Below are 69,228 nucleotides of genomic sequence, written 5' to 3' on the forward strand. Positions count from 1 at the left end.
CTGGGCTGAAGGTCATATTCTAATTATTCCTCAGAGAAGCTTGAGGGCATTCTTTGATGAACCCAAAGTAATCAAGTTCTGACCTGGCCGTACCTGTCTCCACGGTACAGCGATCATGACCGGGGCTGCCAGTGGGATTTGGAAGGGGTCCCACCTCCACTGGGTCGGGGCTGTCGTGGCAAAGGGCAGTGCCAAGGCCCAGGCGACATACAGGGGACTCAGACTATCTCTGTGGCTCTCCCTCGGTGCCTTTGCTCCCCCCAGCCCGGTTGCCAAAGACTTCCACCAGCATCTGCTTCTTTCCCTTCTAGAAAGGAGGCGTGTTCGAAATGATGTATCTACTCTGCCACCTAGCCCTCAGCCCCATCACTGCACCAGAGCTGCCCTGGGCCCATCCGCACAGACCTCAATCCTGCTGAACTTCCCTCTGTCTGGGGAGGGACCTGAGCTACTGGGTGCTTTATTTCTTAAAGCACCTTAGGTTTAGAGGATGAAGTGGCAACATTAGCATGCCCAATGTGTGCTGGTCTCCGCAAGGGCCCCATGGCAATCCCATGAGATCCTTAAGGCGGTGGGCGTAACTACTCACTGCAGGGAAGGGTTTCCACAAGTCTGTCCAAAGCAGTGAGGAGAGTAGCACACAAAAAGGAAAAGGATAAAGACCCTTAGCTGACAATTTTCCAGCAGAACCCGAGGAACCCATGATACTTCACTGTCCTATCAAAAGTCCAGCTTTCCCAAACCATGCTCTCAGGTGTCACCCTTGCCTTGAAAACCACTTAGAAACTCCACAGAAAATGACCAAGCCCCACAAGATAAAAACGCTAGGCGCCTTTTGAAAAGTGGTCCATACAGAAGCATCTTTCACCAGGTTGCATTTCTTGAAACTTGGTTTTGATATGCAGGTAATTTTTTTTAAAGGAATGGGGAGGAGACATCTCGACGGGATGAGACACAAGTGGCTGATATTTAACTTCTTACTTCTCCAAGAAAAATGCGGTTGAAGGGCATCAAAACTCGGGCATGCCAGGGTGGAAAGCAGAGTCGGGAAGTTCACGGCAGGGAAAGCAAGTCAGCAATAAAGGAGGGGAGGGAACCTGGCCTCCGACGCGGGCATCTGGCAGGAATCAAATGAGCCCCTCTTAACTAAATTCACTGATGCAAACCTTTTTTTTTTTTTCTCCAGAAGCAGTCTTGCAAAGGTGATTGTGAACAGATCTAGGCCTAGGGAGTAGAGGTGGGGAAGGAAGCAGAATCAAGGAAGGCCCATGGGCATGCCCCATAATCCAAGAGCATGTAGCAGGTCTTCACCTCCACTGTCACGTTAGGTAGGGACTCGTGCAAGCAAACCCATCTGGCCTGTCCCAGCTTTGGACCAAACCACTGCAGACAGCCCCAAGCTACTGAGAATTCCCTTACGTTCTCTTCAGAAGCCTACGCCAGGTGCCTGGGAGAGCAGGTCCGTCCCTAGCTCTCAACCCCTCGTGACTGAGCCCACTTCTAAGCAGACACACGGAATGGTCACTTAACATTTACTGAGCTGCAGAGCTGCGCGCCCCGCGCGGCCCCTCTGCACCCTACCCCTGGGACCAGCCCCAGCCACCACCTCCTCCTCCTTCTCTCCGCAGGCTTCTCGTCTTCTCCATGAATCATCCCCCTCTTCCTTCTACCTGTCCTCACACATTTGATTTTCCAGCCACTGGAAGTCGGCTAGACAAAAAAGACGTGTCACTGGAGGCCGTCTCTCTCAGAATAGAGGGTGGCTGGAAGGAGCCACTCATGTTTCTCTGGAAGGAGCACCACAATTTCCCCATTCATCTTAAATGCTACCAGTGTGCCTGGAGTCAGCTTTGCTGGTGAGTTGGTGCAGAAATAGGAGCAGGGGTCAGAACACACACCGCACACTGTTGGGCCGCTCTTCAAGTCTGAACTTGACACAAAAGGGAAAATTATACATGATCTCCCTGGTTCCTCAAATATTTCAACGGAATTTTTGAATATGAATTCTCCCCCTACCTTCCCAGACCCCCAGAGAGAAGGGAGAGGCAATACAAACAGGTCTTGCAGTTTGGGGTTTTTTGTTGTTGTTGAGATGGGGGGGGGTGGTTTGGGGTGGGTTTTTTGTTGTTATTGTTGTTTTGGTTTCTCCATCACTACAGGCAGCTCCTCCTCTCTCTCCCAGCCAACACCTAAAACCCCTCTGGCACTACGAACAAAAGCACAACTTTAAACTCTAGCCTTTTAAAATGTGCCTTTCAGCAAACAGATAAGCAAGCAGAAAGATCAGGATCTGGAACTGTTAACAGCATCCAGTGTGATGCTCCTGAACCAAACCGGCAAGAGAAATATTTTCTTAAAAGCAGTCCTACAGAAAGAATTCTTATCATAGATAAGGGTGCAGTCTAGTGGCAAACTTCATGAAATGCAGCCCCTTTTCCAAAGGAAAGTGAGAGCACTTCCAAAGAGCCGAGGGAAATGTAAAAGGGGTGAATCCCACCCCCACGTCCTCCCAGCTGGGAGGTGACCTATCAGCAGTGACAGGTCATCTCTCTCTGACCCGACTGGGTCAGTTTCACAAACAAAGGAAATCATCACTTTCCTTCCTTTAAGATTTTAGCTTTCTTTCATTTTCCTAAGGAAAGAAGGGATCCAGCAGTGTTCGAAGAGATTGCCTGAGCTTTCCAACAGAATAATAATGTTGCTGGGCAGGATCTCTTCAGAGCGAGTCCTATGGCCCTGTCAGCTCGCCCTCCTGAGATGTAACTGTGTGTGCCAGTTAACCTAACAAGGTGCCTCTCCGGTCTGTCACCCATGCCCTCCAGAGATGTGGCCCTCACCAACAGAGATGCCCCGGGGGGGGGGGGGGGGGTGGCGGGGGGAATGTGGAGGGAAAATACCACTCCCATCTGCCTTCCTTCCATCCCAAAACCCCTCACCAGGACCCATTAGGTCACCAGGCAAGATTTTCAGACTTAGCATCTTCTGGAACATGCCAGTCTCTGTAAGTCACTGCTCCCTTCAATGCTGCTGTATGAATATCCCTTCCTGCAAACATACACAACACAGATACCCACAAGCGTGCGCAAGCATGCAGCATGTGCACACACACACACACACACACACGCACGCACACACGCACATGCACAGCTTCCCTAGGCCAACAAGGAGCCGAAGGAAGGTGGCCACCCCTTGATCCTATGACCAAAGACAGTCACTCCACACTCCACCAGCGAGAAAAATGCTTTTAATCAAATCCCCTATCCCCTTCCCCGGACTTTGGGGGGTGGGGGGAATCTAGTTTTTCTTCTCTTTTCTTTTTTCCTTTCCTTTTAATTCAGCTCACTCCCCTCAGCTGGCCATCCTGCACTAACACTCCCCTTCACACACACACACACACACACACACACACCCCTCACATAGTAACTTAGACACTAGCAGACAGCCATTTCCCAAAGCTTGGGAAGAATTTCTTGGGCACGGTATATATCCACTTGGCTAATAAGAAAATGCTTCTCCCTGCAGCCGGAGCCTTGGCTAGTTAAGGGGTGGGAGGGAGGGAGACCGAGTTCCTCTTCAGTGCGGCCACCAACTCCTGAATATTCGCTTCTTCCACTCGACCCCCCCCACCTATCCACCCCCCCCCCCCCCCCCCCCCCCCCCCCCCGCCTCCCTGCCCCGTAGGCAGCCCAGCCGGTCCCCCGTGCCCCCTACTTGCATTCCGGGGGGAGGAGGGCACTGCTCCGGGAGCGCAGGGGAGCCCCCGTGTGTCTAGAAGGCCTCTCCCCACCCCCACCCCGTGTGAGTTTGTACTGCAAAGCTCCTTGGCATCCTCGCCTGGGTTGGGTGTTGGGGAGCTCAAATAGCAGCTACAAACTGGCTGGCAGCCAGGGGCCGTCTATTTAAAAGCGCCTGCTCCACCGGAGCCCGTAGTCTCTTTGGAAACTTCTGCCGGGGGAAAGAGCTAGGAAAGAGGAGCAAACCGGTGTGGGGTTTTCTCTCTCTCTCTCTCTCTCTCTCTTTTTTTTTTTTTTTTTTTTTTTTTTTTGCTCCTTTTAATTACCCCCTCTTCCGTTTGCACCCTTCTTCGAGCTTCACGCAGAACCTGCGAATTTCCAAGAGGTGGTGGCACAGCGGGAGCAGAGAGGTGTTAGGGGTTTGGATTGGGGGCTTTTTTTTTTTTTTTTTTTTTTAATTTCTTGATTTCAACATCTTCCCCCACCCTCGCGGCCACCGCCGCCGCCTCTTACCTGTTCCGCGGCAGCCGCGCGCTGCAGGCAGCTGAAGGTTAGGAACTAGGGGCAGGGTGCATTTTAGGTCTTAAACCAAATTTTTGAAGACAAACCCATTTTGCTCCCCCCCGCCCCCACCCCCTTCTCCTCCACAGCCTCCGAGCTCATTATTTCGGCGGTTTCTTTGGGGTGAACAATTTTTGGCTTTTTCCTCCCTGTAATTCTGAGCAGATCTGGCCGGGGGGGTTGTTTCTCTGGCCTCCACTCCCTCCGCGTGCACCTGGCGCTGCTCTTTTTCCCCCAACCTGTTGCAAGTCCTTTAATCCTTGCAACTGGGACTCGCTTGCAGGCACCTCAGCCCTCCATCTCTCCCCACATTTTGCAATTGTCTGGGGGAGGGCACCTGCTCTACCTGCCAGAAAAAAAAAACATTTTTTTAATTTCTCCGGGCGCCCTCCTGGCCCCTTTCTCCCCACACTCTCGCTCTCGTGCCCCGCCCCAAGGTAAAGGGGAAGACTCGGAGAAGATGGTGCTCACCGCGGTCCTCCTGCTGCTGGCCTCCTGTGCGGGGCCGGCCCAGGGCCTGGGCTCCTTCGTGCACTGCGAGCCCTGCGACGAGAAAGCCCTCTCCATGTGCCCCCCCAGCCCCCTGGGCTGCGAGCTGGTCAAAGAGCCCGGCTGCGGTTGCTGCATGACTTGCGCCCTGGCCGAGGGGCAGTCGTGCGGCGTCTACACGGAGCGCTGCGCCCAGGGGCTGCGCTGCCTCCCCCGGCAGGACGAGGAGAAGCCGCTGCACGCCCTGCTGCACGGCCGCGGGGTTTGCCTCAACGAGAAGAGCTACCGCGAGCAAGCCAAGATCGGTGAGCGCGCTCGGTGTGCCGGTCGGGTTGCGCGGCGCTCGGCCGGGGACGCGGGACGGCCGGCCCCGCGCGCTCGGCCCCGCAAGCTGCTTGGCGCCGGGGTGGAGCCCGGGAGGAGGGTGGGCACGGTCCTGGCCCCTCGGAATCGGAGCCTGGCGGACCCGGCTACCCCGCGCCGCGCCCCCAGCCGAGCCCCCCGAGCCTTCGCTCCTTCCCCCTCCCCGCCCCCCCCCCGTCTGAATCCTGCCCCCGAGCTGCAGTCGGCGTCCCGGTGCAAACCCCCAGGTGCTCAGCTCCCAGTCTGAGAAGGCGCCTGTTACCCTACAGACTCCCTCCGCCACCCACCCAACACGGGTTCTTTCGAACTTGGAAAAAAAAAAAAAAAAAAAAGAAAGAAACATCTCTTTTGTTAAAATATTGCTTTAACTGGGGACCTGGAGAGAGAGGCGGCACCGGCCCTCCGCGGTAATCCCACCTGCGCCCCCGCCCGCGCCCCCGCCCCCCTGCCGGCCGGTCCCGGGGCTCCCTTCCCTCCCCCCTGCACACCCCCGCGCGCGCGCTCGGGCGCTGGGGAGCTAAGCCGGGGGCGGGGGGGCCGGGGGGGCCGGGGGGGCTCCGAGGCCCCTCCCCGCGCACACCCAGTGCTCTAGACTTGGTGTGATGGTTTGCGGTACGTGGTAAGACATTATTAAAATGCAAAATACCTTTTTTCCTCCCGAGAAGGGAAAAATGACTTTGGCACGCTGGGCTGCAGCGGTGGGGAGGTGGGGGGTCGGCGGGGGGCGGAGGGGGGAGGGGAAAGAAGGGTTTCTGATCCAATAATGCTGAGTATTCGTCCCTGAATCGAATTCCTTGTTTCCCCCCCACCCCCCCGCCCCAGTTCAGATTTTACCTGGGAAGAAAGGTGGATATGGGGGCAAGGAGGGATGTGAGACTCAGGCATCACCACTTCCCCGCCAGGGCTCATCTGTCCCCCACCCCGCGCCCCCCCAGCCCCCCCCACCACCACCACCACCTCAATCCATCAAACCGGATCACAAGTGGGTGTGGTGTAAATGCAAGAGGCCCCTGGAAACGCAGAATGCAAAATCTACTGGGCGGAGACGGGAAAGCCACGCTCCGGGAGCCGCGCCCTCCTCCGAGTAGCCCCGCCCCCTGTGGCCACGCCCCCTCGCGGCCCCGCCCCCCAGTTCTCAGTCTGGAGCCTAAGGTTTAAAACGTTGGCTGAGCTGCCTGTTCAATCAGAACGGTTCTTTTTTTTTTTTTTTTTTTTTTTAAATCAGAAGGGTTCTGCCCCCCTCCTTAGCCTGGGTTTTCTTTGGCGCTTACCTGATCTCCCGTCTTTTTTTTTTTTTTTTTTTTTTTTGATCTAAGGAGCTGTGCACAAAGATCTGGGTTCTTAACCAATGAATAACCAACCTGGTTATTGATCCTCTCCGAAGGGGGTTAAAACTTAGCTAAAAAAATTTTTTCTTTTTTCTGTGTAGCTTCTTACTGGGACAATGTCCCTCTTCCCAGCCCCCATCCCGTCCATTAGGGCGCCCCGACTTGGGTTTTCCTAACTGCCAGCTACAGACACGATCGTGTAGGATAGGAGTGCGGAAGCGCTTGCAAAGCAGCAGGACTTTCCCGGGCTCACCCTGGAACCCCGCAAGCCTCGCAGGGTTTGCCGGCCGCCCCCCGGCCGCCCCCGGCAGCCCCTCCACTTTGCGAGAGGCAGTCCTCCCCCGGATTGCAGCCTGCAAAAAAAAAAAAAAAAAAAAAAAAGGAACAGAGTGCAACGCGCAGGCCCCGGAGGCCCGAGGGGCCGGGTTTGTGGAGTTATTTTTATTAAGAGCCACTTTTCAAAGGCGGTCCTGGCCGCGCTCATCCTGGGGGATGTGGATTTGGAAAAGCTTAGCGCCTGGGGGAGAAAAGGTATGAATTGATTTCCTGGCTTGGAAGCGGGCGCTCTGGGTAATAATCCGGTCACAAAGAAAGTATGCAAGGTATCACTCAGCCGCTCTGGCCTCGCTTGTATTTGCCCAACCGTGTGGTTGGTGTGATGTGGTTGGTGCGGAGGGTGTGCGCGCAGGGCGCTCGCACGCACGCGCGCTACCGCTTGGAAGAGCAAATTGGCTCATCATCCAACTTTCCAGTTGAACGTAATACACACAGAGACACACAAAGACACCGGCTTTTGTCCCAAGCAAGATGCCTTTCAGACTTCTCTGCAGCCTGTTCCTCAACCCCTACCTTCTGGCCGCCTCCTGGGGAACCCGTGGCTGCCTCCCCGCCCCACCCCGACTTTCTTGGCGACTCCACCCGGCCTCTGGCAGGTGCCAACGGAGCACGGTTGCAGGATGGCTTCGGGGACTCCTTCCTCCTGGAAGATAGGGTGGTAGTGGGCGCTCCTGGCTCTAGCTTTTTGCAACCGTTGAGGGGGTCCCCCAAAAAGTTGGAGATGGCGCAGAGAGGTTCCATAAAGAGAGGGAAGTTAACAGAGACAGGGAGGAAGGTGTCAGCTCCCTTGGCCAAAAATCCTGCTCCCCAACACCCCAGCACCGTATCCTCCCTACCAAGGTGGGCAGTGAGAACCTGGATTTGCCTCTCCCTCCTGTGGTTGCCATACAGGTAGAGATACAGGTAGAGATGATGGATGCATACACACACACACACTCACACACACACACACCAAAAGATATGTGCGCACAGAAAGATATAGATACGTATCTTTTTTTAAGCAAAAGAAAAAAAGTGCATTTCTCGAATCCGGAATGGGGAGCTGAGGAGAGCGAGGTGGCAGGCAGCCAAAGCTGCTGGAGGAAGAGCTGAGGGCGGGCAGGCGGAGACTGGTGTTTTGCTGGGCGCGTTGCTGAGCAACCAGAGAGCCAGTCTGCCCGAGAACTGGGTGCTGGGAGCCCGCTGGGCCCTGCATTTTATTTTGGCCAGTTCTGGGGCAAAGATAGATATAGAAACAGAGGGCAGTGTGTGTGAGGCTGGAGGGAGGCGGGAGACAGGAGTTCTTTATTGAGCCAAACTCAATAAATACCGGTGAGCTGGATGGAGGCAAGGACGCACCAGGCTTTGCTTGGGCATTGTTGGGAGAAGGGCCCTGGCCTGGTTCTGGGAGATCTCCCTTGAGCCCGTGAGACATTAAGCTTGGGATACAAGGAGAAATGGGTTCTGCGTTTCCATTCTGTCATTGAGAAATAAGAGAGAGTGGACAGAAAGTATGCTCTGGGAACGAAAAAAAATATTACCTAAATAAAAATGAATTTGGCCTTTGCATCTCTGAGGGGTTTGGCGTCCATCACCCTGGCTTCCACTCCAAGCCTGGTCCAAATGCCATGTTGAAGTCAAGTCCCAGAGTTCGGTTTATTGGCCAAATTTGTGTCTGGGTTGAACAAGATCATGGAAAACCAAAGGAGCCAGATTCCTTTCCCACTCGCACCCCCTCCCTTTGAAATAAGCCTTTGAGAGGCTGGCTGTGCCCTGAGCCAACCAAAATGGGAGCCGGGAAGATGAGAGACGGTGCTTTTAACTTGACTTTTCTTGCCTCCCGCCCCCTCTTTCTGCTGTGTCAGCTCAGACTGGAAGAGCAAAGACAGTTGGCCACAGTGAGAACTCATTTTCTTTCCATATTTCTCTTTTCTTATCCCTCCTTCCGACCCCACCCCCCCACCCCCCCCTTCTCCATCCCCTAGCTTGACGGCATTCCCTGAGGGCTTGAGTTTTAAGTCAGAGCAGCTGCCAGTTAGTGCTTAGGCTTGGGTTGGATTTGAGCAGACAGGTGGACTTGCAGCTGCAGAGAGAGGACTGGGCTGACCTAGGAGGCAGAGGTCACCATGGGGGTTACAGCAAAGGGCATGGGAGTAGGAATCCCACAGAAGCCCCAGTCCCCTTAAAAGGGATGGGAGGTGGGGGGAGGTGGCTAGCAGGAAAGGAGGGTAATTTTTGCCTAAAGCTTTGACTTTGTACCTGAGCAATGCCTTTGAAACTTTGGGTTATTTAATGCGTAGAACATAGAACTTCGAAGAATGGATCCGCACACTCCAAGCCTCCAGCATCCAGAAACTGGAAGGACTCCATGTACAGACCAGGTACCAGTGAGGGATCAACAGGGAGTAGAAGTGAAGAGGATGGGAGAATGGGTGTGGTGAGAGACGAAGAGGCAATTTGGAGGGATTTTGTTTGAGTTTTTGTTTCGCATTTTTACTATAGTTGGTCCCAAAGATACAATCCCCGGAGGCCATCCTTAAATTACAGTCTGGATTTTGTTTTCCAAAACAATAAGATTCATTACCTATTTGCAAAAAGAAAGAAGCCAGTTCTAAGCTTCTATTTCCCACTGCCCTCTATCCAGAGGATCCCCCCACTTTTGTTTCCAGTTCTGTTTCCATGATTTCTATTGTGATGCCTTTTTTTTTTTTTTTTTAATATAAATCCAGAGGAATTATTGCAAACTTCTATGGGAGATAAAGTGACATTTCCTACCTGGCCACTTGGCTTAGCTTGGTCCTAGTGTCTCCCCACGAATGGTCTAGGTACTGGCCAAAGAGTGCTAATGCTGGAAACAACCCATAGATCTTAGTACTCAAAACAGTAATTTCACAGATGAGAACACCAAGGCAGGGAGTGCAGGGTTAGTGACAGAGCCAGGACTAGATGGAACTCAGTCTGACAGTCCTATTGATTCTATACCCATTCCGCTCTTCTGGGCTTTCTAGACTAGTCACTAGGGCTCTCACCAAGGCCTGGCCTAACTTACCATGAGGCCTTCGGCAAATATGGCCCAACATTGTCTTCCCATAGTGGGGCTTGTGAAGATGAACTGGGCGGGGGGACTGCTCTGTTTTAAGGTAAGAAGTGAACTGGCTCTAAAGTGGAGAATGCAGTCCCCCTACCCCCAGCTTTTATTTTCAACCACACTCCGTTGTCTCCCTTTTTCTCCATGGTCTTGGAAACAAGACTGGCCTAGGCCGGGGTGGAAAGGAGCAGTGCTGAGCCCCGGCCTTGGGGCCGTGGACTAAACCTCCTTTCCTGAACTATGGGGTGCTCTCCTGATCTGGGAAGGCAGGCAGGCCCTCGCTTCCCCTTGGCTGTGTGGCAGCCTACAGTATGGAAGGAGAACATGGCCCCTAAGCGGCCAGCTTTCCTTGGCAAGCAGCCTCTACCTGCACAGGCCTTTCATGGAGTCAGGCGAGCCAAGATGAGGAGACCCCAGCTCCTCCAGTGGGGCAGCGTGAGAGCAGGAGAGAAAAACCACACGCCCTAAGGGTTGATAAGGAAGACAGCCAGAGAGTCACCAGGTTTTGGAACATGGGCAGGTCTATCAGCGATCTTTCCAAAGGATGGGAGTGGAGCCTCCTGATTACACCTGGGGGCCTCAGATGAATCTGAGGCATTTCGGAGAGCCAGGCTAACACATCCTGGAGCTGCGGCTGCTCCTCTCTTGGGGGATTCTTAAGAAGGAGGCAGATAAGTTAACGACCTCTTCCCAAGAGGTTAGACCTGTCAAGTGCACCCTGGGGGAAATTTTAATATAAATAGGTTAGTTACCTCATTTTTCATCCCTCAACCTCAACCATCAGACATGGGCTTTCCCTAGCCAAATCCTGAGGCAAGACCCAGACCGAATTTGCACTCAGAACCTGGCTTCCTTTGACCTTTGCTGGTTCGCACAGATGTTTTAGGTGGGCTCTGGTTATCCCGAACCATTTAGGTCCTGCCATCACAGCTGAACTGAGTATGCTCCACTGTCTCTTTGTCACACCACTGAAGATGACTCTCATCCCAGATGCTTTAGAACAGCCCAGGCCAGCTGAAACTGCATACGAGCCACACACGTGATTTCAAATCTTCTCGTAACCATACTTTTTAACAAGGCCAAGAGAAACAGGTGAAATTAATTTTAAGCATATATTTCAATTCAATGTATCCACAATATTATCATTTCTACATATACTCCAGCAGTTATAATGAGATATTTTACGTTCTTTCTTTCATATTAAAGTCTTTGAAATCTGAGGTATGATTTGCATGGACAGCGCATCCCAGTTTGGACACTAAATTTTCATTAAAAATACTCGATTTGTATATTTAAGCTTTGTAAAAAAGTTTACAGTCGAAAAACTGGATTCATATACCTGAGTCATTCCAAACATACTCAAAAAGTTTCTGATCACCACACTGAGTATTAGTTTTAAAATTCAAATCAATTAAAATGAAATAACTTTCTTTAGAGTAGGGGGGGGAGCAGAGAGAAAAGGAGAGAGGGAATCCTAAGCAGGAGCCACACCCAGCGTGAGCCCGACTCGGGGCTCCATCCCAGCACCCTGAGATCATGACCTGAGCCGAAATCGAGAGTCGGATGCTCAACAGACTGAGCCACGCAGGTGGCCCTAAATGAAATAAAATTTTTAATTCGGCCCCTTTAGCCACATTTCAAGCTTTAATAGCTACGTGTGGCTAGTGGCCGCCTAACTGGAAAGTGTGGAAGCCACTAGCAAGCCCCTCCCCGACCTGAGAAGGGAAATAATATCTCTGCATTCTCTCCTTCTGCCCCAAAGAGTCCAACAGGAAGAGTCTGAATTTGGACTCTTCCAGACACCACAGGACTCTTGTTTGACCCCCAGCAGCTCTCTTTGCTTAGGGAACCTAGGGAAAGATCTAGTTGCCTGCTCCCTGCCACCCCCTTCTGGTCACCCAGGACCGTTCTCAGGGAATGTGGCTGCCTAATTGTAATGTTCTGAATGGACTGTGATGAGTCATGAGTGGAAGTGTAGCCAGGTCAGAGAAATGGCCAAGTGCTTCCTCTCCCTCTCCCCCTTCTCCATTCAGAGGCTGCTTCCCACCAAGCCCCCTCCATTCCCTTCTGGTTTAGGGTGTATGTGGGAAACAGACACAGACGTTTCTCCTGAGCACGCTGTACTTTCCCCAGCTCTAGAGAAACCCAGCCAGGGAACCTTATCTGGGGAGCTGGACATAAGTGTGTATTTCTAACGTGCAAATTTATCACCAACTGTCTCCCAGGGATCAAGAAATGTGTACTGAAAGCGCAGCCCTCACCTACTTTGGCCCTAGGGGGAAAAGAATGGGGGGAATTCTGCCTTTACCTCTGTTCCCAGGACAATGGGAGATGCATGAGTGAGAGCCTCGCCTTTCATTCTGGAGGAATGTCACCAACTTGACAGCAGCCAGGTCTACGCCATTAAGGGCAGTGGGTCACCTTTTCTCTCTCCATCTTTTGGAACGAGACCTCATGCCTAACGCAGCATGAAGTAATGCCATTAGACGGGGGATGCTTCTGGAGGGAACCCTCTAGGTGGGGACTGGTTCCTCTCAGCTGGGGCTGGCAATCAGACTTCCTGGTACTCCAACTCTTACTCTGTTCACCCACCATGCGATATGATGTCACCAATTCTCTATTTAGGATAGAGATGTTGTGTGCCCACATTGGCCAACTTTGGTGTTGGTTTAGAGCACCCAACTACATTAGTTTCCTGGTCTGGAATGGGGTGGGGGCTGTAGAGGAGCTCAGCAGGGTAGGTCTCCTGTCCTCACTGTCCAGTCACTGATTCTCTGAACCTGCTCCCCGCCTCCACCACTCACCCCGAGTCACACCTCTTCCTTCTCCAGTGTCTTCTTGCAACTGTTCCTCAGGATGATGGTTATTTGGATTTGTTTTCCTCTTGAAAAGACAGCACTCCTTTGCTTCCCAGCCCATAATTCGTGTTAAAAAGAGCCCAGAACATGCAGGCCTGTTACTGACCACAGAGGAAAAGAAAACAGTGTCTTCCAAGAGAGGCTGGGACAAAGCACACACTGGCCAGGACTGGAATGGCTAAGAGGAGGCAGTTCCCCTGGAAGGCCCGGCAGCCCCTCCCGATCGCCCTGGGCCCGTTCTCTTTATGCAAAGGCATGCACACGCGGTGTCATTGATTCATTTGGCATCCACGGCTGGGAAACGGTCAGACTTCAGGAGATTGAAACGCGTTTCACAGTTTTTTTAAACAGTGAGCCGCCGATCCATCATTGCCCCATAAGCTGCATGTCCTGGCAAAGAGCAGGGGGAGGCAGGTTGGCGGGGAAACAGGGCAAAGTGGGGAGGGGGTGCAGGCATCCGGCCACGGCCAGGGGTGGATCAGTGCCCTCAGGCCCGCTGTCCAGGAGGACTTTCTGCAGTGATGAAAATGCTCTGCATCTGTGTAGTCCACCGCAGCAGCCACTCACTGCTGGGGCTACGGGTCCTTGAAAAGTGGATAGAGCAACCAAGAAGCTCCACTTGTAATTCGATTTAATATTTATTCATTTAAGTGGCCACATGTGACTCTTGAGTGCTATATCGGAGAGCACGACTTTAGATCAAAGAAGCCCAGGAAATCCAGGGGAGCCGTACTTGGTCCTGTTACTCGGCTTCCCGGCTCCCTCTGCAGCAGCTCCAGGGCTTCAAGGCAAGGGGCAGGGTGAGGTGACCTCTCGCGGCATCCGTGGAACCGTAACATGCCCGACTTTATGTTACAGGCCCGCTTCTCGACCCGCTTCTCTTCATCTCTTGAAGAAATCTGTGCATCTCTCCATTTCAGCTTATATACCGAATGCCATCTGATGGAGAGGTGGACATAGATGACCGGGCTCCGCTCTTAAGAAGCTTACTTTTTAAATTCCACAGAAGGAGTTAGAGTGAGAGCCAGAGGAAACCCAGCTCCCCTTTTCATTACTTGTAGAGAGATTCTGGGCAAACCCATCTTGTCTCCTGGCTACAAAAAGAGACTTTCCTCTCCCCAGGTCCAGGTGGCCTGGCCAAGCCCCACAGTCTTCCTGAGCTGTGAAGTCCAAGTTACGCCTCGGTTTCTTCAATTTCCGTAAGCAAAGTGGCAGTATCTGGGCCACTCTGTTTGAAGTCTGATGATGAGATTAAGATAGAGTGGGAAATTACCACCAGCCTGGGCCCAGGGTGCTAGTGGGGCCAGGGCATGACCAGCATGGGGAGATAGATTGCAGGGAGCAGCAGGTCCCTAACATCTCCATCACAGTCCATGGAGCAGGATGGAATCGGAAGGCTTCTTAAGAGCATGGGCCCGCTTCGGGCATTGTCCGCTGTGCTGTGGTAGTGCTGCCCACCCTACGATGGCTCCGGATCCAGAGCCGCTGGGCCTCCAGCCAGACACCCTCTGTGTTTGCTGGGACGTGATAATGGCATAGTCCTCCAGCAGGTGTTCATGTTGCCATGGGAAGGGCCGTGTACCTGAGTGTGCCTCCGTGGGTGCTGGCGCAGCAGCAGGACGCAGAACCCCCTTATGAATGAAGGAGGAACTGCATTGGCCCCCATGACGGGGCAGGGACAGGGGCCATCAGAGAGCCTGTGGGGAGGCAGGCCAGACTCAGAACCCGCCCATCAGGAAAGGCACCCATAAGGACCATGTGACAGCCCCTGCTCCCTTGGCCATTGGATGAGATTGAGGGTTTAACGAGCCCTGCCTCCATTGCCCCTTGGAGGCGGGAATAATACTGAGCATTCCCCATTTTCCAGCTGCTGTAGAATCCTTTCAGAAGGACATGGAGACAAGGGCAAGAGGCCCTCGAAGGGGTCCCCTCGTCCCCAGATCACTTTTCAGCTGCAGACGAGAGAAGCAGTAGGGGGCTATGCACAGATGCACAGGTCGGCCTTGTCCCTCCATGAGCCTCCAGCTCTCACAGCTGCCTTCACCCTCCCCATACATGGGTTTTTTGTTTTTTCTAGTCCTCACCTGTCCATCGCCCTGACTCCTGAAATGCATCTGCAGACACACAGAGGGAAGGAGAGGATTTGGGTAGCTGTCACAGAAGTCGAGGAGGGCAGCACACAAATCTCAGATCTTAAAAGTGCCTTGAGGTCCCTGGAAATAAGCACCGGGGACCTGCTGTGCAGCCATGAGTCTCCTCCGCCACCTACCGGCCATGTGGAGGTACTGGCCTGTTTGTGGAACAGCTTCGAGAACCCCCTGCACTTGGTAGTTCCTTTGCTGTTCCACAGTTCGGGAAGTCCTCCCTTTCATCCCACCTAAATCCCCTCTGCAACCTTGGTTCATTTTCTCTCCATGAATGAGCACAGGAACCGCCAGTGTGCGTGTGCCTGCTTGTCTTAGCTAAAACTGAAGCCCTTCCCAAACTGAAAGCCTATTTATGACTTGGCCAGGAAGCAGCTGAGGAGGGCTAGCGGGCCCTGGCATTCCAACCCCCCGTCTTACTCTCCAGCCTTTTCATCTTTGTAGCTCCGCACTGGCTCTGTGCTGAGTTTCCGTTGTCTCTGGAGCCTGCAAGTGACCACGAGACCCTGACTGGTATCTTTGAGAGTCCAGTGCCCTGGCTGCCCAAGTAATAGGTCCCATGGGGTTAAGTGGCACCAAAAAACCAGGAGACACATCAAGACTTTAAGCCTGCCCTTCAGAAGCAGCCAAAAAAAAGCCTGTGAACCAGGGAGGGTATGGCCGGGGAAGGAGAGAAGGTTTGCAGAAGTGCTTTGCTTTTTAGGGTTTTTCTCTCTTTTAAGATATTATTTATTTATTTGACAGAGCGATAGAGCCAGAGAGCACAAGCTGGGGGAGCGGCAGAGGGAGAGGGAGAAGCAGGCTTGTCACTGAGTAGGGAGCCCGATGTGGAGCTCAGTCCCAGGACCCCGGGATCATGACCTGAGCCAAAGGCAGAGGCGAACCACCCAGGCCTCCCTGCAGAAGTGCTTTGAGCTCCTTAAAGAACATACAGGAATCCACATCGTTTTCCAGTATGAACATGCGCTTAGTCCCAAGGCCATCCTTGAACACTTTCGGGGAAAAGACTAAGGTCCAAGAAAAGTTGCTCCCAAGCTTATTGAACCACTGTTAATAGCCCCATCCCCGTCCCAGGAGGAGTGAGTCAAGGTTAAGGGCAGCCCATAGCATTTCTTAGAAAAGGTCCTAAAAGATGAAGGGTCTTGAGAAGAGCTGTTGGTATGTGGAGTGCCGTGAGCCAGCAGGCCTCCGTGTCCAGCAAGGCCAGAGAGAGAAGCCCCGGGAGAGGGGACACCACATCTGGTGGATGACACTCTCTGACCAGAGGGACGGGGGGGGGGCTCCGGCACAACAGGTGGCCAGAGGAGGAGGGGCAGCACCCCCATCTCTGGTGTTTTTAAGAGCTAGAAAGAGCACCCTGAGATATGTTCATGTACTTGCTTGGACACAGGGGCATGGACCTGACGGTGCATTGGAAGGCTTCCAGGAGCTGGTACAGCTCCAGCCACTGGAGGTCAGCAGCTCCCTGGATCTCCCTCACGGAAGTGGCAACTCCTGGAGCCCAGCCACACACCAATCTGCTGGCCCTCCAGCCCAGGCTGGAGCTGCTCCACCCTCCCACCTGTGCCCTCACCCACCTTTCCTCACTTCACCTGCTTACGATCTTGATTAGGGGAAGGGGGTGGCCATGCCCCCCCCCCAGTGCTCCCAACCTTTCAGTGGCAGCCATCTCTTGCCTCTCTTCTACCCCAGTGGTCAACTGCTTTCTCAGGGTCAGAGCGCTCGGTGATGCCCAGAGAGGTTGCGGGAAGTGCCTCAGATCACTCAGCAAGATGGGCTCAGCAACCTTCCGTCCCACAGCTGGCTTTTCCTCTCCACGCATCTCTCCCCAAGACCTGAGCCTCGGGTTCGGGCTCAGTACTAGATAACAGAGCCCCCCACTGCTCCCCTGCACGTCACCCCATTCTAGCTTGTCCCGCAACCAAGAAAAGTTGGTTTACTCCAAACGTCACTCCTTCAGCTAACCCTAGACGGTATCCTCCCCCTACCAGGTGGATCGCCCACCACGCTGATTAATGATCGCAGCAGGTCTGATAGAGTCAGAGCCCTGAGTCCAGGCAAGGCGGGAAGAAGGAGGGAAAGACCAAAAGTGGGGGATGGGGACCTGGCTCCGAACTTTGCTCCGAGAATGCCTCCCCGTATCTCTGCCATTTGCTCGCTCCGCATCGTGTCCCTCTAGTGACTACCTCCCTTCCTCTCTGTGGATAAATATCCAAGCCAGCTAACCACCCAAAACACTGCAAACTTGTGGAGGCTTCTTCAGGGCAGGAAACTTCCCTGCCAGGGCCTTAAAGACCGGATACCTATTCAATTAAGTTTGACAAATCCCAAGCCAAGAGACAAACAGGTGCTCAGGTGCTTCCTGCCACCTGCCATCCTGACCAGGTTAGGCCAGGTCCCCAAATGCCTCCCTTAACCCACACCCGGAACTTCCCCTGGAAAGAGGGTTCCTGCCCCTGGGGACACAAAACAGTGTCTTTTCACCAAGATTCTCCTTCCCTGTGTGTCCCGTCATCCCCACCTCCTTGGACTCCTATTCTCCATCCCAGGGCCTTGTCATCGTGGCTCCTGGAGAGCCCAGTGACAGTGGAGTGGCTGGAGAACAAGATTTTCCTTCACCTCATTTGAGTTATCCGGGGTCACCCCGGAGCCCTATTTTTCTCTCTCTCTAAAATTTGAAAAGAGGCGGTGAAGATAGGACTGACCCGCCCCTACCCACCCCCACCTTGCACCTGGTCTCCCTGCGGGCATCCTGGTCATGTCCTGCCCACCTGGGAAGAGTGATGAAGCCCTCCCCACTCTGGGTCTGCCAAGGCTGGCGAGGTCAAGGAGCTGAGAGGAGGAAGAGGGGCCCAGAGAAGAGTGTCTGGGAGATAAGAATGTACTGGAAGTCTGCAGATGGAAAGGAGGCCGGGGGGGGGGTGGAATTATCAGATCAACAAATAAATGAACAAAGTCCTACTTCTTTAAAGGTCATAAGTCAGCTAAGTATAGACTGTCACCAAGTCTCTCCTATATATAACTGCTCCAGCCCCCGCCAGCTGTCGGCCTCTCTTGGCCTGGAGCTGGGTTACGTTCCAGCCTCCCAGGGCCCAGAGCCCGGAGCCAGCCCGGAGCCGGGGCAGGGCCGTGGGGTTCCAGGTCCCCCCACCCATCCTCCAGGCCCCACCTGTCTGGCCCCCTCAGGTCCCCTCCTCTTCATGACGGTCCTCACCACCCGGCTAGTCTAGATCCCGAGAACCCTCCTGCTCCCCGGTTCCAAGTTGAATGGATTTCAGCTCTAACAGTCCTGGAAGCACGAAGGCCCCACTCGGGGACAGACTTGGCCTTTCCTTCCTTCCCCCATCAGCCTGCATCTCCAGGTCATGCTCTTAGACGGCAGCCCCCATCCAGCCACTGCCCCATCTACAGAGCCAGCCCCGTGGCAGGCAAGCAAGTCCCCGACCAGCACTGAGCACCCCCACGGGCCACGTCCCACCAACGTCCCCCCACACACACCCGTCCTGCCCCCAGAATGTCCTCTCCCCCCTGTCAGACTTGACCTCATTTATCAGCCTGACCTTTTCAACCCCATGCCACCCCATGAAGCCTTCCCAGATTTGCTCCTTTGGACTCGAGTCATGCCAGCCTTTCCCAGCACTTCCAGCAGCGAGGACCCCTATGTCCTCCTTCTTCCCCTGCTTGTCCCCAGTCTGGTAAGCTCTGGCACGGCCCCAGAGGCTGACCCTCCACCTCCTTCTCCTGCAGAGAGAGACTCCCGTGAGCACGAGGAGCCAACCACCTCCGAGATGGCAGAGGAGACCTACTCGCCCAAGATCTTCCGGCCCAAGCACACCCGCATCTCCGAGCTGAAGGCCGAGGCGGTGAAGAAGGATCGCAGAAAGAAGCTGACCCAGTCCAAGTTTGTGGGGGGCGCCGAGAACACTGCCCACCCCCGGGTCATCTCTGCCCCCGAGATGAGACAGGAATCTGAGCAGGTGAGTCACAGGGACACTGCCACCCCCCCCCCCCCGCCTCCACCGGCATCCCTGCCAGGCCGCCTCTGCCACCACCACCCCTGCCTTTTGACTTTTCCCTGCTTCTAAATGAGCATTTTCAGCAGCCAGTGCTTAGGTGAGTCCTAGCATGGAATTCAGAGACGTCTCACGGCTTCCATTTATCAGAACTCAGGGCTTACCCGAGCGGGGCATAGAGGCGGTGCTCATTCAAGGCGCTCATTCAAGCGCCAGGGGCTGTGACCTCACCTGGGCAGCACGCTCCCCGGAGCACCTGCGGACGGCCACCTCCAGACTGAATCAGAGCAGGGCGGGGGTTGTGCAAGAAAAGTGGGACGGTATGCCCCGTGACCGGTCAGATGCTGGTTTTGCACACTTTTCTACACCCAGAGTGCATGACAGGTACAAAGGAGGAGAGATCTCTGGTAGCGACTAATTGAAAAAAATTCTCCACTGACCCTTTAGCTCCCAGTGCCCTGCGCCCCACGTTCTGCACAGACAGGTGGTTTCTTTTTCTTTCTTTCTTTTATTTTTATTTTTTTAAGATTTTACTTATTCATGAGAGAGGCACAGAGAGAGGCAGAGACACAGGCAGAGGGAGAAGCAGGCTCCCATAGAGGGGCCCGATACGGGACTCGATCCCAGGACCCCAGGAGCATGCCCTGAGCCAAAGGCAGACGCTCAGCCGCTGAGCTCCCCAGGCGTCCCCAGAAAGGTGCTTTCCACTTGGGTCCTGCCATGGGTCTCACTCGTGCCGTCTTCACACAGGGCCCCTGCCGCAGACACATGGAGGCTTCCCTGCAGGAGCTCAAAGCCAGCCCACGCATGGTGCCTCGTGCCGTGTACTTGCCCAACTGTGACCGCAAAGGGTTCTACAAGAGAAAGCAGGTACGTCCCCTGCTCCCATGTTCAGGGGGCCCCTGAAGGGGCAGCTGCCAGAAACCCTTCACCTCCAAGTGCTGAAGGTTTGTGCCGTTAACAATAGTGTTTCCTGAATCCCTGATATCCATGCAAGTACCTCAATCGTGACTTTCCCCCTTCCCTCCCGTGCGGACCTACTTAAGTTTTAGTGATCCGCCTCATTTACATGAACTCACCAAAAAAGCAAGCGTTCTATCACTGTGTCATGTCGCAGGTTGTATAGATTCTTTTCTGATAAACACACACACGTAAATATATGCGCACAGATAGTGACTTCCAAGCGAATTTTCCGCAGGAACCACGTGAAATGATTTACGTCCCATTCCCAGCCAGGCTGCCCTTTTGGGCAACACTTCTGCGCTAATACTTAGCCTATTCAAGCGGTTACCCCGTTATCTTAGGCCAGTGGTCCTGGGATCTCCGGGATCCTGGGGCGTCAGAACTACCTGGAGGGCTTGTTAAAACACCAATTGTGGAGCCCCACCCTGGGGTTTTGGGGGTGGACTCTGAGAATTTCGCATTCCTAACAAGTTCCCTCTCAGGTGACCCTGATGCTCCCTAAGGGTGCCCCTCGTCTAAGTTGAGGGTCAAGAGCCAGACGGCCTTGAGTCAATTCTTGGCTCTCCCACTTAGGAGCTGTGCCCTCCTTATCTCCTTATTTAAAGTCTCTGCCCCCAGACTCTGATGCAAAACGACCATCGTACCTGTTATCCTTACGCAGTGATGAGGGATTAGGGATTCATCTTTGTAAAGGCACTTAGAACAGGACCTTCTCCGTGGGAAGTGTTAAGTAGCGTCTGGTACCCGATAAAGCCGTACAGATGATGCAGCCGCAGCATCGCTGTCACCTCATCCTCAGCAGATCACATAGCCATATGGAGACTGTCAAGCTGGAGGGCCCTGAACGGGTGGCGTGAAAGAGAGGTTGTAAGAGCTAGTGGAGGGCGGGCTGTCTACATGAGCATTTTCCCTAGGGCCACCCCCGTGCAGGGGGCACAGCAGAACCCCGATGGTTTTGGGGTCACAGTCTGTCTTGGGGCAGGGAAGACAAGGAGCAGAGCCTCCGGGGGGACAGCCACCCTCACCGCCTGTCCCTCTCCCTTCCCCCCTCCCCCAGTGCAAGCCTTCCCGTGGCCGCAAACGTGGCATCTGCTGGTGCGTGGACAAGTATGGGATGAAGCTGCCAGGCATGGAGTATGTCGACGGGGACTTTCAGTGCCACACCTTCGACAGCAGCAACGTTGAGTGACGCGTCCCCTCCCCGTCCTCCCCTCGCCCCATCCCATCCCCAGCCCCGACTCCAGCCAGCACCTCCCTCCACCCCAGGACGCCACTCATTTCATCTCATTTAAGGGAAAAAAAAAATCATATATCTATCTATTTGAGGAAACTGAGGACCTCGGAATCGCTAGCAAGGTCTCAACTTTCAAACCGGCAACAGCAGAGATGCAGACAGCTAAGGAGACCCCCCCACACACACCCCTTGAAAAATCTTGAAAATGGTTTTCTTTTTGAGGCAAGTTGAAGGGACAGGGAGGGGAAGAGAGGAGGAACACGAGAGAGGAGAGAGAAGGGAAGAAAGTGCACGTGTAGAGGAGAGAGGGAGACACCAGAGTGTCGTTTCGAAGAAGAAGGAAAGAAGAACGTGGGCAGGAAGGGAAAGATCACCGGGACCACGGCTGGACCGGCCCGTCGTCGTGTCCAGCCCTGGCCTGAGTTGGGAGACGTTTGGGCACCGGAAGGTATGGCCCAAGGTGTGGCACCCGATGGCACCCTTGGGGGTTTTCCCGTCTGGATTGGTCGCGGGGGGAGAAGGGAAAAGACCGGAGGGGTCAGCGCCTCTCCTGACCTATCTCCACCGCCAGCCAGCAAGCTGCATGGCTTGAACCCGCTCCTCCTCCCCTCTCTCCCCGGCAGAGGGTTCTCCTTCCCCAAAACTTCTGAAAACTAAAATGCATTCCATTCCTCTCCAAACAAAGCAACTGCATAACCGAGTGCCGTTAGATAGATAGGTTTTCCTACGCAGAAATACCAAGAGTAAGTAGGTGTGCGTACTTCAGGCCCCGTGCAGACTTTTAGAAAGCAGGACACACCCCGGAGCCGAGAGGCTTGCTCTCCCAGGGTGACCAGATCACGCTGACACGGGTGGTTTGAGCCCCCCGCGGCGCTCCCTCCGCTCCGAGCACGGCCCCTCTGGGGGAGGATAGGCTGACATCGATGCGGCCTCGTCCATACTTCTCTACGAGGCTCCATGTAGTCATGTATAAGGCATATACGTCTACGTTCTTTCTATTTTGCTTTCTTCCTCCCTTTCCTTCGAAGGTTTGCATTAACTTTTCAAAGCAGTTCCTCTGGGTGCACTGAGGAGCTTCCTCGTTCTGGGAAAACCGAGAAAACCCATATTCTTCTGACACAACCCATAACTGCAATCTTGCCAGCCTCCCATGAGCGGCAGACGCAAACCCTCGGTGGGCCACGGTGTTAGACTCTTTCCCGGCTTCCCGCGTGCAGGTGTGTGCAGGTGTGTCCGCAGGTACCCAGCCGGGTAGACGAGGGCTCTCCGAGGTGTGCCCCCCGCGCCCCCCGCGCCCCCCGCGCCTCTGGCGTTGTTAGCCCTGAGACCCTCCGGGAGTCACTGCCTCTGGACCCTGCACCAAACAAGCACAACGGGGCCAAGTGTGACCCACTGGTCCTGCCCAGCCTTTTTCTCCCGTCCGGGCCAAACCTGCATTTGGACATTTTGAGGGCCTTGCTGGGCCTCCGCGCTGGCCGAGCAGGAGAGAGCCTGAAATGAAAGAGGGACGTGAGCGGGAGGGACGTGAGCCGGGGTGAACGCAGGGGAGCCGGTAAAAGGGGAGCAGGAGAGGGGGGACCGGCTGGAGGGCCAGGGGGGACTGCCTCCTTCTAGCTCTGGAGCAAAGCAACAGGAAGGGGGACGAAGCCCAGCGCGATTGCCTGGCTCCCCATCCTCTAGGCCTTTGGGACTCAAGACGACAGCAAGAAGAGAATGGGGGCGCAGTTCCTCAGAGAGAAATGAGCTCGCTCCAGGCCTGGGCGCCGGGGACGGTGGGCACCGTTAGGTGGGCTCTAGACACCTGCCGCTGGGCAGGAGCAGGGATCGGCACAGACCGGCCGTGCCTTCGGAGGGACAAGACCGTGCACGCAGGTGGCCACCTCCGCTCTGCAGTGAGGGACAGGTGGCAGACTGTTGCAAGCCCTTCAACGCCTCCGGCCAGCCCAGCGCAGGCTCTCTCCCTGGGGGGGGGACGGGACAAGGGCCCAGGACGAGCGGATGCTGCAGGGTGCTGTCCTCAGGAGCCAGGTTCGGAACCAAGGAAACTCCCGTTCCCACTGACGTCCTCAACAAACCGGCGCCTGTGGGGCTGTCCTCGGAGGCCGGAGCCAGCCTGCCGGGAGAGGGGGCTGGGACACCGGCGAAGGGGCCCCCTCCTCGCTGTGGACACAACTCTCTCCACTCTTCCCTGATGGCGTGACGCCGTGGGGACCACTCCAGCGCCCAACTTCTCCAGCGGAGAAGCAGACACATTTCAGCTGGTGGGAGACTTGCAGCTACAGGACTTGGGGCTGGGGTGCAGGGGGGGGATTCCTGCCTCCCTAACCCCCCCCCCCCCAGGACAGTTGGCTGGGACAGGAGAGACGGTCGATTGCCACAGGACAAAGGGCCCGATGGGGATGGCGGCCGAGAGGACTGAGTCGACCTGCCGCGTCAGTGCGCCCCATCTCTCTGCACAACTCTCTCCCCAAACCCCCGACTCACATTTCCGTGTCTGAGGCCAGTATTGTAAACCTTTCCCGCTTCACTCTACCGTTTGCCCATCCTTTCTGCGCATCTTGAGCAGCCGTCTAACTGGGATCTGCCAAGTGGATACTGGGGTGCCATTCCCCCTAAGAAAAGACTGAGCCAGGAATTGCATACCCCCCACCGCACACCCCTCCCAAGACCTGGACCTGGTTCCTGAGAGAGGCTCTCTCCTTTCCCCCTGCTGCGTCCCGGACTCTGAAGGGGCGCCTGCAGCCGGCCGTGAGGTGGGGGAGTAGGGCCTGCTTGAACCCCAGCAGTCTTCGGGTTTCCGGAGCTCCCGCGACTCACCCAAGCCTGTGAGCCCAGTGCTTGCAGGGGTGACTCCGGTCAGCTGGCCACTCCCTAGACGACGCAGGACCTGCATGACGGATGAGGGATGAGACTAGCCTCCCAAGGGGGCGGCCTGGCCTGGGGAGGGAGTCGAGGAGGAGGACGGAGATGGAGCGTCCCTGGGCCAGGAGGGCGGGAGGGAAGGCTGGTGGGCAGCGCCGCCAGCGGGGATCCTGACCCGGGATCTCCTTGACTCCAGGCTGCCTGAGGGCTACTGTTGCTTCACCTCGAGGCCTCAGGCTCTGTAGTTCTCTGTGGCCTCAAGACTAAATGTCACCCCCACCCACCCACCCACCCACCCAACAGTAGGCCTCTTCCCATCCCCTCTGACCTGTGCCTCGCTCTGGCAGGGAGACGACTACCTGTCATTGCCACTGCCGCCGGGTCGCGGATGGAGGCCTCGCCAGGACCCGTCCTCCTTCCCCCAGAGCTTCCCTACCCACCTGGGCAAACAGGGCATCTGGGACGGGTGACGCTCGAACGTTTCTCAGACAGCCAGGCCTACACAGACAGGCCTGGAGACATTCAACCCCCACAGGGGAGGACGGGAGGCCCAGGCGGCCCCGTGCGGTCTACCTCCTGTCTCCTCGCTCATTTGCCCATCGCCATCTCAGTGGTCTCCCCGGGAATCCTGCAGGGTCAGCCTCCCCCGGGCAGGTGGGCCCGGCCACCGCTCTCCCGACACCTGGCTTGTTGGCACCAGGGAGGGCCTCGGTGCACGGGGGCCTTAGAGGGAAGTGAGCCCACGAGAAGCAACCCTGGGTCTCAAAGAGGACATTTGTGGTTTGCAGGAGAAAGGAGGCTAAATTTTGAGAAGTGGTGGCACAAGGGGATGGGGACTTGCCAAGCCAGCCACCTGGGCGTTGTACTGTCTTTATTTTTAAAACCACTAAAGTGCAAGACTTCCTTTTGCACTTTTCTCCACCTTTTTTTTTTTTTTTCTCCTCCTGGGTTTTTGTTTCTTTTTATAAACATACTTTCTGGGTTTTCTAATGGAGTTATATGGTCTAGCCATCCTCACAGACCCTGGCCCCCCTCTCAAACTCCTCTGGGTGGGGAAAGGGAAGGTGGGGAGCGTCAGCCACCTTCTCAGGTCCCCGGCCACCAGCCTGAGTCCCGAATCTCCCACCACCGTCGCCGCCACCACCACCGCTGCCACCACAACCGCCACCACCACCGCCACCACCACCACCACCACACAGTAGCCCACACGGATAGACAGTTGTCAGACAAGATTCCTTCAGATTCCGAGTTGCCTACCGGTTTTTTTTTTCTTTTTTGAAGACAGCAATAACCACAGCACATATTACTGTAGCTCTTTGTAGTGTTACGTACATACATATCATAGCTCTATTCTCTCCCTTTGTTTTGTTTTCGACTTTTTTTTTTTTTTTAATAAACGCTCATAATCTTTACTGGTGAAGAGGATGAAAAAAAATAAATTGACAAATAAAACCAGTTTGTGGGGAAAAGAATTTTAAAAAAAAGCGGGAAAAAAAATCACCTGAATGCAGAGGGGCTCGCCTCCTGTTTAGCATTTTGTACCTGAGGAAATAAAAAAAAAGAAAAAAAAAGCCAGAGGATCTCACGTTTTATTAAAAAAGTGAAGATTGCTGTATACTATTTATTCAACTTATAATTTATGTTACTCCTTGATCTTTGTCTTTTGTCATGACAAAGCATTTATTTAATAAAGTTATGCATTCAGTTAGCCCTGCGTCAGCGTCCTCCAAGGGCCCAGGGAAGGCAGGTGGAGGGTGAGAGGCCCACGGGCCACCCTCCAGAGCACAAGGGGCCTGTCCCTCCAGAGGGGAGCCCCCAGACCCGGCCTCCCATCCAGACTTGGGTGCCCCCTTCTCTACCATTCAAAAAAGTCCAGTGAGGTAGTGTCCACAGGGGGCTTAGAGCAGCAAGTGGGCAATCGCAGGCCTTTTGCAATTAAGTCAAGGGGCCCTAACCTACCCTTCGGTGCATGACAGGTCTCCTTCTTGGAGAGGATTTTCAGGAAGGCATTTCTAGACTGTTCCTCAGTTGCTCATTCCAAGGCCTCATAAGCTCTTAACCACCAGGGGCCTCCGGCCAAGGTGAATCCTACCTCTCGCCCCTACCCAGCCCCCAGCTGTCTCTTCTCCGTGAAGAAGAAAGCTACAGAATGGCTAGTGACCCTGAGTCCCACCTTCCAGCCATAGCCCCACATTCTTTCACATCTTTCCTTCCACCTGGGCCCCTCCATCCCCACGTGCCCCCTTCCTGTGCGGGAGTGAGAGCAGCACACTGCCCTTTACGCGTCCCCTGACGGCACCCTGTGAGGCCTCCCGGGCCTCGTGCACAGCATGTACTCAGAGTTGGTGGCCTCCCCACCCTGCCCAGCCCAGACCCCTGTACCCCCCGCCGCTCCATGGCATGTGGCCAGTGGAGTACTTGGGAGCACCCCAGCCTGGCAAGGGCTTGGCCTGTCGTCGGGCAGGCACCCTTCCTTCTGCGAGGGCACTGAAGCTCGCTTCCCCGAGGCCCTTGAGCCGTGCCGTCATTCAGCCAGCGCCCAGCAGCAAAGGCAACGATGCAGCAGGCCCCTTGGCCTTGCCTCTGCCTGGCTGCTCTAGGAGGCACAGAGAAGGGTCCAGAGTCTCCCCACCTCCCTTTGCAGGGAGGTTGAGGAGGGGCCTCAGGAAAAGTAGCATTCAGGAAGGCCGTGCTGGTCCAGCCACATGGCACCACCTGCCACGGGGACCGTCTCCCGGCCTCTCCATCGGCAGCTGCTCACCCTCCTGTCACCCACATGCTGCAGGGGAGCTTTGGGGGACATGGGGGTGACCCAGGCGTCTTCTCCCCGCGGCTCCTCCCTTAGGGCCTGCCGCAGCCGGGCCCTCTCTACCACGCTCCTCTGCTGCCCTTGGGCCTCCTCTGGGCCCTGACAACCCTCATCTGCGAACCCCCTGCTCAGCCCTGAGGTCATCTGGGATTCCAGCTCCCGGCCGCTCCACCCCTTGCTCCGTCCTGCCCCGCACAGTTCAGGGGTCATCGGAGCAACCCACACAGCACCCCGGGGATCACACACTCACGGGCCCTTTGTGACCCAGCAGGGACTGGGCTGGCAGCTGGAGCCTGCTTGGATGCCACCCTCACCCCCGGCAGGCCAAGCTGGTCCAAGGCCACCGCTCTTGACTTCACCAGTCTTGCATCCTCCACTCAGCACTCGGAAGCCACACTCTGAGCTTCAGTGCTCTGCATGGAGAGTCTGAACACCCGACTCGCCCACTCGGCCCATGGTCTACACCGCGGTGAGAGGCCAGGTGGAGGCTTCAATGTCAACGTCTTGCCGATGGAAGAAGGAGTCTCTGCTCTCCCCATTCTATTCCCCAACCCATCAAGCCTCTCCGGCCTTGCCTCCGTCCCTAAAGCGACTAGGTCCAGGCTCCACCGTCACCTCTGCTCCTCTGTGGCTCGCCTGCCCTGCAGCATCTCAGCCCCGAGGAGCCCCATCGGCCAACACTGGTGCCCCCGCACAACCTGCGGAGCCCTGATGGAGACAGTCCCCCCACAGTGCCGGCTGACATCACCACAGAACCCCCCAGCTCCAAATCCTGCCTGGGGAAACCTGCTCGAGCTGTCTCGCTCCCACATTCCCCCGTGTCTACAACACCTTTTCGTGCTTCTCCTCACTCTGCCTTCTCCCCATCCGAGAAAACCAAGACCTGACTGTGAGAATGTCCTCCCTGCCCATCCAAACCCCTGGAGTCAGCCAGAAAACCTCTCCAAACCCACCCTCCTGTTTGCAAAGGACAGGCCCCATCCTGTGCCCTCACGGCCTGCCGCTCCTGCCCTTCCCCATCAACCACCGCCCCTCTCCTCTGTGCAGGTGACGCAGGAGGGGGAGAGAAGGGGACACCTACGAACAGCATCTTGGGGACAGAACCAGTGGGTCTTGTTCATGAACGGGATGTCAGGATGAGGGTGACGGGAGAGTCAAGTGTGTCCCCCAGGCAACTCCAATTCCATGTGCCCCCAAATTGAACTCATCCTGGACGCTCAGGTATCTTACCCCTTACGAAGTACAAATTCAAAAACACCAACAAAATCTGAACTCGTCACTTTTCCTCCTAAACTCTCCCTACCACCACCCCCTGCCCTGTTTCCCTCCTCCCCTTCTGGTCATCATCCCAGACGATGGGACCAGCATCCACCCAGCTGCGTAGCCTGACCTCCAGAGTCACCGCTGATTCCTCATCCCCTCCCACGTCCGGCAGGTCCCCAGGCCCCGGGAATCAGCTACATCGCTCCCCACTTCCGCTGCCGAGTCCAGATGACACCCGCTTCTCACCTGGACCACGGCCACTTGTTCCTGCCGGGACCAGCCCAGTCCCGTGTCCTCCCTGCTAAGTATCACAGGAGGAGGTTCCTGTTCTAAAACACAAATCCTCTGCTTAAATACTTTCCTTTCAGCCCAAAGCTGAAATCCCACAGCAAGACCCCCAGAGGCTTTCCCGATGAGCTCTCCTCTGGCTTCCTCTCCAACTTCTCCTCTACCTACACCCTTCCTCTACCACGGGGAGCCCCAAGCTCGTGTGTAGCTCATGCCCCATCTGCCTGAACCCCATCTCCCCCACACACACACACACACCACGTCGTCCCTCATATTCCTGCTTCCTCCCTACACCTGTCTTTGCACCCCCTGTGGGACACAGATATTCTCCTACCTGCACCTGGGCACACCTCCATCCCACCCGCGGTCAGGGGGGAGTTCTGTGGCTGCCTCTGTCCATTTAGGATGGGGACCACAATGTACATCATCCTCATCTACTCCTACATCCTAAAACCCGAACGCAGAGCCCAGGAGGCAGTAGTAACTCCATTTAGGCAGCACTTGCTATATCACAGGAATGAGTTTACATTCTCAGAGCAATTCTTTGAAATAGAAACTATCCTAATATTTAAAGATGAAGTGAGGCTCAGAGGTTAGGAATGTGTCCGAAGTCGCCTAAGTCGTAAGTGGTAGCGTCCAAATTCTGTTCGGAGACCGCCCCACCTCCAGGCGATGCTCTCTCACCTACCTCATCCCTACGCAGCCAGTACTCTGGACACATCTAACCCACGGGGTCGCTGCACACGGGGACCCTCCAAACTCAGAGGGCCCGAGAGCTGGGCCGGCTGCCCGCGCGCCCACCCGGGGCCTGTGCTCAGCTTCACGCTTTGCTGTCGCGCTCTTGAAATTCTTAATAATTTCTGAACAAGGGGCTCTGCAGGTGCCCTGGATTTTACAAATTAGGTCACAGAGAAATTGGGTGATTGTATGAATTAGAATTGCCCCGGGGGGGGCAGGGGGGCTGGAATGTTCCAGTGCAGATTCCCAGACGCCCTCCCAGCTTCTAGCCGGGCAGTCTGCGACGACGACAACGACGACGACAGGTGCCCTGCTTGGGCGAGTTTAACAAGCTCCCCCGACGGACACCTGGGACCCCCGCTGAAGCCAAAGGACCCTCGAGGTCCCGCGTAGGGCCAGCTGCGGCTCCCGGGGCCGCCTCACGGGGGCAGCGTAGCCCCGGCGTGTGCCAACAGCGGCCGCTTCCAGAAGGCGAGCAGCAGCGGGCTTGACATCCCGGAGATCCCTGCCCAGCCAACCACCTTCCCACTTGGATGCAATTATGTTTTCGCTTGGCCAAGGTTTCTAGGGCATCTGGCCATCCGTCAGGGGGGCTCCTGCAGCTAGAGCCACAGCGGGGGTGCTGAGCTCGGAACCCATAAAACCCTCCTCTCCAGAGGCTTTAGAGGACAGGGAGGCGGTGGGCAAGCGACATGGAAATGGATAGGGCGACTGTGACTGCCTCGGAAGCACCCTGCCAAAATACCGCAGAGCTGAGTCGGCCAGGCTGGGGGGCCTGGGGCCTGGCATTGAGTGCTTCCGCCCGCAGCGGCCCCATGACCATCGCTCCCATTCACCCGGCCCTCTAGTTTTCAAGCACATTCACAGCCACGGTCTTGCATGGAGCATCATCCTGTTACGCGAGGCTGAGATCATGCCCATTAGACAGATGAGGAAAACGGAGTCTCGGATAAGGCGAGTAACGTAGGACCAGGGCAACGGGACAAGATTCACACCCAGGTGTCCCGACTCCAGCATTCTTCTTGCCCAGCTCTGCCCTGGAACCACCCAGGACCCTTAAAACACACAAGGCGACCTACCCGGGCTCCACTCCAGGCCAATCAGATCAGACTCTCTGATGGGGGCGTGCGGACCGGAGTATTTTGAGTGCCCCGGCCCACTCACGTGTTAGGCAAGGTTGAGAACCCCTGCAACTGCAGGGGGGCCAGCACCGGCTGCCCCATCCCAGGCCAGCAGCCACCAGCTCCTGCTACACCCGAGGGGCACGGAGACGGGTGGCAGGAGCACCCACCCGTGGACGAGAGAAAATCAGGCCCCAGGTAAGGACGGCTGACCCTCAGGGCGCAGATCCAACCCACAGCCAGAGTGCCCGGGGCTCTCTCCAGGCGGCCCGCCCAGCTTCCTCCCAGAGAGGGCAGCATGGCCCAGGGAGCACCCACACTCTGGAGTTAGGGGCCCCAGCCTGGGCCCTGGAGGTTGGGCGGCGGCAGCTCTGTGGATTATTTCTTCATCCGTAAAGTGGAGCTAATAGAGCCTCGTTTGTGGATTCATGAATGGACTACTCCTGGAGCAGCAGACCGGACAACCTAGCTAAGGGACCAAATGGCCTGCTGGCCTAGACCTTGGCCTTGGCCTGCCGCAGCCAGAGCTCTCTGGCCAGGGTCGTCTGCTTCGGGGCACCTGGCTTTGTTCTAAGGGGAGGAGCTCATCTCACTCCCACCCCCGTGAGGGCCCCGAGCGTCCCCCTGCCTCTCCTGAGGTGCTGGAAGGTCAGGAGGGATATGGCTGGAGCGGCACCACCTGCCCTCACCTGCGGCAGGAAAGGGTCCAGACACAGGAGAGCGGCTAGGGTGACAGGTGGGGCTCTGTGCCCTGTGCTGGGAGCAGAGCACTCCTTTCCCTGTGGCCCAGTGCAACGTGGGTGGGGGGTTTGCAATTCGCCAGGGGTTAGGGGCCCCCAGAACACAGTGGGTGGAGCTCTCACATAGAATTTTGCTCTGGAGCTAGGGTCCCTATCTGCACATGTGTAGTCCCTGGTCTTGTCAACTTTGCTGCTCTGGAAGGCCGACGGTTATGTGGGCCCCTCGGAGAGCAGCTCCTGAATTCCCAGGGGCAGCGCTCTGGTGAACATGCTGGCACCCACCAAGCCTGCTCCCTCTCCTTGAGGACCTGGGGGCTGCCTCCTCCTGCACAGAAGGGAGCTCTCCTTTTAGGGGCCAGAGGACCGCAAGTCCAGTGTCTCCCTGTTCTGTCTCCCTCTGCGATGCACCTGAACGTGGGAGAGAGAAGGGGCTCAGAGCCACCTCCCCTCCCTCACTGCCCACCGGGGGGACGGCCATCCAGGGGGAGACACGCCAGATTCAGGTGGCCGCCCTGCAGCCCTGCAGGATCCCGCCTGCACCGGGAACCACAGCAGTGCCTGTCGCATTCCCAGGACATGTCCCTAGGGGTCGGGGACAGAGCTGGACAGACAGGCAGGTAGGCCTCAGGATCTCTTCCCAGGGAAGCCCCAAAGACTCAGGCAAAAGACATACACTGTATTTTTCCTTCCTTTAATCTTAAGCAAAAGAGACACGGGGGTTCAAAAATAAAAATTTCTTTTTCCCCCCTCCCCAACCTTCACCCCAACTCCACCCCTGCAAGCACCCTCCCTCCCCAGCAGGGATAGGAGAAGGCGAGGGCGCCGGGGAGGGGGAAGGCGGGGCTGTGCCGAGCTCGGTGCTGGTCTCTTTCCAAATATAAATACACGTGTCAACACTCCTGGAAAACCCTCCCCACCCACCACGCAAGGCTCTCCTCCCTCTGCCAGTGTTTGGAGAGGGGGTGGGGGCGGGGGGTGCCCGGCACCGGCTGGCTGTGGTTTTACTGCATCCGCTGGCTGTGTACCCCACGAGCCTCCTGCTGCTCGTTGTAGAAGAGGTGACACTCGGGGTCCCCCCGGATGGTGGGGGCTCCCTGGATCAGCTTCCCAGTGTTGGGGTTCACGCACCAGCACTCCCCACGCTGCCCGTTCAGAGACATCTTGCACTGAGGAGAGAAAAAAAGAACATGGAAGACGGCCCTGTCACCAGCAGCTGTCCCTGCTTCTCCCAGCCCGAGGTTCAGGGAGCAGTTCCAGGGTGCCATGCAAGCTAGCACTGCAGGCCGGGGCTCCCCAACCCCGACCGTGTGCTGGGGAGCACCCTAAAATGCAGAATCCCCTTCAGCAGGTCTGCAGCAGGGCTGAAACTCTGCTGGGCTAGCAAGCCCCCATGGGATGCTGGTGCCCGGGCCGCGCTCCAGTGACCAAGGCTCTGGGGGGCTGCCCAAAGGTGGGAAGAGTCCATCCCCACCCGGCAGGGAGGCCCCACCCAGTGGGGGACCTGGCTACTGGGGTCTGGTTGTAGTGGGAGGGGAGACAATGCTAGCACCGGCCCTGCTATGTGCCTCGCACTGTATGAGCAAACTCCAAGCTGCTCATTTATGGTTTACAACTTGCATTTTTAAGTTTATTTTTTTATTATTTTTTAAAGATTTTATTTCTTTATTCATGAGGGACACAGAGAGAGAGAAAAAGACACAGGCAGAGGGAGAAGCAGGCTCCCTGCGGGGAGCCCGATGCGGGACTCGATCCCAGGACCCCGGGATCACACCCTGAGCTGAAGGCAGACACCCAACCGCTGGGCCACCCCAGTGCCCCTATTTATTTACTTATTTTTGTACGCTCGAGGCTCAATGTGGGGCTTGAACTCATGACCCCGAGATCAAGAGTCACACACTCTTCCGTCGGAGCCAGCCAGGTGACCCTCCTGTTTTTTATCTAGCACAACCCGTTCATTTATTCCTCGTGAATCAGGTACGGTGATTTCACCACTTCACAGATGATCAGAAGGAAGCACAGACAGGTTAGGTAACTTGCCCAATGTCACCCAGCTAGTAAGAGGCACCGCCGAGATGTGAACCCAGCCATTCCTGTCCCAGGGTCCCTTTCCTTACCTATGAACTAATTACCACGGAAAATCCCTTTAGTTACCCCATAAGGGACAGGACACAGCCTGTTTTTCATTGGAAGAAATCACTATTTCTTCTTCTGAGCTCCAAATGCAGTAGTCGGCTTACATCTTGAGGGCACGTGTACAGGTAGCTTTTAACACTAGACTGATTATTTCAAGGGGCAAATGCCTGCCTGTCTGCCTGCCTGGGCTGTGAAGGAGGTAGGAAGGGGGACCCCTCCAGGGGGGTGGGTGTCAATGGTTTAAATCCATGATTCTGGAAGGGTGGTCCACAGACCATCAGCGACCCCTGGGAGTTTGTTAGAAATGCACACTCTTGGTTGCCACCCAACCTTCTGGAATGGGAGGTAAGGCCCAGGAATCACTGCCAGGCGATTCTAATGTTCAATGAAATGTTGAGAAGCATTGGTGTAACCCCACATCTCTTCTCCCAGAGGCTCCCTCCCAACCTAGACACCACGGGCTGACGGCAGGTAGCTGGGTAAGTGGAATCAGCCCCCGACAGGCCTGGCGGCTGGCCTCCCCATGCCCCCCTCAGCTCTCAGACCTCAGAGAATGACAGGTGGGTAAGGTAGGAACAAGGCACCCCGGGGCTTGCGGCCAAGGAGATCCTCTCTCACCTGTTTGAGGTTATACAGGCCGTGCTTGTCACAGTTGGGGATGTGCAAGGAGTAGAGGTGCTCCAGAGGGCCCCGCTCATCCGGAAGGTGCATGGTGGAGATCCGCTCCAGGACCTGGTCCAATTCCTGCTGGCAGGGGGTCTGTGGGCACAGACGGGCACAGAGGACGCTTAGAGTGAGCCCAAGCTCACAGAACACTGGCCTGGGAACAGCCTCAGAAAGCAGCTCATGCGCAGGGAACGGATGTTCCCCAGGCCACGCAGCTACTTGGTGGAACCAGGGACTTCTGACTGTGATCGCACTGATATGTCACCGTGCCCCACTTCACCCTTTAAGGAAAGTCGCATGGGTAGGGGTTTTCGCCCGTCACTCATTCTGTGTCAGTGGCTTTCAGGGGTCAAAATGGGATCTACTTGCAAAAGTGCATTCGAGTGGCTGTCTCTGGCGTATCGCTACCCCGACCCAGTGGGCCAACCTCCATTCTTCTCCATCCACCACCCAACCAGGACCAAGACCCAAGACGACAGAGCGGAGCTGGAGGGTGGGGGGTGCAGCTAAGCGAAAGGAACACATCCCAGCAAGCTTGAGCAAGTTCAAGTGCATCCAGCGCCACCTCTAGCACCCGTTTCCTGGCCTCTGGCCTGAAGGCAAGCAGAAACGTGAAGGACGGGGCTTCAAGAAATCCTCCACCCTTTCACAACCAAAGGCATTGAGGTCCCCGAAGGAGACACCGATCAGCCTGAAGGTCGCTGACATGTGTTAGCGGCAGAAGCAGAAAGGACTCAGATGTTACCGGGGGCCCTCTCCCACCCAGACCCGGCCCCTCTGACCCTGGCAGGTGGGGGCCGCAGCTTCTTGGGCTCGTCCAGACCCAGGTGATGCTTGCCACCCTTGCCCATCTGCCGGTGCTGCTCGGTGACCTTCTCCCTGAACACGGCCAGCTCCTTCATGCCTGACTTGAGGGGCTTCCTGCCAGCACCACCTCCGCCGCCTAACAGGTTCACGGTCCCATCCACGTGGTTCTCAACCAGACCTCCTTCAGAGTGCTCGTCGCCATTGTCTGCAGAGAGAAGAAGGGAAGAAGAACCCTGGGTGCTGTTTCCCGAGTGCCGCCCCCCCACCCCGGGACTGTCCTAACCCCTGAAGATGGAGGTGATTGACGTCCAGGCAACAGTACTGAGCAATTGACACCGACTATCAACTTCAGTTTTGCAGCAACTCTTGGGGGGTGCAGGTGGCACTACCCCAACTTTGACGGACGGCCAAGTCAAGGCCCGCAGAAACCCAGACCGAGACCTCACATCTGGTCTGGGAGGAACACAGGCTGTCTGGGAGGCCTAGTCCGTTGTGCCTCCAGCCAGAGCAGAGTGGGGCAGCACAGAAGGATCAACACGTCTGCAAGGCTCCCACCCCAGAATGGGACGAAGTCCTTCTGGATCCAACACTCTCCCCTAGAAAGACATCCCAGATCCACCCGCCCTAACCTCCGATTTGAAGTCTTCATCATCTGTGCCCTAAAAGGTACAGTTTTTAAAACTAACGTCAGAGATCACCGGGCCGTGCCACATCTGGCGAGGGAGTGAGGTCGAGAGCCACCACCAGAAGCCACGGCCTCCAGTTCCTAACAGTCCTGCTATTACTCCTCACCCACCTGCCCCCTTCCTCGTGTGTCCCAAAGATTCAGTCCCAGGGCTGCTCCAGCACCACCCCGCGGCCCTGACTGGTCTGTCCATGCATGCCACCGCCTGCCACCTTACAGGGAGCCCCGAGAACAGGGGCCGGCTCGACTCTGAACTGTCAGCTTATTGCAAGGCATGCAGCCTCACCCAGATGCTTGTCCAAGGAGCATCTGTTAAGTCTCTTTCAACTTTCCTAAACCACCAGTGTGTCAACAACAGGGAAAGGCTCCTACTGAGTGCACAGCTCAGGTGGAGGGGGCCCTGAGAACAGCCCCCAGCTCCCATGGTCTCACGCTGGCTCAGGTATGTCCAGCCAGGGGCAGACCAGAGGAACAGAAGGGCATGGAAGAGTGGTTACCAGGGAGACAAGTCCCCACGGGCTCTAGGAAACCTGGGACTCACACCACCCTTGTAGACACAGCAGAGCACACGGCGCCTCTGACCAAGCCGCCCGGAGCAGCTCCCCAGCAGGTCCTGACAAGACCTGGAGGTGCGAAGGGGATGTTTCTAAACAAATTTTGCATTTTCTCTTCTTTTTTTTGTGCCTTCAAAAACTTACAGCTCTGATAACATAACGGGATGGCTCTTCATATATTTCTACCCAAGAGCTTCAGGTGAGGCACTTAGGACCTAATGGTCCCCTCAGAAGCCGGGCACAGCATGGTGGGCTCAGATGGCCACTGTCCTGGGTAGTGTTTTATGGAAGAAAAAGCTGACCCTGACCCATAAAAGGGGGGCCGTGATGCCTACCGTGGGTGGTTGCAAGCTGTGGCATTCACTCACTCCCCGCTGACAAAGGGATGGGGACACTCTTGTGCGCCACGGGGTACTGGCACCTGCTTTCACGGAGTATGCTCCAGGAGACCCAGGTGGAGTCTGGCCACCTGACCCTTGGCCAGTCCTCACCAGCTACGGCCACATTCCTTTAGAAACCCAGCACAAGCTCTCCAGACTGGCGAGCACGGGTTGGTAAGACAAGCCCAGCTCCCCGACTTTTTACAGCGGCTCAATTTGTCCTGCACATACCACCTCTCTGTGCTTCCATTTCGTTACCCGAACTGTTGGATCATAATAGCTCTCACTTCACAGGACTGCTGAGTGGATGTTCTATGTAAAGCTTATAAGGTTAAGTAAGGCCTAGAGCACGGAAACTCTGTGTCCTGTTGGTGACAGTACTTTGATGAGGACAAAGATGCCAACTGCCTCAGTTGTCCGTTATGCGCTCCGTCAGCAACACGGAACCCGCCCAAGAACCAAGAAGCGGAGGAAGAGAAGCCTCTGAGCATCGGAACAGCTGTCGCTCCATGGATGCTTGGTCAAGTTCAAGTGCTCTCCTCACAAGGCACGGGGACATTCGGCACAGGACGAACACTGACAGCTCACAGGAGCACGGCTCCAGCAAGCCTGGGCTCTGGATGTCTGGTTTCCCGGGCCACCGCAGAATAAAATCAACAAAATTAAAACGAGAGAGAGAACGGAGGCATGTGAACAGTGGCAAGAAGTATCAAATGGCAGGAAGAAAAGAGGACACTAAAAAAACAAACAAACAAACAAACATAAGAACTTTGGGGATATTTAGTGCATAGCAAACAACTCCACACCCATCGATGACCCCTGAGGACTTCCATATGGTGTAGCCCAAGAGTTGTGTGGATAGTGACGAGGACCTTGGGAGGGCCAAAAAAGGCGAGTGGGATGACATGTCCATATATTTTAGCATTTAAAAAAAAAAAAAGATTTCTATCCAAAATTGTTAAAATTTTAGAAAAATAAAAATGGAAATATTTGAATGAGTAAGCCCTCTGAAACCCGGAAAATTCTCTCTAGAATGACTATTTCCCCAGTGGCTCCAGGGGAGCCTGGGTTTTACCATAAATAAACCCACCACAGATTAAATCCCGTTCCAGGGACTCCTGGGTGGCTCAGTGGTTGAGTGTCTGCCTTCAGCTCAGGGCATGATCCTGGGGTCCTGGAATCGAGTCTCACAATGGGCTCCTGGCGAGGAGCCTGCTTCTCCCTCTGCCTACGTCTCTGCTTCTCTCTCTGTCTCTTATGGATTAATGAATAAAATCTTTAAAACCAATCAATTCTGTTCCAGAAACCCCAACACCACCCGCAGCAGATGGCCTATTTGAAGCATTTGCCACCAGGCTGGATGGGAGTTCGGTCCCCACCATGTTGGATTAGACCCACCCACCCACCCCAAACTTTCATCACTCACCCTGTCTCCCGACCCCAGCACTACTGACTGGGACCAGAATTCTTCACTGGGAGCTGCCCCTGCAGTGTAGGACGCCAAGCAGAATCCTGGGCCTCTACCCACCAGAAGCCAGCAGCACCCTCCTGAAGCTGTGACTACCAAAGATACCTCTGCACACTGCCAAATGGTCCCTGGGGAGCAAAAGTGCCCCCCACCGAAAACCATCATTTGGAAGTCAGGCTTTATCCAGAGGCCTAGAAGTTCTCCAGCTCCATGCTGAAGACTCCAAGCCCCGAATAAGGCAGATCCAAGCTCTACTCTATTCCCTTCCCTCAGCTAAGACCCCGCACCACTGTTCCATCCCCAGTACAGTTCTGGCGTCCACTAGTCCACCTTCTGGCCGGGGGCTAGGGGGCTTCCCTAGGCATCCAGAAGACTCCCAGGCTGCTGTTCCCCCTTCTCTGAGCTCTCCGGGCACCCAGACCACTGAGAGGGGTCAAAGCAGGACCCCTGGCTGAGTCCCAGGGGGGACAACAAAGCATGTGAAAACGTATTAGATGTAAGAGGCACGCAGGTAAATACACATCAGGCCTGCAGGCTCCAGGCAGGGCTGGCTTGTCATCAGGCACAGCAGGAACAGTGCCCAAGGGCCTAAGAAATGTTAGGATCTATTTTAAAATCAATCTCTTAAAAAAATAATAATAATTAGATAAAATAAAATCAATCTCTTGAAAAATAAGCTTTTAGGTAAAAAAAAATTTTTAAGCCTTAGTCGCCAGCACCGATACATTCACAGTTAGAAGATGCGGTCATCATCTATGATTTAACATCTTTTCACGGAGGAAGGGCCACAAACACCAAGGCGTCCAGGGTCCGCGGTCCTAACACAGCCCCGGGCCAGGCCCTGGAAGATGGGGGGCCACCTGGGCGGCCCGCTCCAGGAGGACGGAGTTGGCTTTCTATCCGGAGACAGCCCCATTCTCCCAAAGTAAAGATCAGTTTGTCCTGCACACGGAGGCCACCTGGATTCAAGGCTAGGTTTCATCCCATTCCGTTATTGATCTCGGCTCTGCCAACGAACGTGCCAATAAGATGAAGAAACCTGGTTTGCTGACGCACACGCTGACGCCCCACACTTTGAAGGAGAAGCCCAGGGAAGGGAACGAGAGAGTTGACCGGGTGAAGAGCAGACAAGCCTGTAGCCAGAGGAAAGCCTGGATTCCTTGACTGTTATATTCCCAGCCAGAGAAGGTCAAGAATTCAGGTCCAGAGTCCACTCGCCTGACTGAATCCAGGTCTACCAGCGCAGCCCCAGACAAGTTACTTAAGCTCTCTGTGGCTCCATGGCTCATCTCGAAGTCACGGACGGACAGCACCCGTTGCCAGTGGGCAGCCAGATTCCCAGAGGTGCTGCACGCAGACACAGGGCCAGGCACACACAGAGCTGGCTCTCACCTGCCCCCACGTCTCCCCACACTCGGCCAAGCACCCACACGGCACCCCTCCACTCAGGCGGACGAGGGCATTGGCACGTTTTACCAAGTTCCTCCCATACGTTCTCTTATAGGTGACAGGAGCGGCCCGTAGAAAAACATTCCAAATGCAGAACTCCAACTAGAGATGGAATTTGCCCTCAGAACAAAAATACCAAGTTGCATTTTTTTTTTCCTGCCTAAGAGTGAGGTCCAGAATAATATTTATTATGCAACCACTTATGTATGCAGCTCCGTGGGCTGCAGTGCAAAGGTCAGTCTAAGAAATGGTTCTTAGCAGCCCGAATCACATAACTGGGAAAGGCTTCGGGCTTAGTGATGACCAACAGGGACCTCCCGGGCCCCCAGAGATCTTCCCCGAGGGATTAGCTGTTCTCTACACAGCGCCCCCGGAGATGGCTCAACACTGCAGCAGGGGACTTGCCGACTATGTAAGAAGGGAAAGCTTTTCCAAAGACAGGTGGCGGAGACCCCAAAGGGCCTGAAGCATGAGAACCCCTGTCCTGTGCAGGTGTACGGCCGTACCTCTCTACCTCATGCACCTGGAGGGGAGCTGACACGAGACAGGTAAGGAGAATGAGAGGCAAGGGACGAGTCGCCCCGTTTTACAGACAGCAAGCCCAAAGCCCAGAAGGACGACCACCCGGTCTAACAGGAGCACACCCCACCTGTGTGCCATCAGCAGACGTGCTTCGCAATGGGCATGGGGCCCCGGCGTTGTTCCTTGACCCAGCCTTGCCAAGGGGCCCGGGAGGGCAGCTGGAAGCTGCCACTGCAGGAGAAGGAGCTTTACACCTACATTCTGCATTCCAGACTATGCATTAATACCCTGGTTTTAAAACTTAATTTTGGCATAGCCTTTTTTTTTTTCCCTGACGTAATCTTGTCGGATCATAGTACTGGCGACATCACTCAATGCATGAATCGTGTTCGACAGATTCTTAAGCTCATGAAACCACATTTCCTCCTAGCACCGTGCCCTGACCTCCGTGCTCCAAGAGACAGCTGGCGATTCCTGATCTATGGAAGCACCTTAAAGCCCTCTTAGGAAAACAGGCCCCCAACATCTAAGAGCAGCCCCCCACACTCCTTCTTGCTTAGAACGTGAGGCTCTGTCCTTATGCACACCTGGCAAGAGATGATTTTCCCCAGAACAGGCCACATCTTCCTAACAGATGACTATGCCTCCCTACTCCTTCTGCTCTGTATTCCGAACAAAACCAAGCCATATCCAACCTTCTCCTTAGCCTACCTCCTGACTATCTGGAAATCTAAGAGCTGAGGGCACTGAGGGGAGATGAGACAAGCTTGTAGGCTGAGGAAAGCCTTGATTCCTTGGCAGTCTACTCCGACCCCAAATGAATCATGCCCTCCAGTGGACTCACCTCCTTCAACAGGTAACAGCATCGCAGGCCCCTGCAAGAATGGATTCCGAGTAATGGGCCAGGGGAATGCTGGCCACGTTCCCGGTTCCGCTCTCGCTGGGCACAGAACTCATGTGGCTCTTGCTTTGTTGGTCTCTCCCCAAATGCACTTAATCTTGACGCATGCTGGGCAAAAGAATGAATACTACCATCTTCCTCTTTCCTCTTGGACAACCTCTCCAGTAACACCCACGGCAGTGGACAATTCATTAACAAGCTCGAGTGGGCAAAGACCTCCAGGAGTCAAGAGGCCTCCCGACCTTGCCGCTTACGATTCACCCGTGACATTGGTCAAACCCTTTAACGTTCCTGAGCTCTAACTCCTCAAGTGTGAAAAATGCAAATAATCACCCTACTCAAGTGAAGGCTGCTATTTGTTATTACCACTTGCCCAATGTGGGCAAAATCAAGCCCCGGAAGAAATGCGCAGACAGATGAGCTATTTCTCAAGTGGGTAAATGGAAGATGCATGGGCCAGGCAGAGGGGAAGGGGGGATGAGATCTGATCTGCAGAATGGCCATATGCATGGGGGAGACAGGAGTTACAAGAAGGTTCTGCAATACTGTCTGTCTGCACATTTCTTCTAAAGCCTGATTTTGTTGATTGCGTAACTTCCGTCTGTCACTAAACATCACAGCCCTCTGCCATTTGATGGAAGTCTCTGGGCAAGTGTGGATTTGCCTAAATTCACAGAATTTATGGGAAGAAAGGAGAGGAAGGGAAAGAGGGAAAGAAAGGGAGGGGAGAAGGAGAGGTGGCTCCCACATATCACGCATGCACAGGGGAAACAGGGCTCATAGGTAAAGTCACCAACTTACAGGGGAAACAGCTTTTGTTGGAGAGAATTGGAAGCCAGTGCCTTCGGAGGGCTGACTTTGGCCACCATGGGCAGTAACACAGGCCACCGAGGCTGGGGTGGATCCTTCAGGCCACCTTGGGAGGTGGGGGGGGGGGGAGGGAGGCCAACAGAAGTTAGCAGTGGTGGGGAAGAAAGGGGAGCTTCTTTGTTTTATTTTTCAGCTGAGGTCCTTGGTCTCTCTGGTAAGTGGCCTTGTCTGTGTGCCTCCCTCCACTCTTTCTTCTAAAGGTCACAGGCGGCAGGCCACATTGGTCCCTCACGCAGGAATTACAAAGAGTGTGTCCACGAACGTCTGCTGTGGTGGAGGCTGGCACCCAGGACACATTCCAGCATCTCGAATGACGTCCTCCCATCAGCCCATCTACCCCCCTGCTGACACCCCGCTTCCTTCCAAACTCCCTTCCCGTTCTCTCCCCGCCCTCTGGGGCCCTGCTCTCTGCATGGTACCAGCAAAGCAGACCTGACATCTCTCAGATGCCACCATGTTCTGGGAGAAACTCTTTTGGCAACGGACCAGTAGCTCCTCAGCATGGCTTTTGCACAAAAGGAATCCCCGTGTGGTGGGGAAGAGCTGCGAGCGGCCTCTTCAGAGGTTCCAGATGCACACATCATCCAGGTTGTACCACACAAGGGCAGGAGCTGGCCACTGTCGTCAAAGGATAATTACCCTGCACTCAGAACTGCCATGGGCCTATCGCCCAGCGAGGCGTTGCTACCCTCATAACCTCCAGGGAGGGGAACGGCCAGTACCCACGCTCACACAGGGGAGGAACTGAAACTCCTGGAGGGCAGAGAGCCCACTGCTTGCCAAGCTCCCCCTCTGGATTCCCTTTGGAAGGCCAGCTCTCGGGTTCAAAGCTTTGGTTCTGACACAGCAGGAAGAGGAGTGCTGGCCTGAAAGCCGGGGCGGGGGGGGGGGGGGGCAGGGGGGCAAGGTCTGATTCCGAAGCTACCACCATGACTGTGGACTCTGAGTGATGCCCAACAGGTGTTTAAAATGTGTAGGCTTTAATAGATGGGGGCACCTGGCTGGCTCAGTTGGTAGACCACATGACTCTGGATCTCTGGGTCATGGGTTCGAGCCCCATGTTGGATCTAGAGATCACTTTAAAGAAATAAAAGGAGCTTATATGGTCAAGATGTATAGGGTTCAGCATGCTCATCTATAAATTCAGGGAGTTAGATAAGGGGAATGTTTCCCACTCATGGCTGTTCATCAGAAATCCTCTAAAGAGCTTGCTACAAATGGTCCTCAACCCCAGCCCCCCAGGGTTCACAGACAGCATGCCTGAGCAAAGGTCAAGGACTAGGTATTTTGAACAACCCCCTTAAAGCTCCGGCATTTCCAAGGCCCCATTCCTCTGCGTTTCTCTGGCTCCTGCCTCAGTTTGCTGATGAACTTCTTGGTAATGGGAGGAGAAAGATGCCTCTTCTTTTCAAGAGCTAGGACTTCACATACTCACCCTATGAAGATACAGCCTCTCGAGCTCTTTCCATCCAGAGACTCATGAGTTCATAAACTGACACACATGCATGCTTGGACGCACAGAGGAGGCCCTTCTTGGCCAAACGTCGTGGAGATTTCTAGAGCATGCCTTCACGACGCCATCTCCTCTCGGGCTCCCCCTGAGTGAGCAGAAACAGCACAGCCTCTACAGAGCTTCCCTGCCTACGCGCTCTCGTGGGCTGCTCTATAAACACCAGGGTCATTCCTGGAATCACAAAGACCCGGGGAGGGTCAGCACTGAGGCACACCGTTTGAGAAAACAAAAACACGCTCACATTCAGCCAAGGTCCCCAGGGACTCCGTGAGCCAGGCTGTCCTGGAAGAGCCAGAGAAATTGAAATCAAGATGGCAAACACACTACCAGTGTGTGTGTTCACTCTTTCTGTGGGTCCCAAACAGTTCTCCTCCGGTTCAACCAAAGCCATCCAAGAGCCTGGCAAGGTGGCCTACCTGCCAAAAGCCCAAGTGAGTAGAGAATGTGCTTTGGTGCAAACTTGAACAGGGACCATGGGAACAGGAAGACTGTGGCTGGCCCAGCAAGTCCAACTCTCTCCAACACGGGTGCTGTGTTCACTACAGCATTACCTGTAGCTGCAAAAACTGTTGGCAACCTGACCCAAAAAGCCTTTCAGCGGGTCAATGGCTAAATAAAATCAGCAGGGTAATACAATGGAGTCATACACGGCAGTCGACAAGATCGCTCTGACCTGTGATCACTCCTGACATCTATCCAACGTGGACAGATCTCAAAACCTAATACTGACAAAGGGGGAAAAGCTGCAGAATGAAACCTTCTTGCACATTTGACTTAGTGCAAGAACGACTCTAGATGTTGGCCATGGATCAGCAAATCTGTTTAGCCAAGGAAGAGAAACACCAAGTCATACATGCTGGTGGCTGCCTCTGGGGACGAGGGACCAGCAACAAGAGGCTGGTGGGGAAGGTCATCTGGAGGTGTTTAAAAGGGACGTGAAGCAAACAGGACAAAATGTCAACCACTCCCAGCTCTAGGGGGTAGACTGGTGTTCTAGCATAAATCTTATTACTCATCTGTATTTTTCTTTTCTTTTTTTTTTTTTTTTTTTTTTACAAATTTCATGTTTATATAATCCTTAACCTCTATAGCCAATGTGAGGCTTGAACTCACAATCCCGAGATCAAGAGCTGCACGCTCCACTGAGCCAGCCAGGCACACTGCAACCATTTTCTTGTAAAAGTCACTTCCCTCACCACGTTCACTCTTCTCTCTCCTTGCCAAGCAGGGGTATCAGTAAATATGAGGTGCTCCTGAAAGCCCCCTGGGTGGAAGAGGACTGAACATTAATACCATGGCCAACTTCACTGCCACTCTGAGGCCAGCGCAGCATCACCAGGATCACTGCCTGCCAGAGGCTGACCATGGGCTCCTGGCCAGGTCTCTGTGGCATGAAGAACTGGGAAATGGGCCAGAGGCAAAGACCCAAAGAGAATGGGAGACAGTTACAGGGTCAAGGAGAGGACGGCGAAGGAATCAAGATGGGGCAGGCCTGAGAATGGAAAGCCAAGGGACGAGCTCATCCCAGTGCAGCCCAAAGGGCACCAGGGGGTGCCCAGAGGTGTGGAGTGATGGAAGTGCCCAAGGGCCAGTCACGCCCAGTGGAAGGGAGGAACCCATTCCAGCTCCTTGAAGCCCAGAGAAATAGGAGCTTTAAGTTGAAACAGGAGAGATCCAGAGTCTTGACCTTGGAGTCGTGAGTTCGAGCCCTGCGTTGGGTATAGAGATTGCTTAAAAGAATAAAATAAAATCTTTTTAAAAAATTGTTTTAAATAAATTGAAACGCTTCTCTGGCTCCCCTCCAGGATGAAAAAGCATGTGTTACGGGGAGCACTGACAACTGCCTCTTTACAGTCTTGCACTGAGCTCCCTTCCAGGGAAGATGAGGGTCCCATCATGAAGAGGGGATGAGGTGATAGGGAACAGAAGGAATAAAGCACTGGGGTTGAAAGTCCCGCACACAGTGCGTGCTCAGTCGGTGTGTAAACATCAGGAGAGCGGACTACCCGAAGAGCATCCCACTCTCTGGCCTAGCGGATCATGTATTATTTCTCCTCACTTTTCTGGGCTCTCCCTCTCCATCCAGGCAGGCCCCGTAGCAGTAAGAGTGGTCAGAGGTTTATAAAAAAAAAAAAGGGGGTGGGGGGCAGTCAGCAAATGGAAGTACGAGATGGGAGAGAAAAAGACGCTTCCCTTTCCTGGGACCCACATTCAAACTGTCCAATGACATGACCCCCTAGACCCCCAGCTCTCCCAGAGAGCTAAAGACCGGGTCCTACCCACCTGTCTCCTGACCCCTCCCCTTCTGCCCACCTCTTCTCCATGCCTCTTCTGCATCCCCGTAAGACTCTTCCCCGAGACTGCAGGCCTGACAAACTGAACCCAGAGGGTGCAAACAGAAACTAAAAACCTGTAAAGATGTCCAGGATTGCCTGCCACACTCTCAAACCAGCACAAGAAGTGTCCGGAATATAAATAAGTGTCTTTAAATAGGTCACCATGCTTTTCTTTTTCTTCAACTAAAAGTTCACTAATTGTGTCTGACTTAATACTGTATCACATCTGGGGTCTTCCTTGGTTGTGCTCTCTTGGCTTAGGGGCAGCAAAGAGAACCAGAGACAAGCAGCAGAGCTTCGAGTGAGAATCGTCGCCTCTGGAGCATAAATGGGCCATGCTCTCAATCACTGGTAGAACCATGACGAGTGACAATGGCATCAAAGACCAGGACGACGGCCCTCTGGAAAACCCGTCCACCTCTAACGCCATTCTGGACTTTCCAAAGCAAAAGGGCAGCTATCCAGGGAAGCCGCACCCCGTGGAGAAAGCCGTGCCTCTGAACCAGATCCTTAAATCCCTGTTCTACTAAACTTGTCCAATCAGAAAACATGGAAAAACAGGCATTTGCCTTCTCCTTCCCTTCTGCGTGTTGAGATTAGAGGAAGAAGGAAGGAGAACCGGTGTGACATCATCTGATTATCTGAGTTTCTGTGCTAAGTGGTTTGTGTACAGAACCTCGTTTTTTATCATCGAGCAATCACACGAGGTTGATAATTTCTTATCCCCTCTCACCTTGACCAAAAAAAAGGAAAAAAAAAAAGCCGTAGTGCTTGAGGCCAATTGCACAAAGTCACGTAGTCAATGGCAAAGCCAACACAGATCCAGGTTGTTCAGCTCCATAGCTCTTAACCAACCATGATGGGGTCTGGTCTTTGGCATCGTCTAAGGGAAGACTCGACTGGCAGCTTTCAAGCCCAGTGCTTTATTCCTTCTGTTCCCTATCACCTCAACCCCTCTTCCTGACGGGACCCACCTCTTCCCTGGAAGGGAACTCATCAGTCAGATCCCAGCCAGGCCCACCCAACCTCAAAAACCCTTCTGATCCAGTACACCGATGCCAACCCCATCCCAACCCCACTGCCCTTCATCCCGCCCGACACCCCTCCTGCCACTGTTGCTATAGAAACTACCCAGCCTTATCAGGCAGCTGCAGAGGCAGGGCTCGAGGGGACTGCCATTTTCATTTTATCTTGGCCTCAGGCACTTCAGAAAGCAACGGGGGCACCATCCAGAGGCAACTTGGCACCTCCATCCAGAAGTCAAGACAATAGATCTAAAAGAAACTTCCCGGGGAGTCGCATTAAGGAATATTTTTGAGAAGTTGTGCCTTAATTACCACCTCCCAGGGAAAAGGAGCTTTTCGGAGCAGCAATATATAATTCACTGCTTCTTTGCACGCATGAGTCTCCGGGAACGGGGCCCTGGGATGGGAGTCCGGAGACCCAGCCTCCACTCCGGTCTGTGCTTGCCTCAGCACCAGAACCCGAACGCAGCCTCGATTTCTTCATCTGTCAAGTGGGGAGAATTCTGAGGCTAAAGCAGAGCTGGAAAGAAATGAAACAAACAACAAAACCCTACAGGCAGCTGGGTCAAAGTGGAGGATGTCTAGAAAAAAAGCAATTTGAATTAGCATGACTTTGTCCTTGACCCTCTGCTCACTGCAGCCCACAATCCAGCTCGGATCCCTCCGGCTCGAAGGCCTCACCTCCCAGATACCTTTAGGAGTTGAACACGTTGAGCCCCCCCAGGCCCATCTTCACGGGCTGAGGCCCTCCTGGGCACCCTCAGCCCTCCTGGGCCCCTGCTCTGGGCCCCTCCCTCCCTGGCCTCCTACCTCCGGGGCTCAGCTCCTCAAATGAAACACAGGCGGACACACCTATACCCATCAGCTAATGAGAAACCCCAGGCTCTGCTCAGCTCAGGCCAAGCGACCAGGGGACCTGTGGGCCAAGTCTCCTGCCCCGCAGCTGGAGGCCTGCCAGCCCCTGCCCCTTCTCCCCAATCTCCACTGGGGCCCTGCCTCCCAACAGCCAGGAAGAGACATGGGGCCGGCGGCCAGAAGGGGCCCCGTGGGCTGCCAAGTGCCCCCTCCCCCATCAAAAAAGAAGGGAGGGGGGTAGAAACAATTCCTGACTACAATCGACTCTGTATTTCTTTCCGGGGGAGCCGGCTTTCTGAGCAAGGTCTCCCTCTGCGTCCTGACTGACACCCAGGAGCTGAGCCAGAGCAGATCTTCCCTGGCTTTGTGAGAGGACAGGAGTGGCCGAGGAGGGGGAGAGGCACGGGGCGGGGAAGGGGGTGTCCATTTCCCAGGAGTGAAAATAAAATCCTTTGCCCAGACACTCCTCACTGGGGAGGTGGGTTGGGGGGCAGCAGTTACCCTGGAATCCGAAAGCCAACAAACTTCTCTGAATTGAGGATCCCATCTGTAAAGTGGGTTTTTTTTCTCCCGGAGGCTGCATCCCCACAGTCATGAAGGGCCTCGGAGTCTAAGGAACCCGCCAGCTCAGATTCCCAGCGGCAAATGCTGTACTCTGTCCCAACTGTCCCGCTTTTCACCACAAGCCTATGCTGACCCCTGAAGGCTCCAGCATCCCCTTCCTCTGCTTCCTGGGGCCTCACCTCCAACAGATGCTCTAAAACACAGTCGTCCTATCATTACATCCCGACAGGCGGTCACTCGGATGGAATCAGACACTAGGGAGGATCTCAGTGCCCAGAAAACACTCCTCCCAACCCCCAGCACTCCAGTGGGGAACCCATCAACCCCTTCGAAATGAGATGCTGCTCCCCAACCCGCCTCCCAGGGAGTGAGGTCAACTCTGCAGACTGCGTAGTATGGAAAGGAAACGTTACTTTCTGGACAGAACGTCCAATTTCTTTGGCAGGATCACGTTCAACGTTCTGGCTCCCTAGGCTCAGCCAGGATAGATGTGAAAGCCCATTCTCCTGTAGCAAGAAACAGGCGCCACGGGGCCTTCACTGGCTTGGACCACTCAACTACCACGCGCCCTCACCCATGCCATACGTATTAGGCGTGCTAAGACCAGGCTGGTTCCTAGCTGGCCCTACTGTTCTGAAGCCTGGGTCCCAGCGCTTTCCTGTGGAGGGCTGTCCGTGGAGGAAGGGCTTCCCCCTCTGGAAATGTGGCCTCAGGGATTCTCTGGTCTTCCAAATATCTGCAGTTGGAGGGCTAAAGGTTGACTGGCCAGGTGAAGGCAGGACCCAGCCCTGTCACCAGCTTAGGAGCAGCAAGTCTGCAATGTACCCAGTGTCCCAACTCTAGGGCCACTTCTGTCCCCACATTCCCTCCACCCCCAACTGAGGCACTGGGGCTCCCAGACCAAGAGCGGCCAGACCAAGAATGAGGCTCCCAGACCAAAAATGGTCAGTCCCAGACATCAGGACCCGGCCCCTAAAGAACATTGCCTAACTCCTCCGCAAAAAAAATGGAAGCCGGCTGACCTCAAACCACTTGCCTGACGTCAAATCCATTGATACTATATTTAAAGTATAGTTTTGTTACTCTTCCTACAACTCCAGTCCATGGAAGTAGGCGGGAGGTATGGATATTTCTATTTTATAGGTGAAGAGATGCAAAGCAAGTGACTTAATTAAAAATAAAACAAAAACCAAAAACCTCCCCGCAAAAAACACCAAAGTGCTTAGCTTTGACTGTATTATCTAGCTTTCCATGCGCACACACACACACACACACACACACACACACACACACGGGCGCCACCCTATGGAGCTGGTGGTGTCAATATTTGATTTACAGATAAGGACACAGAGGCTCAAGAAGGACCCATCTCCTGCCCTGGGTGATTAGTGTGTGGTTGGAAACTGGGCTTTGAGCCGGAGCAAGTTCACACCACGAAGAGGCCACTTAAGCGCCACACTGAAACCTCCGGGGACTCCGTGGCCTGCCTGACACAGCCAGCGTGGCCTTCTTCGTTTCAGAGACGGGCTCCCTAGGCGTCAGGGGGGAGCCCCGGCCTGCTGAGCTTGAGGAGCTAATACGTGTGAGCACCTGCTCTGTGCCAGACACTGGCCAGCAGCACAGCCATCCCCGTCTCCCCAACACTGGCATCTGAGGGAGGCCCTGCACACCAGCGCTCAGGTTCTCGGGGACAGGTCTGCAACGGAACCCAGTCCCTGTGGCAGCACAAGCCGGCCCACCAGCTCTTCTGAGGCCGCGCTGGGACCCTTCTGTCTCTCCTGACTGCTGCACGCTGGTCACTCCCCTCTGAAGTCCCCAGGACGTGGGCCTCCCAATGGAGTTGAGGGAAAGCAAATAACCGAACCTGGCCCCTACGTGGCAGGTGTCCAGGAACAAACTTTCTGGCTGACAGGGTCAAAGGCTTTTGCTGCCAACACCCCCCCCCCCTTGCTTGGCCATGGGGGCGGAGGGGCACAGAAGAAAGGTCAGGCCTCTCGTTACTTACCTGCTAAGGCGTCCCCTGACTGAACCTCAGAGTCCCCCACACCTGCGAAACGGAGGTAAAAAGCCTCCCTCTCTCCCTCCCAGGGATCTCGGAAGTCAGGAGACAAAGCAGGCTAAGAAGCCAGTTCATAATAGGATGAGGACAGATGGGAAGGCGACCGAACCCCTGGCAGCTGCCTGCCACCTCAGCAAAATGCTGGCCAGAGACAGCAAGGAGTAGAGAGGCCTAGAACGGGTGCCAAGCAGAACACCAGCTCCCCTGGTGACTTAAAAGCATAACCTTGCTCCTCCCTGCCTCGGGTTGCAGGGGGAGCAGCCTCAGCACAAACCCCCTTGGGGATACGGCCACTTCCCCCGCGCCCCCCCACCAAGCCCAGCCCCTGTGCCACCGCCAACTGCCCTCCTCATCTCAGGATCAGATGTGCTCCCAGCATTCCAGTCCCCCATCACCTACGGGGTCTCCACCTACCTGGATTCTTGCGGAAGGCTGGGGAAGCTCTATCCTCCTAACTGAGCGTCCATCCAGGGGTTCAAGACCCAGCCATGGTGGGAGAGGCCTAGGGGAGCCAGGGGAGCCAGGGGAGGGACTGGAAGCACTAGGAAGGGACAGGTTGAAACTAAAGCAGTCTCTGCTGATGGGGGCTTTTTAAAAATAACAGTAACGACTAAGCCCTTTGTTATTGACAAAATAACAATAGTTATTGTTATAGGTGTTGTAGTAGGTGAGGAGGGTGAGGAGGGTCAACAGCAAAACCAAAGGTATGCAAGGTCTGCATATTTCCTGCTCCTCCTTCACACCCTTCAGCAGCCCGTGCTGTGCCCCCCGTCCCACCCCCACCAAATACTGTCGTCCTGTTTTGGATTTCACTGGAACCAAGAATTCCTGGAACTTCCTCCTACCAAAATTTAGCAATTGTGCATCCAGTTTCCTATGGCAAAGAAGAGCTAACGTGAGACCGGACTAGAAGTGAACCTGATGAAAGAGCTACTACGGTGCACTGATCCTCTCAAATCTCTCACCCTAAACCCTCACATGCTGGACAACTGGTGGCCAAACATGCTGCCACTTCCAAGTAACCTGCAGGCATCTCTCTAGGGCCGACTTCCAAGCAGTCCCCTAACCCAAAGGCATGATTTGCCTGAAAATTTCAGTTTAAAGCTCAACGAGCTTTCCGTTTAAAGCTAACAATGAGAATCATCTAAGCCTCCCTTTTCCCTCTGCCTGCCGGGAAACTCAGCAGTCCAACCTGGCCAGGACCCACTGGCCAGACGGCCCCTCGCGGTGGTCACCAGCAGATAGATTCTTCTTCCCCCTGGACACTGCCACGTGTGCGAATTCAGAGATTCCTTAGCCCTGTTCTTGTTTTTACGAGATCCTTTGACCTCGTTACATAGGATTTTTTTTTCCCCTCGAAGCTTCTTCAGATACCTTTGTCAAAGGAATAGATGGGGTCAGTATTACCACACAAAGGGAACTACCTGGGTGAACGGTGTGGACCTAAGTGGAAGGTGAGTAAGGAGACTGCCGGCAAACACCCGGATTCTGGGACTTCCTCAAATTCCAGCCCTCCAGGCACACAGAGGAGGAGGAGGAGGAGGAGGAAGAAGGGGAGGCAACCGGCCAAACCCTGCAAACCCTGCCCCGCCTGCCTCGGCTGCTTGGGGACCTGGCGAGCCACGTCCTCCAGTCCAGCCCTGCCTCGGGGCCACCCCCCGCGGGGTCCAGTGGCCCCAGGGACTCAGCGTCCCGGAGCCCCGGGAGCAGCAGCCCTCAGCTCCCCCCATCTCCTCCTTCCAATGCACGGTGGTGACTCAGGCGGGGCGGCCTAGCAGAGCGAGTTCTGGGTGTTCTGTCCAGAAGGGGGGGGAGGGTGGCGGAAGGTAGTGGCGTTAGCGATCGGTGACAGTGGGTCCCACTCATTCCCCAAGTCTATTTTACGACTTTGAACTCAGTATGCAAATTTATGCAAGACAAGATGCAAAGCAGCGCGCTGTGAGCCAGAAGTCCCATTGCTTTTTCTCCCCTTTCTCGAAGCTGCACGGCACCACTGTAAATCAGCGCTCGCCTCTGCCCCCCTTTCTGCTCCCCCAGCAACTGCAGATGCAAAGCCTCCTCAGAGCCGCCCGCCCTGGGACTTTGAATGACTGCACATTTCTATAGCACCTTTATATGTGCAGCCGCCAGACGGCCACTCGGCGGCTCCGCCCCTCGGCAGAAGCCCAGGCATTGTGCGCGGCGGGAAGGAGCAGGAGCCGGAGCGGGCCAGTCCCCCGCCGGCCCTGGGTTCTGAAAGGGAGCCCACTTCCTCCTCTTCCCCCCGACATTTCTAGGCACTCCGGTTCAGCCCCGCTCCGCCAGCAAACACACCCACACGCTGCTAAGGTCCAGACCCCGCCGGATCTGGGGGGGCCGGGGGGGCCCCACTCCCCTGTTTCGTCCAGGCTCGCTCACCTACTCCAACCCGGAGGCAGGCGGACTTCCGAGTTGCTCTGAGCCCACCAGGCCCGCCCCATCACCCCCCAAGGGATGGAGGCTCAGCACCCGCAGATGGCCCCCCCCACCCCCTGCATCCCAGCCCGTCCCCAGGAAGTCAGCGACACAGCCCCTGCGTCCCGGGAACAAAGACAAAAGCGCTAACAGCAAAGCCGGAACTGCTGGGGTTTGCTGCCTCAAAATAAGAGGGTATGTTTAAAATTCTCAAAAGCAACCTGCTCAAAGAGGAATGCAGTCTGGGATGGGAGAGAGCTCGCTCTTCAGACAGGGGGGGAGAGGGGATGGGAGATGGGGGGGGCAGGCAGCGGCTTCCAAGGCTCCGCTCCCCTCCCCTCCGGGCCACGTCCTGGCCGCCCACCCGAGCCGGACCCCAGGGCTCTCCAGGCAGCGCCCCGTCCCGGCCCCAGCCCAAGACCCTCTCCTGCCCAGAAGCCTCACAGCCTGCCCCTCTCTCCCCTGCACCCCTGGCAGCCCAGGCTTCTCCCTGCACCGCCCCCTTTCACCCAGCCCCACTCGCGCCTCAGCACCCTGCTCTGGGTCACTTCTCTCCAGGGTGCCCACCCGGCTTCCACATCTAGCTCCCACCCCCACCCCAGGGGCCCCTCTTCCCAGTCTGGAGCACAAGAGAAAAATGCGGAAGGCGTCCGTGTGGACACTGGGAGGAGAAGGCTGAGGAGGCAGCTGGGGCTAGCTGGCGGAGGGGAGTCCCACAACCAGGCAGAAAATCCGGAGTGACATTCTTCCCATGAACTCGCCCCATTGTCCCTGGACTCCCCTGACAACTCCCCGGTCCCCTTCAGGCTGGCGGGGAGGAGGGTACGGGGACAGTGTCCCACATCTGTTCTGGGGCTGGGAAGCCCGAGAGCTGGTTTCCAAGCTGCCAGTGAGAGGGATGAAGGGTGGGAAAAAATACTACAACGTCTAGGGAGGACCTGTACCATGCACTTTATTAAGACGGTCAAAATCCAAAGGAGTCTCCGAACTCGGAGGCCTTTGGAAAAGTTCACCCTGCTGAGGAAGAGGTTTGGTTTGTCAGAGTTCAGCTCCAAAAGCGCAGCACCTCCCTGGAGGGGGGCCGGGGGGCGGGGGGGGGGGGATCCGGCCGCCTGGAAGGGGCCACGGAGGAGGAAGGCAGAGCCGAGTATTTTCCTTCTATTATGACTTTCTAAGAGAAGCAGCAGGGAAGGGTTAACTTGGAAGCAAGCAGGCTGGGGGGGGGGGGGTAGCCAGCGGAGAGAGAAGAAAGGAACTCGGGGGTTCAGCTTAGCTCCCTCGGAGGGAGGAAGCCCTAACGTGCTCTGCACTCAAGGTCAAAACTGTGCCAGAGACACAGAGGAAAGATTTCAACTCTGACCCCCAATTCCATTCCCAAGGAGAACAGGGAAAATACAATAACTGGGTAGAGGAAGGGCAAGGGGCTGTAGGGTCCTGGAGGGGGGGGGCCCTTGGGGGGTTAAGGGGAAGGGGGGTTGTACTAGGACCACAGAAGTTTACACGCATGCAAGAATGTTTGCACTTATTCCCTTTCTTTCTTTCTTTCTTTCTTTCTTTCTTTCTTTCTTTCTTTCTCTTTCTTTCTTTCTTTCTTTCAAGCTTGAGGAACTTGGTCAGGCTGGCTTGCTTTTTACAACAACAGCAGCAGGCAGTGGACACATTTCCCAACCGTCTCCAAGAAGAAAGAAAATAAATTGCAGTTTCCTCCAGACCACTGGGGCAGGAGGCTTTTGGAACTTTACAAACAAAACAAAACAAAACAAAAGTGAGAGTCTCCCTGCCTGGTCGTGTCCCTCAAGAACCTCTGGGTGGGTGGGGGCGATGCGGACGCCTTACAAGGACTCCCGGGGGCCCCCATCCCACCGGGCGGAAGGAGTCCCCCGGGGCCGGGCGGCGGGGACCAGCTCCCCGCGGTCGGGGCAGCCGCGGCCAGGCCCGGACCCAGATGCTCCCGGGGGCCCAGATGCTCCCGGGGGCCGCACGCCTGCCCCCGCCCGGGCCGCAGCCGGCCTCCAGCTTAAGTCACCCGGAGCCGACCGCGGGGCTGCGCCTCCCCAACGCCCCTCTTTCATTGTTCCACCCGACAGGGAAGGAAGCATGAGCCCTCCTGCTTCCCCACCGCACGCAGCAGCGCGCCTCTGCACTTCTCCCCTAAGCAACCCACCCTACAAAGTCCCGAGTCCTTTCCTTCCACCTCACCATCCCAGACGGAGGGGTCCCTCGAGGAGCTGCCGCCTTCTCCGTGCGCCCCGCTCGCCCGGCGTCCCCGAAGTCAGCGGCACCCGCCCGCCCCCGCCGCCCCCGCCGCCCCCCACGCCCAGCAGCGCCCTCCGCCGGGACCTTTCCAGGAACCTGGGGTCGGCGGCCACCGACTCAAGCCGTGCCCCCTAATAAGCCTCAAGCGCTTCCTCCCCGGGGTCTGGCCGACACCCTCCTCCCCGGAAAATCCCCCCTCCAAAATACAAGTGGAGGGACCTTGCAGCCAGGGGAGACTGGGGTCACAGGGACGCCCCTCCTGCGCCCATCGACCCCGACCGAGCAGTAAGCAGGCGGCCAGGGAGCGCCCTCCCGGCAGCCGCCCCCGGGTGCGGGGCCCCGCCGCCCGCCCAAGTTCGCCCCAACTAGTTACCTGCAACCTGCTCGGGGCTGGCGCCGTACTCGGCGTCGCGGCGCTTCTCGCAAGTGCCCTCGCCCAGGACCAGCGCCTGCAGGGGCAGCTCGGAGCCCGGGTGCGGGTAGCAGCGCAGCCCCTGCGCGCAGCGCGGGGTGTAGACGCCGCACGCCTCGCCCTCCAGCCGCGCGCACACCGAGCAGCAGCCGCAGCCCGGCTCGCGGACCAGCTCGGCGCAGGGCGCACGGGCGTCGCCCGACACCCCGGCCGCCCCGGGCCCCCCGGCCGCCCCGGGCCCCGCGGACACCCCGGACACCCCGGCCACCCCGGACGCGGCGGCGGGCGGCGCGGCCGGCGGGGGCCCGCAGGCGGCCAGGCGCTCGGGCGTGCAGGGCGGGCAGCGGAACAGCACCTCGGCGCGCGCCCCGCGGCCCCCGCCGGCGCCCAGCAGCAGCGGCAGCAGCAGCAGCGGCGGCGGCAGGAGCAGCGGCAGCATGTCGGCGGCGGGCAGCGCGACGGCGGCGGGCGGCGGGCGGCGGGCGGCGGGCAGGTGGCGCGGCCCTGCGAGCGCGGGAGCCGCCTCCTCCGCTTCTCCCTCCTCCCCCGCAGCCGGGTCCTAAAGGGCCCTGCTTCTCCCCGCCCCCTGCCTTCTCCCCTCCCCCTTCGGGAGACCACCCCCTTCCCCGCTCTCCCGCGCGCCGGCCCTGGGCGCGCGCCCCTCGCCACCCCCGCCCCCGCTCCGCGGGTCCCCAGGGCGCACCCCCGCCCCGCGCGCCCCGCGCCCCCCTGCTCCGCGGGTCCCCAGCGCGCACCCCCGCCCCGCGCGCCCCCTGCCCCGCGCCCCCCTGCTCCGCGGGTCCCCAGTGCGCGCCCCCGCCCCGCGCCCCCCTGCTCCGCGGGTCCCCAGTGCGCGCCCCCGCCCCGCGCGCCCCGCGCCCCCCTGCTCCGCGGGTCCCCAGCGCGCACCCCCGCCCCGCGCGCCCCCTGCCCCGCGCCCCCCTGCTCCGCGGGTCCCCAGTGCGCTCCCCCGCCCCGTGCACCCCTGCCCCGCGCCCCCCTGCTCCGCGGGTCCCCAGTGCGCACCCCCGCCCCGCGCGCCCCCCGCCCCGCGCCCCCCTGCTCCGCGGGTCCCTAGTGCGCGCCCCCGCCCCGCGCACCCCGCGCCCCCGCCCCGCGCCCCCCTGCTCCGCGGGTCCCCAGTGCGCGCCCCCGCCCCGCGCCCCCCTGCTCCGCGGGTCCCCAGTGCGCGCCCCCCGCCCCGCGCCCCGCGCCCCTCCGAATGACTCCGGGGTTGGGGCAGGACCCGCGCGGGAGTGGAGAAAAGTGGGCGCTTTTGTCTCCTGTGTTCGGTTGGGTTCGGAAGGACCTAGTCTGCGTGCGTCCCACGTGGCCGGCACCGGGGCCGACCGCTGGGGCAAAAGGCCAAGGGCAGAAGACCTAGTCCTGACCTCCGGGTCCGCTCCCACCGGGCCCCTCCATCCTCGGGGCTCCCCTCGGCGCGGCGCGGACGCGGGGCCTGGGGCGATGACTCCGGCGAAGGAAGCTCCCCTCCTCTGCACCAGCCTAGCCCGAGCAGCCCTATTAGGGACCACGCCGGCTTCCCAACTCTGCGAGCGTCCGGTAACATGTAATTACCAGAGACGCAATTTGGGGGCACTGAGAAACCTGCTCCCTTCCTCTCTGCCTCCTCGGACACCCCCCTCCCCAAAGTAATCCCTTAGTTGTGACCTCTCCAGATAGAGTCTTCGAGATGCATTTGCTGTGGGACAGATCCCAAAACACCCTGCTTCAGGGATCCTGGAGAGGTTAGATCAGATGTCTAGGTGTGAGAGGAGGCCCCCAGGGAAGGGCATTGAGAGCTCTCCCCAGTGTTGCAGATGGACCAGGACGACCTCCCTTCATTGTCCTGTTGGGTTTACACGGAGTCCCTCTCCTTGCTGCCCCCCAGCCCCCAGCACTCCAGGCAGGACCCAGGCCTTCATTATCACCCACGTCCCTGGGCTGTGGCCCTAACAAAGACCCCTGTCAGAGAAGATGCACGGTTGAGCTGACTCCAGCCCACAGTTAATTTCCCAATACCTCTGCCCCGCTCTCCACCCTCCACCCCCACCAGCCCTCCCTGCCAGCTCTAACTTTAGGACTCAGAGCCATTTGACTGAACTCTACAGCTCCTTACCAAGTGGCCACCTGGCCCCGAAGGTGAGTGAGATGCCCCAGGGAAGGCAAGTTCTAGCTGAAGGAATTAACTGGTGCTTGGGGATAGGATTTTGGTAAGATGAACAAACAACTGGTTTGTCAGAGGCTTGGAGGAGGAGAAGTATTTGGATGGAGAGGTGATGAGGATTTGGGGGTCATGGGTGAATCCGAATTGAAATCGAAACTTAGAAATCTTACCACCACCACCCCTATCCCCGGAAATGCAGGGATCACAAGGACACTCGGAACAGAGGGGCCAACCGAAGCAAGGAGGGCAACGTGGGACAGGAAGGTTGAGGAAAGATCCACTTGGGCCAGCAGAGTGCTTGGAGGCAGGGAGCACTGGCAGGAAAGCCAATTGACTTGTGAGGAGGTGTGGCTTCGTTCAGGGGACAGGGGAGGCCGTGTCCATGTTTGAGCAGAGGAGTAGGATCCATGGAGCTGAACTTCTGGAAATCGGTAGAGCTGTGTCTAGTGCAGATCTGAAGAAGTAAGAAGAGAGCGTGGTGGGGAGGCTGCTGGTCTCTCCCCCTGGGTGTGCCCTGGCTCCTTGTCCTGCCTGCTTAACATTTGCTCCTGTTGTTCTCACCCGCTGGGTCTGTGCGCCTTCAGAATAGGGACAGTGTCTAGCATGACACGGGCCCGTGGAAGTCTCACGCGAAGCACAAATGTGAGCCGCGTGTGCAATTTTCAAATCTCAAGCGGCCACATTAAAACATAGTAAAAAGAGGTAGGCGAAACCCAGTATTTCAATCAGTACATTCAAAATATCATTTTAATATGTAATCGGTACTAAAAATTATTAATGAAAGATTTAGCATTCTTTTTTCGCATGAAATTCTCAGGCTCACGGGGTGTATTTTGTGCTCAGAGCGCATTTCAATTTGAGCTAGCCGAAATTTAAATAACACCCACAGGCGACAAGTTGTGACCATGTGGAGTAAAGATACAGTGCCTGGCACCTAGTGGGCACTCAATAAATATGGTGAAGGAATAAATGAGGGAATGGGTGAAAAGCACTGTCTCCAAAAATACTCCGGGCAGTTCTTCTCACTCTCCATTGTGATGTCCAGCAGAGGGGATAGGAGAGACCTTCGTTCACTCACTCATTTAGCTACTCACAGACCATCTGAGAATCATGCTCTTTCCAGCTCTGTTTAAAGTTCTTGATCTGGCACCTGGGTGGCCCATTCGGTTAAGCGACTTCCCTTGGCTCCGGTCATGATCCTGGGATCGAGGTGGGGGGGGGTCCCTGCTCAAATGGGGAGCCCACTTCTCCCTCCCCTGTTCCCCCTGCTTGTGTGCGCGCTCTCTCTCTGTGTCAAATGAATAAATTCTTTTTTTTAATGAATAAATTCTTTTTTTTAATTTTTTAATGAATAAATTCTTTAAAATCTTTAAAAAAAACATTATATCAGGGACTCCTGAGTGGCCCAGTCAGTTAAGCATCTGCCCCCAGGGGATCCCTGGTGGCTCAGCGCTTTGGCACCTGCCTTCGTCCCAGGGCCTGATCCTGGAGTCCCGGGATCGGGTGCCACGTCGGGCTTCCTGCGTGGAGCCTGCTTCTCCCTCTGGCTGTGTCTCTGCCTCTCTCTGTGTGTGTCTCTCATGAATAAATAAATAAAATCTTAAAAAAAAAAAAAAAAAAAAGCATCTGCCTCCAGCTCAGGTCCTGATCCCAGGGTCCTGGAATTCAGCTCCAGACCCGCATCAGCACAGCAAGGAGTCTGGTTCTCCCTCTCCCTCTACCCCTATCTCTGCTCATGCCCTTCCTCTCCTTCTTTCTCAAATAAATAGATAAAATCTTTAAAAATTAGATCGGGGGTTGAGGGGGGGGGCAGCCCGGGTGGCTCAGTGGTTTAGCACCGCCTTCCGCCCAGGGCGGGATCCTGGAGACCCGGGATCCAGTCCCACATAGGGCTCCCTGTGTGGAGCCTGCTTCTCCCTCTGCCTGTGTCTCTGCCTCTCTCTCTCTCTCTCTCTCTCTCTCTCGGATAAATAAATAAAATCTTTAAAATAAAAATAAAAAAATAAAAATTAGATCGGGTAAAATTAAAAAAAAAAAAAAGTTTCTTGATTCCTTAGCCAAGAACTGTGGAGATGAACAGACAAAGTGAAGCTAACTTGACACATGCAAAATACTCAAGATTTCTCTTGAATGAGTCTGACATCCAGAATCTCAATTCTTTTCTCCTAGTTCCCTGGTGAAGAGTTAGTTTTACGGCCCCTCCCCACAGACACACACACCACCACCACCACCACTACTAACCCCATCTTTTTAAGTCCTAACCCCTGTGAGGTTCAGGGTTCTACTCCAGAAAGGCTGGCTGCTGCTACTAGATGGCTACCTGTCATCCACCGAAGCCTGGAGAAGTGGAGGGACCTGACCCACCACTTTCTTCCCTAACTGTAGGTTCAGGGCTTGGGACAGTGCCTGGCCCTCAGAGGCTCTGATAAACATTTGTTGGGTGAGCCCCGGCTCTCGGTCCTCATCCCTGCCATGCCCACTTTTTCTGGAGCCTACCTCACCTTAAATTGCTCCTGAGTCCCTCTATCAAGGATGTGTACTTAGGCCTGAGAGACTATGCCAGGCAGTGGGGACTTGTTGAGAGCTGGGGACAGGCTGAAACTGGTTTGCTTCCCCTCCCCCTAATCCCTGCCTTTTTCCATTTGAAAAGTGTTTCACAAACTCCACCCTCCCAAGGTTTACCTTCACCAAGTACCACCTGTACTGTTATTTACATAATATTGTTTTAATGTTAAGTCAGTTCACTTTTTTTCTTTGCAACTAAAAGCTATTTCTCAAACAAACCTTACATCACTACATCACTACGGTAAATGGAAAATCAAGATTGATGGCCGTCTATAGATGGCAACCATCAAAATAAACACAACGAAAGCAAAACAGTGTCATTCAAGCTGAAGACTGTTGCCCACTGATGCCTCTGAACCCGGCATACGCCTCTGCTTAACAAAAGATGAGCCAGTCTAAAGAGAAGCCTTAAAGGCAAGCCAGGACCCAAGGTGCGATTCGTCTCCTTTAAGTCATCAAGTCATGACATTGAAATGTCATACAGGCAAAAAAGTGCACCTATCGTAAACTTGAGAAATGTTCGCAAATTGACCATTCCACATAACCAGTACCCAGGTGAAGAGAGAGAACATGACCAGCACCCAGACCTTCCAGGTATCACATCCAACACCCCATTATCCCGACTTCTACTACCATGGATGAGTTTGGCCTGGTTTTGCATTTCACATAAATGAAGACATACAGCAGGCAGTCTTTTTGTCTCTGGCTTATCTTGCTCCACATCGTGCTGGTGAAATTCGTCCATGTTCTTGGATGTGGTCATTGGCCCCTTCTTGCTGTGGGGTAGCGTTCCGTGCTGTGACTATACCACCGTGTATTTATCCTTGGTGCTGTTCATGGGCGTTTGGATGGCTTCCAGTGTTTGACTCTTCTGAACACAGCTGCTGTGAACCTCCCAGAACATGCTGTTTGTTGAGCATGTGCACACATTTCTGTTGCATCTCTACTAGATACGGAATTTCTGGGTCATGGGGCATACATGTGTTCAGCTTTAGGAGGCCGAAGACAGGCAGAAAAAGTTTTGCAAAGTCCACGTCTGCATCTGTACTGCTGTCAGTAGTCTTTTGCTCCCCGTCCTTGCCAACACTTGACATAGTCCATCTTTTCACAACATGCCCGTTATGGTAGATCTATAGTTGTGCATCTTTCTTTGTGGTTTTATTTTGCAGTTCCCAGATGACTAAGTAAGTTGAGTACCTTTTTAATGATAGGATGGGATGAATTTTATTTTCTTAAAAGATCTTATTCATCCATTTGGCAGAGAGAGTAGAGAGAGAGAGCACGAACAGGGCAGGGAGGGACAGAGGGAGAAGCAGACTCCCCATGGAGCAGGGAGCCCAGATGGATGTGGGTGGGACTTGATCTCAGGACCCCAGGATCACAACCTGAGCCAAAGGCAGATGCTCAATCGACTGAGCCAATCAGGTGCCCCAATGGGATGAATTTTAAAAGAGAATCCTATCATATCAGGTTATATAATGTCATGCCCGTGTATCATGATTAAACACCGTGAGTAACGCCTAAAATCATCCTGGCCACACCAGGTGCAGACATTTTTATTTTGGAAGTTTTGTTTGTTTCAGGAGGAAGAAAGCAGTGAAAAAGGGTAAGAGTATTGCTCGAGCAGATGAAGCATCCTCTTCTCTCTGTTCACACTGCTAGGAAACACCACAGACCAGTGTACCTCTTCCTTGGTAAGTCCTGAAGCAATGAAAAAGCATGATGACCTCCAGCATTTCTGATCTGATTCCTTGGTGGGAAACTCCATAAGGAAAATCTGAGGAGCATCGCCATGGAAAAGAGTTTTTAAAAAAATGGAAAAAGTGCTCAGAGGTAAATAAGAGGCCAGGGCTGCATGCTTCATGGTGATTTCCTGAACCGGCCTTACATGCCAGGCTAACAACTGGATCCCATCACCATCATCATCTTTGTCCTCAGAGCATCTGGACCAGATGCCTCTTCCCAGACGCTGGCTCAGGCTTCTGGGTGGCCCTGCCCTCTAGAAGATATGGAATTGGGTTGAGTGACTTTAAAGTAACCAAATGGAGAGAGAGCACAGAAAGGAAAAGCGGAGTGGGAATGCGAGCCCTGGAGGCTGGTGGAGGCGTTAAGGAGAAAGGGCTTTGGGCCAGGCTGGATGCATGTCCGACTCCTTCCCTTACTGATTGTGTGGTTTGGGGCAAGTTACTTTACCTCTCTGAGCCTCAATTTTTCCATCTGTAATAAGGGAATGATAATAACAACACCTGTTTCAAAGAGGTACTGCAAGGAGTAAGTGAAACCCTCCACCAAGCACAGAGCCCTTGACAGTAGTCTCGCTGTTGTTCTTACCTTCTGCTCATGAGAGGGGCCCATGTCCTTTTGCGCTGTATGGGAATGGAGCATGAGGCTGACAGGGCCTCAGCGTGAGGCCAGGAAGGCCCTTCCTCTAATAAAGCTGGGAAGATGGGAGTGCATGGGTGGCCCAGTTGGTAAACGTGAACTCCTGACCTTGGCTCAGGTCATGATGATCCCATGATCATGAGATCAAGCCCCACGTGGGGTTCCGAACTCAGCATGGAGTCTGCTTAAGACTCTTCTCTCCCTCTGCCCCTCCCCTGCTTGTGTATGTGCACCCTCGCCCCCCCCTTTCAAATAAATAAATAAATCTTAAAAAAAAAAAAAGCTGGGAAGATGTTTGCAGGAGGAGGAATTCATCATAAGCTTGTGGGGAAGGGGTGGGAGTAGATCCCTGGCACAAAGTGAGGCAGGAAGGGGATAATGGATGCACACAGCTTCCAGGAATTGCAATGAAGAGTAACAAGAAAGACAGAAAAAAAGGGGGGGAGTAACGAGAAAGAAATAGAAGTAGACATCAGAGCATAGTGTTCCCTCAGAAGCCTGGAAGAAGGCATGGAGCTGGCCATGGAGTCCAGAACCTTATCCCTCCTGGCTGGAGATCCAGCTGATCATCAAGGCCACAGCCACAGGCAACGAAGGTCAGTGACAAGAGGAAGCATGGAACAAAAGTCAGAGCACTCTCCCAGGCGTTACTTCATTTAATTCTCATAAGTGTCAGATGAGGCCCAGAGAGGTTAAGGGACCTGTCCCCAGTCAGCCAACTGCACACAGTCCCTGACGCACAGTGGTTTCAACTTGCAATTTTTCGAATTTGCAACAGCGCAAAAGCAATGTGCCTGCGGTAGAAACCGTACTTCGAATTTTGAGTTTGGATCTTGTCCCAGGCTAGCACTGCGTGGACGGTTCTCTCTCCTGATGCCCCGCCAGTGAGTGGCAGGGGCCGCGGCTCATCGGCAGCCCTCGAGCTCGAGGGTCAGCAACCGGTATGCTTACCACCATTCCCAACCCCCTACAACGGTTCTGGTTTTCGCTCTCAGTACAGTATTCAATAAATTACAGGAGATCGTCAACGTTTTATTACAAAATGGGCTTTGTGTGAGATGATCTTGTGCAACCCGAGGCTCACGTTGTGTGCTGAGCACCGTTAAGGTGAGCGAGGCTAAGTCGTGATGCATTTCTTCCTTCCAAAGGGCTTACTGGGACTCGACCCCACTCTAGGTGGAGGAAGGTCTATAGTGTGTAATAGAGCCGGATGTCAGACCCTCCCTTACCTTTCTACTACTCTGGGGAGACCAACACTCTAACTCCAGACTTGCTAACATCAAGGTGCGTGGCCACACTTGTCCCTTACCCCCTCGTGGCCCACACTGCCATTGCCTTGTTTCCTCTCCCTGTGCAAAAACCATCCTCAAACTGAAGGGTTACAACGACCATCTGTATCATCTCTTGCCTTACTGTGGATTGACAGGGCTCCACTGGGTAATCCGCACACAGGCTATAAGCCACGGTGTCAGGGACTTGGGTCACCTGGAGGCCTGACTGGGCTGGACACCCAAGAGTGTAGCTCACTTGCCTGACCGGCAGCTGACACTGGCTGGGCTGGGTGGTGGACCAGGGCGCCTCCCTCTGGCTTCTCCCCATGGTTTGGGCTCCTCGGGGACCTGGATGAGGAGGGTGGGGTTCAAGAGGAAGTGTCCCCAGAGGGAGTGTTCCAGAAAACCAGTCGAAGTTGCAAGGCTTCTTGGCATCCAGAATCCATGCCCCCCTCATCCTGCCGGTCAGACGGCCACCAGGCCTGTTCATCCTCAAGGGGGTGGAGGATCAGCCCGCAGGACAGAAGAGGTTGCGCAGGCCATCTCTGGGCGACGTAACGGGCTCAGTCCCCACCGCTCTTTATTGATGAGAAGATGTGCACGTAAGGCAGGCTGTCCCCCCAGCACCTCCCTTCCTCAAGCTGCTGCCCATTGCCTGGAGAACAAGGAGCCCCATGGCTCCTTGGAGGAGGAATAAAATCATCACCTTTCCCTCCAGTGGGCCACCCCCCCCCCACTCCTTCCCGGCCTCCGAAGCTCACAGTTTCCCAAAGAGCAGTGCAGATGCTTTAGATGGGGGCCCTCCGTGAACCAAATCAGGTGTCCCCTCTGTCCTTTTGTGAGATGGTTGAGGTCATAAGGATGTGGAAATTCTGTATGGGTTCAGGCCCGCGGGACCCACTGCACCTGAAGGAGGGGCGTCGGGCAAAGCATCACTGCACCTGAATTCTCTAGATCAGGGGTCAGTCGGTCGGCAAAAGCAAAGACCCTCAGGTGAATATTTCCGGCACGGGTTGGGGGGCCTTCTTGGGGTCTCTGTCACAACCACCCAGCTCTACAATCCGAGGCCTGCAGCAGCCCAGGATGATGTGCAAAGAGAGGAGCGTGGCCGTGTTCCAGTAGTAACATTTTATTTATTTTATTTCCGAGAGCAAACAGAGGCCAGGACGGGCCCAAGGTCTGCAGCGTGGTGGCCCCTACGCCAGGGCCTCCTCGGCCATGGGGAGCAGGCTTTCAGACCCTGTGAGCCTAGGAGGTCCTCAGACCCTGGAGTATTCTTGCCAAGCTGAACGCGGTCGCCTGGCCCAGGAAGCCTCCCACCCTGTGTCCTTGAGGGGGCCACAGGATGCCTGTGGGAAAGGCCAGCCCCATGAACATCACATTCTTGATTCTTTACCAGGGTCCCAGCTCCCAACAGCTCCCCCTTCCCTCTCTATCCCCGTCCCTCCCAGAATCCCACAGCCCGGTGCCCCCCTCTCCGGGTCCCCCTCCCCCAGTGCCACCCCACAAGAGTCTGGATCTGGCATCCGGCCAGGCCCCAGCAGCCCCTCTTGGTCATCAGGACAAGACGCAGGGAGGCCGCGGCGGGCCAGGCGGAGGTCCTGGATCAGAACTGGGGGAGAAGTGGCAACCGGCTTCCCTGAAAAGGTCCCGGCAGGGTGAGCGGCTATGGAAAATGTGAGCGGGGCTGCGGTGGCCCTGAGATGGGCCTGCCCCCCTCCCCATCCTCCCCCGCCGCCAACCGGCTCTTCTTTCGAGGAACAAGACTACATCTGTTTGGCGATACTCTATCTGGAATGGTTAAATAAACCTTTCAGGCCCTGGCAAACAACAGCCCATCTTATTCCAATGGGGGAGCGTCTGAAACACAGCAGACTTCTTAATCCTAAATCTGTCTGCAGGCGCCCCCTCCCCTCTCTGCAAATCCCTGCTGCCCTGCTCCCTGGCCCTCAGCTGGGAGAAAGCTTGCTCACACTTGCCGCCTCCGGCCCCTGCCACTCCTAGGCTGGAGTCTTCACATTGACTCTTATTGTCACACTCGGTTTTTCTCCCCTCACTCCTTTCTTCTCAGGGGTCTCTCTCTCTCTCTCTCTCTCTCTTTTTCTTTCTCTCTCTCTCTCTCTCTCTCTCTCTCTCTCTCCCCCTCTCTCGCTTGCTCAGTGGATCTCAGCCACACAAAACCGTCTGAGCAAACTCGTTCAGGCCCCCACAATTATCTCATCTCCCCATTACCCCCACCCTCACCCCCTTGAGGCCACTGAGAAGCAAGCAAAGCTAAATAAATAAAGGCTGGGAGGGGACCCAGCCAGCTTTTCCGAGCCCTGGCGGTGTAAAATCACAAGCGCACAGGCTCAGCTTGCCTTCTACCCCCCAAGGGCACCAGCCTCCCCCATAGTCAGAACAACAAAAAAAGCTGAACCCCTCCTACGGATGAAACCCAAGTCCTCTTGCAAAGGCGTGTTGCAATGCAAGCTGCAGAATCTGTGTGTCCAGCTGAGCACACAGACCTCCCCCTCCCGGGTGCTCTCGCTCCCTTCCCTCAACATCACACACGTCGTGGCCCTAACTCCCCTTTCCAGGAAATCTGTTGCCTCAGCAGAGAGTCGGGGAAAGCAAGAAGTTGCTGTAGGCACGTTTGGTCTCCTGCAAAATTGCTGCCGGGTGCTGGTGAGAAATGGGTTTGAACAGCACCCCTCTGCCTCCCCACCTCTCTCCCGCCCGGAGAAGGCTGTAGAGACTACACACTGCAATTTTACCGGCAGGCCTTGGTTCTCCTTTGCTCTGTAATTAAACTGCAGCCTCTCCTCCAATCAGGAGCCAGCTGGACGGCTCCGCAGGGGTTGAGGGGGAAGGGAGGGAGATTTGAGTGTGGGAGGGAATGATGAAATCATCCAGTTTGGAAACTAAGCCACTGGGGGGTGGGGGGGCAGTGGGCAGTGAGTGGAGGTGGCAAAGAATCATCCCCTAGGGGAAAAGGAAGATCCCCCTCCCCACCCGAGTTCTGAGGTTCTTTGAGGCCTGTGTGAGGATGAGAGAAGCTCCCCGAGGGAGGAAGGGCCTCCTGAATGCGGTTCTTGCTTCTCTCCTGGTAGAGCACCTTCCTGAAGGTGAGACCGAGCTCGGGGGTCCCTGTCCATCGCTCCTAACGCCTCCACTCGGGACCAGAGCCCCATCTAGGCTGTGCCAAGATCTGAGTTTATATTTCTTTGTGTTTCTTTTTGTGTCTTCTATCAATCTCCTCCAGTTTCCAAGACACAGAAGGTTGGGTGGGGCCAAGGACTGATCTTCTCTGATTCCTCTGCACCCCTCTCCCCACCCCTCCCTTCTGCCTGCCTTTGCCCAAGGTAGAGGGAGGTTACCCCATTCCTCTCCCTATGTGCCCACCCGTGGGCAGCCTCGGTGAGGCCTCTGTAAAGGGAAGAACTGCAGCCTGAAGAAACAAAGCTCCTCCTCACTCAAGGTCATTGGATGAAGGTGGTTTCACTCCCCCAGGTAAGCGCTGGTCACTCCACCAGGCAGCTCCACCTCTTGGTCCTGGCCGTGGGCGGTCGATAAAACCCCACGGACCACGTGCCATTGTGTACAGAGCTGATGCCAAGCAGCATGTCCCAAATACCAGTCATTTGGGAGACTGCTTCTAATTTCGCCTTGTCTTTGAACCACCTCGCTTGCTATTTACTTAATATTGTATTTAAGTCAACTCCTTTTGTTTACACAAAATATTACAGGCAATAATATGTCTAAAAACACGGTTTTTCCTTTACTCATGAAAACAAAATATGTAACTTGGCAAATAAAAGATGCTTCTCGGAATACCACCTAAAATCAGTTTGTGTAACCATATGTCGGCACAAAGTGTAGAAGGTATTTTCATCTTTTGGCCAGGTTAAGTATTTTAAGCAAGGGACGCCTGGGTGGCTCAGTGGTTGAGCATCTGCCTTCGGCTCAGGTCGTGATTCTGGGGTCCTGGGATCGAGTCCTGCATCGGGCCCCTGCAAGGAGCCTGCTTCTCCCTCTCCCTATATCTCTACCTCTCTCTGTGTCTCTCATGAATAAATAAATAAAATCTTTTTAAAAAAAGGTGTTTTAGGCAAGTCTCTGAGGATCAGTCCACTCATCTATAAAATGAAAATAAAAATGAAAAAAAATGCAAAAAAAATAATAAATAAAAATGCCGCTCTGCCTTCATGAGATTATAAATACCGTGTGAAGGGCAATGGGCAGGACCAATAGCTATCAAATAAGAAGGAAATTTTTAACAGAAGACATGGCCAGGAGAATGGCATAAAATTTAATAAGCATGGGGATTTTTTTTAAGTATAAATTGCTAAAAGAGGAAGGAATAGACAGTGCTGTACGTACTCAAAAAAAAACCAGGAGCCCTGCACCAGATACTGCAAAGAGATCTAACAGAAATAGTAGAGAAATGTACAGGCTATTAAAGGAAACAATACACACCCACACGAAAAACACAAATAAAAGAACCTATAGGGAATTATAACCCTGATTATAATTCTATTGAGCCATGAATGCAAAGCAAGGGAACAACGAGGCTCTGGACATATCAGAGGGAGCTCTGCAGCCTAAGCAGTGGGCCTGGAAGGCTCCCTGGAGGTGGTGTTAGAAACAGAGTTCTGGGGCAGCCCGGGTGGCTCAGCGGTTTAGCGCCTCCTTCAGCCCAGGGCCTGATCCTGGAGACCCGGGATCGAGTCCCACTCCCTGCATGGAGCCTGCTCCTCCCTCTGCCTGTGTCTCTGCCTCTCTTTCTCTCTGTGTGTCTCTCATGAATAAATAAAAAAAATCTTTTTTAAAAACCTTAAAAAAAGAAAAAAAGAAACAGAGTTCTGGCTCCTCAGTTGTGAGAGTGCTTCTGGGATCCTTTTTTCTTCTCCCCCCACCTCAAGTCCACGTTCCCTTGGGTTTCAGCCGTGGACAGCAGGTGCTTGTTGGAAACTGCTTTTCTGGAGGCTGCTGGTGGTTGGCAGGACATCGGGGACCCTCCAAGGCAGTGACTTGGGGTCCCTGGGTGGCTCTCAGTGCCCAGGAAGCACCTGTTGCTGCTCTGAGTCCCCTCCAGAGGCCTCCACCCCTCTCCTCTCACCTCAGGGTGGGGGCACCACCTCCAGGGCAGCTTACCTTCCTCCCGGCCCCTGAAGCGTTTCTCCTTCCCTCCTGCAACTTGTCACAGTGGAACTACTTCTACCTCCTATTTCGTCCCTGCCCTGTCGCACGGTAGCTTGGCTCGGGTGGTTCTTGTTTCTCTCTTTCTGCATTCTCTGCCTCTGTTTCTTCATCATTGTTATCCTCATTAAGGATATTATTTTTCATGCCCCCGCCCGCTGCCCAGGACTCCTGTGACCCAGCCCTTTCCTTCTAGAGAAAAGAGTCCTAAGGACTCTGCTCCATTGTGATGATAATCAGTGGCCAGGACTCTGAGGTGACATCCTCTGGGGCTTGGGAACAAGGGATGGTTTAGAGTCCCAGTGAATCCCTCACCACCGTTACACACACACACACACACACACACACACACCCTGCATGGCTGGAGCGCAGCGCATTTGGGCACCTTGCCAATCCTTTCCAAATTGTGCCTCCTGCCCATGAGCCAGAATGGAGAATCAATAATTATTTCCATCCACATCTTTACAAAATAGTAAACAACCCGGAGGCTCAGCCAAGTCAATGACCTCAGTTCCTGCTCTTTGTCCAGAATCCTGGTCTCTGGACCTTCGGTGTGTGAAGGGGCATTTGAGTTGTAACACCACGGGCTCCGTAGCTCGAAACAACCAGAACGAGCACAACCTGCTTTAGAGGCTGTTATTGGGGAGGGGGGGTGTCCCCAGTGCTGGCTCTGCCGGGCAATCCACGGGGTAATTTTTTGCAGGTCACCAAACTCCTTGGAGCCTAAGTTTCCTCATCTGCAGAGTGGGGTAAGAGCATCTAGCTCACGGGGCTTCTGCAAGGACCGAGTAGACTCAGCCGTGGAGGCCGCCGGCAGGGCGTCTAGTCCAAAGGGCAGGCTCAGCTCAGGGTCTGCGAAACCC

General features: G+C 55.2%; 2 protein-coding genes and 1 long non-coding RNA gene across 5 annotated transcripts; 2 read left to right on the forward strand and 1 right to left on the reverse strand.

Moving 5' to 3' along the window:
- The first annotated feature begins 3,915 nt into the window (after positions 1-3,915).
- Positions 3,916-25,660, forward strand: IGFBP5 (insulin like growth factor binding protein 5). The gene is made up of 4 exons (XM_077885378.1): positions 3,916-5,089; positions 18,628-18,857; positions 19,644-19,763; positions 20,914-25,660. Exons 1-4 carry the CDS (start codon positions 4,756-4,758, stop codon positions 21,043-21,045), a joined length of 816 nt encoding a protein of 271 aa, XP_077741504.1. The 5' UTR covers positions 3,916-4,755; the 3' UTR covers positions 21,046-25,660.
- Positions 25,661-31,586: 5,926 nt separating this feature from the next.
- Positions 31,587-55,339, reverse strand: IGFBP2 (insulin like growth factor binding protein 2). 3 transcript variants are annotated; one of them, XM_077885711.1, is made up of 4 exons: positions 54,761-55,339; positions 34,493-34,722; positions 33,663-33,803; positions 31,587-32,077 (listed from the first exon to the last, which is right to left on the reverse strand). In XM_077885711.1, exons 1-4 carry the CDS (start codon positions 55,236-55,238, stop codon positions 31,913-31,915), a joined length of 1,014 nt encoding a protein of 337 aa, XP_077741837.1. In that variant the 5' UTR covers positions 55,239-55,339; the 3' UTR covers positions 31,587-31,912. The 3 variants fall into 3 exon arrangements, with proteins under 3 accessions (XP_077741837.1, XP_077741839.1, XP_077741840.1); XM_077885713.1 differs by lacking the exon at positions 54,761-55,339 and adding an exon at positions 47,577-47,673; XM_077885714.1 differs by lacking the exon at positions 54,761-55,339 and adding an exon at positions 40,420-40,456.
- LOC144306019 (uncharacterized) lies at positions 51,821-53,896 on the forward strand. The gene is made up of 2 exons (XR_013373046.1): positions 51,821-52,326; positions 53,731-53,896. It is a non-coding gene; the product is annotated as an uncharacterized LOC144306019 (long non-coding RNA).
- Positions 55,340-69,228: the final 13,889 nt, after the last annotated feature.

Source organism: Canis aureus, chromosome 36, assembly GCF_053574225.1.
Source record: "Canis aureus isolate CA01 chromosome 36, VMU_Caureus_v.1.0, whole genome shotgun sequence".
NCBI lineage: Eukaryota > Metazoa > Chordata > Mammalia > Carnivora > Canidae > Canis > Canis aureus.

What these genes read in the sequence shown, in the direction of transcription:
- IGFBP5 (XM_077885378.1), top strand. Translation starts at nt 4,756, where the DNA reads ATGGTGCTCACCGCGGTCCTCCTGCTGCTGGCCTCCTGTGCGGGGCCG. An exon ending in TGAGACAGGAATCTGAGCAG is followed by an intron (nt 18,858 to 19,643) that starts GTGAGTCACAGG and finishes GTCTTCACACAG; the next exon opens with GGCCCCTGCCGCAGACACAT. An exon ending in GGTTCTACAAGAGAAAGCAG is followed by an intron (nt 19,764 to 20,913) that starts GTACGTCCCCTG and finishes CCCCTCCCCCAG; the next exon opens with TGCAAGCCTTCCCGTGGCCG.
- IGFBP2 (XM_077885711.1), bottom strand. Translation starts at nt 55,238, where the DNA reads ATGCTGCCGCTGCTCCTGCCGCCGCCGCTGCTGCTGCTGCCGCTGCTG. An exon ending in TGCGGCCCCCACCTGCCAGG is followed by an intron (nt 33,804 to 34,492) that starts GTCAGAGGGGCC and finishes CTGTGCCCACAG; the next exon opens with ACCCCCTGCCAGCAGGAATT. An exon ending in GCCTGTATAACCTCAAACAG is followed by an intron (nt 32,078 to 33,662) that starts GTGAGAGAGGAT and finishes TTCTCTCCTCAG; the next exon opens with TGCAAGATGTCTCTGAACGG.